Source organism: Scyliorhinus torazame, chromosome 4, assembly GCF_047496885.1.
Source record: "Scyliorhinus torazame isolate Kashiwa2021f chromosome 4, sScyTor2.1, whole genome shotgun sequence".
NCBI lineage: Eukaryota > Metazoa > Chordata > Chondrichthyes > Carcharhiniformes > Scyliorhinidae > Scyliorhinus > Scyliorhinus torazame.
In genome coordinates this window covers 135,035,681-135,107,769 of record NC_092710.1, presented here as the reverse complement: position 1 = coordinate 135,107,769, position 72,089 = coordinate 135,035,681, and the positions used below count along the sequence as shown (strand labels likewise).

Here is a 72,089-nt window from a genome sequence, read left to right as displayed (position 1 = left end):
ATCGTTTATGGTGTGCCTCGTGCATCTCCGTCTTCACCACCAGGCCCTGTATATCGTCCTCGTTCTCGGCAGCCTTTGCCTTCACGACCCGAAGCTCCCGCTCCTGGGTCTTTTGCTCATCCTTTAGCCCTTCGATCGCCTGTAATATCGGGGCCAACAGCTCTTTCTTCATTTCCTTTTTAAGTTCTTCCACGCAACATTTCAAAAACTCTTGTTGTTCAGGGCCCCATATTAAACTGCCACCTTCCGTCGCCATCTTGGTTCTTGCTTGCCTTCCTTGCCGCTGCTCCAAAGGATCCACTGCAATCTGGCCACTTCCCTCTCCTTTTTCCATCCGCTTCCAGGGGGGATTCCCTTCTGGTTTACCGCACAGTGCTTCTAGTCGTTAAAATTGCCGTTGGGGCTCTTATTAAGAGCCCAAAAGTCCGTTCTACCGGGAGCTGCCGAAACGTGCGACTTAGCTGGTCATCGCCGCACCCGGAAGTCGCCCATGTTTTTATTTAAGCAGTTACATAACTTTCTGGGCTCACAACTTGAATCAAGATATGCTTCCCAATTTAGAGAGAGCTTGGCCAGGTTCACTCGGAGGGGCGCGAGCTGGTGGAGCTTGAAAGTCAGATCTGCATGTACGCTGGTTGATCCTAGGTTATTGTTGGCCATATCTCAGCGGTAACATATTTTATATAGGTTTAGTTAAACAATTCTTCAAGCATTAGACGTAATTCGAGCTTATCCTTGAGAGAGAGAGAGACCCATCTCAATTTCCATAACAAAAGTATTGTTTTATTCGTGAAATGCCCAGCTGCAAGTCGCCATTCTGTCTGTTCCTACAAAATCCATTTTACAGAGTGCTGCAATTTTCTTGTTCGCTGCTTTAAAGTTAGTCATTGTCCTTCTTTCCCATCATGTCTTACGGCTCAATGTTGGCCATCTTTCCCATTCAACAGTTGTTGGTCCAAACTCTTATACTCAGTTTGGATATAACGACTGTAGTTTTTACAATGCATGTGTTGATTTGAGCATCAAGTGACAGTTTGCTGGTGATTGTGAAGTTAGAAGCTGAGGACACCGACCAGTGGCCCTGACATCTGTTGTCATGAAATGCTTCGAGCAGCTCATCATGAGAAGGACCTTCTCGACGATCTCGATCCATTGCAGTTTGCCTATCGCCGCAACTAGTCTACAGCAGATGCTATCTCCCTGGCCCTGCAATCAACAGTCGAACACCTCGACAACAAGGACACCAACGTCAGACTACTGTCCATAGGGTACAACTCCGCCTTCAACACCATTATCCCGACAAGACTTATAACCAAACTCTGCAATCTTGGACAATCCCTGTGCTGCTGGATCCTTGACTTCCTCACTAACAGACCGTAATCTGTCAGGATAGGTAACAACACCTCCTCCACAATAGTCCTCAACACCGGGGTCCTGCAAGGATGTGTGCTCAGTCCTCTACTGTACTCCCTATACACACATGAGTGTGTGGCAAGATTTAACTCCAATTCGATCTGTAAGTTTGCAGATGATACGACTGTGGTGGGTCGTGTCTCAAACAACGAGTCAGACTATAGAGGGAGAAAGATCACTTGGTTGCATGGTGTACCCAAAACAAACTCTCTAAATGTCAGCAAAACCAAGGAACTGATCATCGACTTCAGGAAGCATAGTAAGACACATGCCCCCATCTACAGAAATGGCTCCGAAGTGGAGATGGTCGATATCTTTATGTTCCTGGGGGTCACCATCACCAACAGTCTGGCCTGGCCACTCATGTTGATGCAACAGTCAAGAAAGCCCAACGATGTCTCTACTTATTACGGAAGATGAAGAAATTCAGCGTCGACTCTCAAAAACTTGTGCCATAGAGAGCATCCTATCCAGCAGCATCACAGCTTGGTATGGCAACTGCTCGGCCCAAGATCGCAAGAAACTGCAGAGTATGTGAACTCAGCCCAACGCATCACACAAGCTTGATTCTGATTGATTGTTGGTGATTGTGAAGCTTAGAAGCTGAGGACACCGACCAGTGGCCCTGACATCTGTTGTCATGAAATGCTTCGAGCAGCTCATCATGAGAAGGACCTTCTCGACGATCTCGATCCATTGCAGTTTGCCTATCGCCACAACTAGTCTACAGCAGATGCTATCTCCCACATTGATTCTGTATACACCTCTCACTGCCCCGGGAAGGCAGACAGCATTATCAGAGACCCCTCCCACCCAGGCTTTGCTCTCTTCCAGGTTCTTCCATCAGGCAGAATATACAGGTCTGAAGACCCTCACATCCAGACAGAGGAACAGCTTCTTCCCCACAGCTACTATACTCCTCAACAAGTCTCCCTCAGATTGATCTGTTCCCTGTAAGACACTATTCCCGATGCCCTATGCTGCTCTTGCTCATGTATTTGCGTTGTTTGGCTCTTGTTCCGTACTGTAACCAATTAGTTATTTGTCGATGTTCTTTGTCGATTATTCGTTTTGTCTACTGTGTACGTCCGCTTGGCCGCAGAAAAATAGTTTTCACTGTACTTCGGTACATGTGACAATAAATCAATCAATCAATTAATGAAGCTATCAACAACCTCCAGTGTTACATTGTCAATGCTAATTGGTGATATGGCAACATCCTTGACCATGACATTTTTTTTCTGATACTGATGTACAAACCAAACTCTTTACAGAAATGAGAGAGTCTGTATGTGTCGGAGCCGAGTGCGTCGATAGGAGGAATATTGGAGCTACTGCGGGTATTTGGGTCTTTCTCGGGGTACAAGTTGAACCTGGACAAGAGTGAGTACTTTGTGGTGTCTCAGCCGGGGGTGGGGGCAGGGGTGGGGGGGCTGCAGTTCCGTAGAGCAGGGACTCATTTTAGGTATCTGGGGGTGCAGGTTGCCCGGGAGTGGGGGAGGCTTCTCAGGTACAACATCACTAGTTTGGTGGGGAGAGTGAAAGCCGATCTGGCAAGGTGGGATGGTCTTCCTCTGTCACTGGCAGGTCGGGTACAGGCGGTTAAAATGAATGTGTTGCCGCGATTCCTGTTTATTTTTCAATGCCTACCGATTTTCCTGCCAAAGTCTTTTTTCAGGGAGATTGAGGGAAGGATTACCTCATTCATATGGGGAGGGAAGGTGGCCAGAGTGAGAAAGGTGCTGCTACAGAGGGGAAGGCAGGCAGGGGGTTTGGGTCTCCCAAACTTGTTGTACTACTACTGGGCGGCGAATGTGGAGAAAGTGCGGAGCTGGGTCAGAGGAGTGGGTTCTCAGTGGGTCAGAATAGAGGAGAGTTTGTGCAGGGGGTCGGGGCTGAAGGCACTTGCAACAGCGCCGCTCCCGATAGCTCCGGGGAAATATTCAGGGAGTCCGGTAATAATAGCTTCATTGAAAATCTGGAGGGAGTTTCGCCAACACTTCGGGTTGGGTTTAGGGTCAAGGGAAATGCCGATTCGGGGGAACCATAGATTTGAGCCAGGGAGTTGGGATGGAAGTTTTCGGAAATGGGAAGAGAAGGGGATTAAGACGCTAAAAGATTTGTTTCTTCGGGGTCAGTTTGCAGATTGAGGGAGCTGGAAGCGAAGTATGGGCTAGAGCAGGGAGAAGTGTTTAGGTACATGCAGGTTCGGGATTTTGCCAGGAAGGAGATACAGAGCTTCCCAGAGGAACCGGCCTCCACATTGCTGGAGGAGGTGTTGACGACAAGGGGACTGGAGAAGGGGGCAGTGTCAGCGGTGTACGGAGCTATTCTGGAAGAGGATAAGGCACCACTGGAAGGGATCAAAGCAAAGTGGGAGGAAGGGCTGGGTGAGGTTATAGAGGAGGGGGTCTGGTGTGAGGTGCTCCGGAGAGTGAATGCCTCCTCCTCATGTGCGAGGTTGGGGCTGATACAGCTGAAGGTGGTATATTAGAGCGCACCTCACGAGGGCGAAGATGAGCCGATTTTTTGAAGGAGTAGAGGATGTGTGTGAGCGTTGTGGGGGGAGGCCCGCGAATCACGTTCATATGTTTTGGTCCTGTCCAAAGCTAGGGGAGTACTGGAAGGAGGTGTTTAGGGTAATTTCCAAGGTGGTGCGTGTGAAACTGGACCCGGGTCCCCAGGAGGCCATATTCAGGGTGTCGGACCAGCCAGGGTTGGAAACGGGAGCGGAGGCAGATATCATAGCCTTCGCCTCGTTGATCGCCCGAAGGCGGATCCTGCTGGGATGGAGAGCAGCCTCTCCACCCAGTGCCCTGGCGTGGCGGGGGGAGCTGTTGGAATTCTTGACCCTTGAGAAGGTTAAGTTCGAACTGAGGGGAAGCTCGGAGGGGTTCTACAAGTCATGGGCACTATTTATTATGCACTCTCAAGAACTGGATAACATCGAACAGTAGTTGGGGGGCTGGGTGGGGGTGGGGGGTGGGGGGGGAGGGGGGCTGTGTAGATTAAGGGTGGCTATGGGTAATCCCTGATTCCTTTGTGTAATTTGTTTATGTAAACATGTGGGCTGAGGTTTGGGGGTTGGTGGGTGTAGCACCGTCAATATGACGCGAGGCAGGTTGAGGTAATGTCAACTGAAGGCTTTATTAAGCAGAACTTTATCCCCAGCAGCGTGGTTACAGAATGCAGCTGCTGAGGGAAATGGAGGGAAAAACTGGGTTCTTGTACCGGCATTTCTGGGTGGAGTCCAGTAGGTGGCAGATCCTATCAGGACCTGGCATCCCTCCACCATTAGCCTGTCGACACGTGGTGTACCGTATTACCCCTAATACATACCACCACCTTCACCCTTTGTTCAAAATAAACCCGGCGGGATGGTGGTTCGCATGGTGGTAGGGGTTTACAGAGTCGGTACTGTGCCGTAACTTTGAACAAAACACAAAAGTATCGCTTCAACTGGGCCAACGGGCCAAACAGGGTCGGCATGATGCCATAACTATAACAAGACACAATAACTGAAAACTGGGCCAACGGGCCAAACAGGGTCGGCATGACGCCATAACTATAACAAGACACAATAACTGAAAACGTTGAGAGTTAAAGTGATTCGATGAGCCGGATGGGCGCCCTGGTCGTCCTTTCCGATCGTCTCGGGCTTGGTGGTGATGGCGCTGGCTCGAGTCCTGTCGACTCTGGGAGCGTAGCGCTGTCCCCTCTGTCCTTACTCCTGGGCGGGTCTGGGAGGAGAACCGAACCCCCCGGGAAGGGGGTGGCTGCGGGATGAACCGGTGGGAGTGAGGAGGTGGTGATTGGCGTTGGGGGGTGTGGGTAGCTCCGGCGGGTGCCAGATCCCGCAAGGAGACCGTGTCCTGTCGGCCATCGGGGTACTCCACATAGGCATATTGCGGGTTGGCGTGAGGGAGATGCACCCGTTCCACCAACGGATCTGACTTGTGCGCCCGCACATGTTTCCGGAGCAGAATGGGTCCCGGAGCTGCTAGCCAGGTCGGAAGTGGCGTTCCAGAGGAGGACGTCCTAGAAAAGAGGAGGAGGCGCTCGTGAGGCGTTTGATTCGTGGTGGTGAAATTGGGAGGCTCCTAGACCGGAGGGCCAGCAGGACGGCCTTCCAGACCGTTCCATTCTCCCTTTCTACCTGCCCATTACCCCGGGGGTTGTAACTGGTCGTCCTGCTCGAGGCTATGCCCCTGCTGAGCAGGAATTGACGCAGTTCGTCACTCATAAAGGAGGACCCCCTGTCGCTATGGATATAGTCGGGGAAACCGAACAGTGTAAAAATGGTACTGAGGGCTTTAATGACCGTGGACGCTGTCATATCGGGGCAGGGGATGGCGAAAGGGAAACGGGAGTATTCGTCAACGACGTTCAGGGAGTACGCGTTGCGATCGGTGGAGGGGAGGGGGCCTTTGAAATCCAAACTGAGGCGTTCAAAGGGTCGAGAGGCCTTAACCAGGTGCGCTCTATCTGGCCTGAAAAAGTGCGGTTTGCACTCAGCGCAGATCTGGCAGTTTCTGGTGACTGTTCGGACGTCCTCGACGGAGTAAAGGAGGTTGCGGGCCTTAAGGAAGTGGTAGAAACGAGTGACCCCTGGGTGACAGAGGTCCTCGTGGAGGGCTTGTAGACGGTCCACTTGTACATTGGCACATGTGCTGCGAGATAGGGCATCAGATGGCTCGTTCAGCTTTCCGGGACGATACAATATCTCATAATTGAAGGTGGAGAGTTCGATCCTCCACCGCAAGATCTTGTCGTTCTTGATCTTGCCCCGCTGTGCATTATCGAACATGAAGGCAACCGACCGTTGGTCAGTGAGGAGAGTGAATCTCCTACCGGCGAGGTAATGCCTCCAGTGTCGCACAGCTTCCACTATTGCTTGTGCCTCCTTTTCCACTGAGGAGTGGCGGATTTCTGAAGCTTGGAGGGTTCGGGAGAAGAAGGCCACGGGTCTGCCTGCTTGGTTGAGGGTGGCCGCCAGAGCTACATCTGATGCGTCGCTCTCGACCTGGAAGGGGAGGGACTCGTCGATGGCGCGCATCGTGGCCTTTGCGATGTCCGTTTTGATGCGGCTAAAGGCCTGGCATGCCTCTGTCGTCAGGGGAAAAGTAGTGGACTGGATTAGTGCACGGGCCTTGTCTGTGTACTGGGGGACCCACTGGGCGTAATAAGAAAAGAAGCTCAGGCAACGTTTCAGGGCTTTGGCACAATGGGGGAGAGGGAACTCCATGAAGGGGCGCATGCGTTCAGGGTCGGGCCTATCACTCCATTACGCACTACGTAGCCCAGGATGGCTAGACGATCGGTGCGGAACACGCATTTTTCTTTGTTGTAAGTGAGGTTCAGGGCGTGAGCGGTCTGGAGGAATTTTTGGAGATTGGCGTCGTGGTCCTGCTGGTCGTGGCCGCAGATGGTGACGTTGTCGAGATACGGGAACGTGGCCCGTAAACCGTGCTGGTCAACCATTCGGTCCATCTCTCGTTGGAAGACCGAGACTCCGTTCGTGACGCCGAATGGAACCCTTAAAAAGTGGTATAACTGCCCGTCTGCTTCGAAGGCAGTATAGTTGCGGTCACTGGGACGGATGGGGAGCTGGTGGTAGGCGGACTTGAGGTCCACGGTGGAAAAGACCTTGTACTGTGCAATCCGATTGACCATGTCGGATATGCGGGGGAGAGGGTACGCATCTAGCTAAGTGTACCTGTTGATGGTCTGACTATAGTCGATGACCATCTCTGTTTCTCCCCGGTCTTAACAACTACCACCTGGGCTCTCCAGGGACTGTTGCTAGCCTGGATGATGCCTTCCTTCAGCAGCCTCTGGACTTCGGACCGGATAAATGCTCGGTCCTGGGCGCTGTACCGTCTGCTCCTTGTGGCGACGGGTTTGCAATCTGGGGTGAGGTTCGCAAACAAGAAAGGCGGTTCAACCTTGAGGGTCGCGAGGCCGCAGACAGTCAGTGGGGGTATAGGGCCGCCAAATTTAAATGTTAAACTCTGGAGGTTGCATTGGAAGTCCAACCCTAGGAGTGTGGGCGCACAGAGATGGGGGAGGACATACAGCCGGTAATTTTGGAACTTCCTCCCCTGCACCGTTAGGTTAGCGATGCAGAACCCTGTGATCTGAACGGAGTGGGATCCCGCCGCCAGGAAGGTTTTCTGGGTGCTTGGCCGAATTACGAGGGAACAGCGCCTTACCGTGTCCGGATGAATGAAGCTCTCCGTGCTCCCAGAGTCGATAAGACACGGCGTCTCGTAGCCATTCACTAGGACTGTAGTGGTTGCAGTCTGGAGCGTCCGGGGTCGCGACTGGTCGAGGGTCGTCAAAGCCAGACGTGGTTGTTGAAGTTGAGCATCGTAATCAGGCAGTATGTGGCCGTCTGTGTAGGGGTCCTTCAGCCAAGATGGCGGCGACAACGGATCGAACGCGGTCGGGGGTGGACAAAATGGCAGTTCCCATTCCTCCCTCGTGGCGTCCGGGGTCCAAAATGGCGGCGTCTGTTGGTCACACGTGGATCGCTGGGGGGCTGGGTCTGTGGTCCCGTTTCTTCTCCGGAGATAGCGGCCACCCCGCGGGACTTGCACACCGTCGCGTAGTGGCCCTTCTTCCCGCAGCTTTTGCAGGTAGCCACGCGGGCCGGGCATTGCTGCCGAGGGTGTTTCGGCTGGCTGCAAAAATAGCAGCGGGGGCCCCCCCCGGTTGGTCTGCTGTTTTGGCCGCGCAGGTTTGAGGGGGTGGGGGGGATGTCGGAGAGTCGACCGCAGCGGGGGTCCACGGAGCCCAAGGGGCTGTAGTGTGGTCGGGGGCGTAGGCGCGGGCGTTACGCGAGGCCACATCGAGGGATGCCGCCAGGGCCCGAGCTTCTGTAAGTCCCACAGATTCTTTCTCCAGAAGCCTCTGGCGGATCTGGGAAGAGGCCAAACCTGCCACATACGCATCGCGGACCAGGAGCTCTGTGTGTTCCCTCGCTGTTACCGCCGGGCAGTTGCAGTTTCGACCCAGGATCTGCAGGGCGTTATAAAACTCGTCCAACGATACCCCCGGAAATTGCCATCGTGTGGCGAGCTCGTAGCGAGCAAAAACCTGGTTGGCGGGCCGGATGTAGATATCCTTCAGCGCGGCGATGGCACCGGTGAAACCGTCCTCGTCCTCGATAAGGGAGTAGATGTCAGGACTCACCCTGGAATAGAGGACGTGCATTTTTTGTTCATCAGTCGGTGTGCCGGGGGCCGTTTGGAGGTAGCCCTCAAAGCATGCCATCCAGTGTTTGAAGATAGAGGCCGAGTTAGCTGCTTGGGGTGTGATGCGCTGGCACTACGGGGTGATTCGGAGCTCCATGTTCCCACGTCGTTTTCTTCAATTTAAATTCTGCTTAATAAATTGTAGCACCGTCAATATGACGCGAGGCAGGTTGAGGTAATGTCAATTGAAGGCTTTATTAAGCAGAACTTCATCCCCAGCAGCGTGGTTACAAAATGCAGCTGCTGAGGGAAATGGAGGGAAAAACTGGTTTCTTATACCGGCATTTCTGGGTGGAGTCCAGTAGGTGGCAGATCCTATCAGGACCTGGCATCCCTCCACCAATAGCCTGTCGACACGTGGTGTACCGTATTACCCCTAATACATACCACCACAGTGGGCGGATGGGATCGTTGTTATTATGGGGATTGACATATCTTGTTGATTATTGTTTATTGTTGATGGGTGTAAATGTGGGAGAAAATGTGAAAAAGGAGGAGAATAAAATTAAAAAAAAAAAAAAAAGAAATGAGAGAGTCTATCCATTTGCTATTGAAGTTGTCCTTGGTAGGAATATTAATGCAGCATCATCAGCACAGAGAAACTCTCTGATGAGAACTCGGAGCACTTTTGTCTTGGATTTCAGGGGACAACGCTGAACAGTGTTCTGTCAGTTCTGGTATGTAAACAGACAGCTTCTGAAAGCAGCAAGAAGAAGAATATGCCAAAAGTGTCAGTGCCAGATCTCAAAAAGGTCCAATGTTGCTCCATCATAGTTGACTATGTCAACTATCATATTGTCGTGGAAAGAGAGGATCACACTGAACAGTTTCAGTGGGCAGCTGATTTTCTTCAGCAGCTTGAATAGCCTGCTCTGCTCGCAAGGCCGAATGCTTTGGTGAGATTGATGAAGGCAATATATAGTGGTCTCCTTTGTTTATGACATTTCTCTTGTAGTTGCTGGACTGAGAAAATCATGCCATTTGTGGAATTTCCAGTTCTGAAAATACACTGGTATTTGGCATAGAAATATTCAGCCAAGGTTTGCAGTCTGCTGAGGGCAGCAGGGGTAAATGTGTTTCCCACAATGCTCAGTAGGAAGATGCCTCCATAGTTGTTGCAATCAATGCAGTTGCCCTTGTTCTGAGGCACTATCCTCCCTCTCCAGCAGAGACTGTGAAGTTCACACAGATGTTGCGGGAGTGCTGGTTTCCATGCTTGAGTTCAGATGGTATGGCATCATCACTTGGTGGTTTGCCAAATTAGAGGTAATTTGTCAACTAGTTCTAGGAACATGTATTTGTATGAGAGATGAGTGAGTGCAAAGACATCCAAATGATATTTTCATGTTGTGAAGACGTGAAGATGTCCATCTTCTCTTTGATGCTTTTGCACGATCACACAAAGAATAGTGGTATAGCAAGTGGTGTAGGCGGAAGCATGCAATTAAACACCGATATTGATAGACTAAGTGAATATTCAGAATTGTGGCAAGGAGCAGATGGATTTCAATGCAGGTAAGTGTAAAGTCATCTATTTTGGATCGAAAAGGGTGGAGTAAAAAAATTAAGAATAGTGGAGGTCCATAGAGATTTATGGGTTCCCATATACATCACTAAAATTAGACAGTCCGGTTTTAAAAATAATTTAAAAGGCTAATTTAATGTTAGCCTTCATAGCTAAAGAAAAGAGTATAAAGGGGAAGAGGTTTTGCGACAGCTATACAAAGCCCTCGTTAGCCTGCATTTGGAGTCCCTTCTGGGGCACTGCACAACAGAAGCGAAACACTGGCCTTGGGAGGAGTGGAATGCAGGTTCACCAGAATGATACCAATGCTCCCAGGGCTGGGTTATGAGGAAAGTTTGTATAAACATAGGGTTGCATTCTTTGGAAGATAGAAGATATCAGAGGTGAGTTTTTTTGGACTTTAAAATCAATTGATAGGATAGGACACATTTTCCACTGCTGGGTGAGTCCAGGACAAGGGAACAGAACCTTAAAATTAAACATAGAAGTTAGAAAGTGCTTCTTCATGTATGGTGTGGAAATCCCTCCCACAAGAGGCAGAAGATGCTGGCTTAATTAATAATTTTAAATGTAAGATTGATAGATTTTTTGCAAGACAAGGTTATAAAAGAGTATGTAACCAGTGCAGGTAGATGGAGTTGAGATACAGATCAGCCATCATCTCATTGAATGGTGGAACAGGCTTAAGGCACTGAATGGCCTATTCCTGTTCCTAATATGGAACATGATTCCTATTTTAACTCAGTAACTCTGTACCGAAACTGAGGGTCAGCAATTTATTTTTAATTACATAGAGTCTCGCTACTTAGCAAGAACAGTGTCTTTAAAAACTGAAAGATTAGCTGTATCGTCGATGCAAAGGGAGGTCATGAAGCTCCAAAGACTTTTGTTATTCTTGAATATGAAAGTTATTTTATCATTAATGAGACTCAGCTGTGAAAATTAATATAAAACCCCTTCTGCTATGTTTTATCTTTCTGCATTTCCTCATAGGAATAGAAACGAGGAATGAAAATTATTATTATCAGGGAAAATCTAAATTGTTTTCTATATTTTCTCCTTGGAGAGGCTGTCAAATGATCATGTGAAGATGGTGCAGTGCAGACAACTATGTCCTATTTTTGCCTCGCGTAAATTCATTAATTGGATTATACTTTTTAGGTAGCAGTTCACAGCACATAATAGAGATTTCTGTATTCTAATCTCCCTAATCTTTACCATATTGACCCTTGGAATGTTTTGTCAGAATAATCACGATTGCACACTGTGTTCTCGCAGTGTTAAATGCTGCAGTGATTTAGTACCGATGACAGATAATATGTTGTTTTAAAAAATGACTTGTGTACCCGAGGTTAGGGGAGGGGGACAGGACTACATTAGAAGGAGCGATAGTGGAGCAGGAGATAAATGATGCGATTGGGAGGATGCAGTCGGGGAAGGTGGCAGGGCCGGATGGGTTACCAGTGGAATATTATAAAAAATTCAACGATGAGCTAACACCCCTGATGGTGGGGATGTTTGAAGAGGTGATAGGGAAGGGGGTGTTGCCACAAACCTTGGGGCAGGCATCGATTTCCCTGTGCCAAAAAAAGATAAGGATCCGACGGAGTGTGGATTGTATAGGCCCAGATCACTTCTGAATGTGGACGCAAAAGAATTGGCGAATGTACTGGCGGGTAGGCAGGAGGAGTGCCTCCCGAAGGTGATAGGTGAAGATCAGACAGGGTTCGTGAGAGGGAGGCAGCTCTTTTCAAACGTTAGAAGGGTATCGAACGTCGTTATGGCACTGGCAGAGGGGAAGGAAACAGAGGTGGTTGTGGCATTGGACGCTGAGAAGGTGTTTGATCGGGTAGAATGGGGGTACTTGATGGCAGTTCTGGAGCGGTTTGGGATTGGACCAAGATTTGTGAACTGGGTAAAGCTACTATTTAAGGAGCCGAGGGCGAGTGTCCGCACAAACAACATCAGCTCGAGATAATTTTCTCTCCACCGTGGGACTAGGCAGGGATGTCCGATGTCCCCCCTGCTGTTTGCACTCGCGATTGAGCCGTTGGCCATCGCATTAAGACGTTCGGGGGTATGGAAAGGAATAGTGCGCGGGGGGATAGAGCATAGGGTGTCCATATATGCCGATGACTTGCTGTTATACGTGTCGGAACCTAGTGTGTCGATAGGGGGAATATTGGAGCTGCTTCGAGTGTTTGGATTTTTCCCGGGGTACAAACTAAATCTAGATAAGAGTGAGTATTTTGTGGTGTCTCGGCCGGGGGTGGGGGGGCTGCCGTTCCATAGGGCAGGGGCTCACTTTAGGTACCTGGGGTGCAGGTTGCCCGGGAGTGGGGGGGGGGGGGGGTGGGGGGGGCTCCGCAGGTACAACATTTCTAGTTTGGTGAGGAGAGTGAAAGCTGATCTGGTAAGGTGGGAAGGTCTCCCTCTCTCACTGGCGGGTCGGGTACAGGCGTTTAAAATGAACGTGTTGCCGCGATTTCTGTTTATTTTTCAATGCTGCCGATTTTCCTGCCAAAGGCTTTTTTCAGAGATATTGAGGGAAGGATTACTTTGTTCATATGGGGAGGGAAGGTGGCCAGAGTTAGAAAGGTGCTGCTACAGAGGGGAAGGAGATTTGGGGCTTCCGAACCTGATGTATTACTGCTGGGCGGTGAATGTGGAGAAGGTGCGGAGCTGGGTCAGAGGGCTTGATTTCCAGTGGGTCAGAATGGAGGAGAGTTTGTGCAGGGGGTCGGGATTGAAAGCACTAGCAACAGCGCCGCTCCCGATAGCCCCGGGGAAATACTCAGGAAGTCCGGTAATAATAGCTTCATTGAGAATTTGGAGGCAGTTTCGCCAACACTTCGGGTTGGGGGCAGGGTCAAGGGAATTGCCGAATTGGTGGAACCACAGATTTGAGCCAGGGAGGTTGGATGGAAATTTTTGGAAATGGGAGGAGAAGGGGATTTGTTTCTAAGATTTCTTTCTTCGGGGTCAATTTGCAGGATTGAAGGAGCTGGAAGCGAAGTATGGGCTGGAGCAGGGGGAAATGTTTAGATACATGCAGGTTCAAGATTTTGCCAGAAAGGAGATACAGAGCTTCCCAGTGGAGCCGGCCTCCACATTGCTTGAGGAGGTGCTGACAACAGGAGGACTGGAGAAGGGGGTAGTATCAGCGGTTTACGGAGCTATTTTGGAAGAGGAGAAGGCACCACTGGAAGGGATCAAAGCAAAGTGGGAGGAAGAGTTGGGAGAGGATATGGAGGAGGGTTTCTGGTGTGAGGTGCTCCTGAGAGTGAATGCCTCCACCTCATGCGCGAGGTTGGGGATGATACAGCTGAAGGTGGTATCAGAGCACACCTCACGAGGGCGAGGATGAGCTGATTCTTTGAAGGAGTAGAAGATGTGTGTGAACGTTGCGGGGGGGGAGGGGGGTGGGGTGGGGGGGGGGGGCGCTAATTCCTTTTTGTCATTTGTTTGTATGAATATGCGGGCTAATGTTTGGGGTTTGGTGGGAGGATGGGATCGTTGTTATTGATATGGGGATTGACCTATTTGTTACTGATTATTGTTTATTGTTGGTGGGTGCAAATTTTGGAGAAAATGTGAAAAAGGAGGAGAATAAAAAATGTTTTTTTTAGATAACTTGCAAGAGTAGCCATGAGTTGTGTTAACTAAATAAAATGCTGGTTCGACCACAACTGGAGTACTGCGTGCAGTCTGGTATGAAGGATGTTGCCTGGGCTGTAGGGGCTGAGCTATAAGCAGAGATTGGATAGGCTGGGTCTGTTTTCCTTAGAGCAGCAAAGGTTGAAAGGGGATCTGGTATAGGTATGTAAGATTATTCGGGGCACAACTGGAGTACTGCGTGCAGTCTGGTATGAAGGATGCTGCCTGGGCTGTAGGGGCTGAGCTGTGAGGAGAGATTGGATAAGCTGCGTCTGTTTTCCTTGGAGCAGCAAAGGTTGAAAGGGGATCTGGTATGTAAGATTATTAGGGGCAATGATAGGGTGGATAGGAAGTCACTTTTCCATTAATAATTAGGGGACATAGATTTCAGAGGTAGAATGCTAAGGGGGAGGTAAGGAAAATAATTTTCACCCAGAGGCTGTTTGGTGTCTCAGTCTCTCTACCTAAAAGGCTGGTTGAGTCAGAAACTCTTGCAACATTTAAAAAGCAATTAGGTATTCACTTGCACTACCATAACCTTCAAGGATATAGGCCAAGCGCTGGAAAATGGGATTAGTATAGTCAGATCTTTGTTGACCTGCTGTAAACGTATTTGTGCCAGAATCAATTTTTGCCTGTTGAGGGAAAATGACAAAATACTAAAATATTATTTCATTTGATCCTATTGCCCTTCTGAAAAATTGTGTGTTTTGGGAGTTTGGGTCATTTTTCTGAAATTAAGGTGCTAAACTAAATTTGGTGAGGAATTGCTTCGGAAAACTTGATTTGAAATACATTTTTACGAGAAAAGAATGTGAAAAGCGAGTATGACATGTTTGGAACTTGCTGCCTTTCTGAGCCTAGAAACGTTTGCTTACGCCTCTTAGATTATCTGAATGAGTCTTTGTTCTCTGTGGTACTGAGAATTTATTTCCAGGCTTTAATATCTAGGTAGGTTTTGTTGGTGTGACCATATTAATGAACAGGAAATCATTTTGACACCTTCAGTTACTGGACCTATTAAGTGCCTTCACAGGAGTTTTCTCACATCATCCAGAATATCATAATACCAGAGTTGATTTTGGATGTTAACTATCAGACAAATTTATTGAACAATAGATATACCACGGCTATGGTAATTATTATATCATAGAATTTACAGTGGAGAAGGAGGCCATTCGGCCCATTGAGTCTGCACCGGCTCTTGGAAAGAGCACCCCACCCAAGGTCAACACCTCCACCCAACACTAAGGGCAATTTTGGACACTAAGGGCAATTTATCATGGCCAATCCACCTAACCTGCACATCTTTGGACTGTGGGAGGAAACCGGAGCACCCGGAGGAAACCCACGCACACACGGGGAGGATGTGCAGACTCGGCACAGACAGTGACCCAAGCCGGAATCGAACCAGGGACCCTGGAGCTGTGAAGCAATTGTGCTATCCACAATGCTACTGTGCTGCATATCATATGAATGTTAAAAAAAATCTTTCAATTATTAATGCTATACTCGGGGGACTTTTTCCTTCTGCTCCCAAAGTGAAAATTGTTAATAAACCATTTCTCCTACTCTTTTATAATTAAGTCAGTCTCTGTATTGCCCTGAGTATGAGTAAATTGTCTATTTTGTTGGGATATTGGCCCAGATTTTGATGACAGCAATGAAGAAACGACACCCAGCATCCACTCCACAGAGTTTTTGTGTGCTTTTCAGTAGAGATTTATTCTAATCTGATGTCTGATCCAACGTGGCTCCTTAAACCGGGGCATGTGTGGCGTTTTTGAGCAGTGCAATAAAACAATGTGGCTCTTAATCAATCAGATTTAAGAATCCTTTCTGAAACACATAAGGTTCTCCCATGGCCCCACCTGCGGGTTCAGTTGTGGGGTGGGTGGGTGGGGGGGATTTGGTGGGAGTCCAAAAATTGGTTTTGCCCCAATGCAAATTTCCTGTGGGATTTTCCACTGGTGCCTGCCATGGCGGGAAACCCGCTGGAGGCCAGCGTGAAACTTACTTGCATCCTGCTGATGGGATCTAGGTGAAGGCCCAACAGAATTCCCCCCCACCTCCCACACACACACATACCCAATTCTCTGCGATGAGAGTGGGAAAAAATTCCCATCCAGAATATGTCTGGAACAACGTGGCATGTAGAAGTCAGGACTCACCTGAGCAATGCCTGGGAGCTGCCTCCTGAGTTCGGGATTGCAATTGCCAGCGACCCTGGACTCAAAACATCACAGCAGTGGTAGATCCATCTCCAGGTGGTTTTACGAGATTTAGTGTCATCGTGGAGGTCTTCCAGCCTCAGAGTATCTGGAAATCCATTTGCTTTTTCAGGAGGTTCATCTTCTTTCTTCAATGGTGGGTTAGTGATGTTGGACACCTTTTTAATGCGGCACTCAGATAGAATGATGGGACTCGCACCATTATTCCCGCCCCACCACAGAATACGGTGCTAAATCCTCAGGGGCATAATTAATTAGATCGGGTCCAGATGATTTCCAACTGGCCTCCCCTGCGTGAACCACTCCCGCCGCCAAATAAAACTTAGTCTGAGATTAGAAAATGCCACCCATCGAGTATGAGTCAGGAAATATAAATTATATTTAAATCGTGAAATAAAGATTGGGAAAGGCAGATGTATTGCCCTGAGTATCAGTAAATTGTAAAAGAAACAGTCATAAGAAATAAATGTGTATACATATATTATTAAATATCTAGTATTAACTTCTGAAGGAATAAGACTCAATTTCTGTAAAAATAGCTTTTCAGGGTCATTAATAAATTTATTTATTTCTAATACACCAGTCCTAACTTTTGCTGGCATTTTTAGTGGGAAACCAGATGGCTAATGGCTCAAGCCGTTACAGTGATTTCAATGTTGGGTCTAATGGTGGGGACTGTTATATTTCAACCTATGGAGAAGTGTGATATAGCTGACAGCAACGGTTGGATTTCTACATGTGCAGGCTCCAGAAATTGCTGTCAGAATTCTTCCATTATAACAGTGAGTGCTGTTGGCCTCATTGTTATTCCTACAGTGAAGACTGACCCATTAGTTTTGGTCGTCTGGCCAATTATTTGTTGACTAAGAGCTGAATTTAATTTTCAGAAGGTGAAGGAAATTCTCCTCCCACTGTTCAAAAATATCTGGGGCGGGATTCTCCGACCTCCCGCCGAGTGGGAGAATCACCGGGGGTCGATGTGAATTCCGCCCCCGCCGTCCTTCCGATTCTTCCGCCCCCAAAAACCGGCGTGGCATGAGTCGCGCCGCCCGCCTCGGAGAATGGGCCCACCGATCCGCGGGGGGGTCTGTGCCGTGGGGGCATTCTATTCCTTCCGCACCGGAGGCCGTGGTCACCCGCCATTCCCGGTGCGGAAGTGACTCCATGTGCGCATGCGCGGGGATGATGTCAGCAGACGCTGACGCTCCCGCGCATGCGTGGCCCCGCGCCAGCCGGCGGAGTCCCTTCGGCCCTGGCTGGCGTGGCGCCAAGCCCCTTTCCCGCCGGTCGGCAGGGCGCAAACCATTCCGGGGCGGGCCTAGCCGCTGAAGGGGCGTCATTCTTCGACCCCCCGCCGGGTCGGAGAATGGCCGTTGGCCGCCGTGAATCTCGCCCCCGCCGAAGTCTCCGGTACCGGAGATTGGGCGGGGGCGGGAATCGGGCCGCGCCGGTTGGTGGGCCGAAGTCCCGCCCAGAAATTGCCTGTCCCGCTGGCATAAATCAAAGCTGGTTTTTAACCGACGGGACCAGGCGGCGTGGGCGGGCTCCGGGGTCCTGGGGAGGGGCGTGGGATGATCTGACCCCACGGTGGCCTGGCCCGCGATCGGGGCCCACCGATCCGTGGGCGGGCCTGTGCCGTGGGGGGCACTCTTTCCCTTCCGCCTCTGCCACGGCCTCCACCATGGCGGAGGCGGATGAGACTCTCCCCACTGCGCATGCACGGGAAACTGTCGGCGGCACCGCGCATGCACCGCATTTCCGCGCCAGCTGGCGGGGCAACAAACGCCATTTCCGCCAGCTGGCGGGGCAACAAACGCCATTTCCGCCAGCTGGCGGGGCGGAAATCCCTCCGGCGCCGGCCTAGCCCCTCAATGTTGGGGCTCGGCCCCCAAAGATGCGGAGCATTCCGCACCTTTGGGCCGGCGCGATGCCCGTCTGATTGGCGCCGTTTTTGGTGCCAGTCGGCGGACATCGCGCCGTTGGGGGAGAATTTTGCCCAAGGTGCGGAGGATTCCGCACCTTTGGGGCGGCCCGACACCGGAGTGGTTCACGTCACTCCGTCCCGCCGGGACCCCCCACCCCGCTGGGTAGGGGAGAATCCCGCCCCCGATTATCCTTAACAAGATAGTTGCCAGCTTTCAACCAAATATGTTCCCCAAGATCATAAATATGAAAATTCCATGACCATCTCGAAGAAAAGAAAGAAAAATCGGATTGTAGCAACTATTATGTCAATAGTGGAGAAAATTCTATCCTTAATTCTATTCAAATTGCATGTTTCTCCCCTCAGGATACTTCCTGAAATCTAGAATCGTTTCAGAGCTGATAAATAAGGGTACTAATGATATTTGCAACATGCTATTTACAAGAATAACGCTCAGAGCAACACTGCGATGCATGCATATATCGATCTGCCATGGCTTAATTCAATCAATGGGAAGTTCTTTGGAAGTTTCTCAATTGGTTTTCTCAATTGCCAGACCACTTCATACCAACATGAAAGGACGGATATGCTACAGTGGGTATCCATTCAAATCTTTTCCTGTCAAAACTGGAGTCAAATAAGTGTGTGCCAAGTAACTGGCCCCATTCCACGTTGAACAACTGCTAATAATTTATCCTGTGGACAAAAATCAAGCCCAAACTTGATGGCAACTTTTTCAATCTGAGGCCTTGACAGGCAAAAATGAAAGTTCTCACCACCATCAGCACCCAACTTCAGTGTGCTGAGGACTACAATTATTGCTAATTGTATGAACGATCATCAAAAGGTTCTGTGAAGATTTGTTTTTAAAGCCAATAACCTCTCAATGTTTCCAAAAATAATGTTGCATCAACCTACAATAGGGTATTCTGGCTTCTCACCTATCAATAAACATCAATGGGATGATTCTAGAAAATGTCCATCAAAGAATGTAAATATTGATATATCTCAATGAAGTTCGATGAGGTTCAATACCACATTAATTGTGCCTCGGCATTTTTAGGCCATGAGGTACTTGTGCCTTTGATAAATCTACGGAGGTTATGGTTTACAAATCAGTTGTTCTCTCAGTTTAAGAGTTCACATTTCTGAATCTGGGATCTCATGTAGGCCAGAACAGCGAAAGATGGCAAATTTTCTTCCCTAAAGGAAATTAGTCAACCAGATGGATTTTTATGACAATTGACATTGGTCCTTGTGGAAGGAAAGTTAATGAGTTACCAATTTAGAAGCATGCTGGGAATATTAACTATATTTTAACACTGCTTTTGAGTGAAAATAAGTAGGTCAAGTAATGTAAACTAAATACTACTTAGCATTTTGTACTCTGCATTATTATGATAATAAGTTGTTCTTCCGAAGGACAACAAAATGCGTACTCGAATTGTTTTTAAATCAAGGGCAAAACATTCATATTTCCTCTTGCGTATGTTCCCAAGCTTTATCTCTTCAAAGTTGTTTATTTCAACCTATAAATATAATGGTTTTTGACTGCATAACTCAGAGTGCAGTGCACTAGCTTTTGCAGCTGAAACACTCTCTCTCCACAAGTATATTTGTGTGAATAAATTTCCTTAAATCGAACCTCGAGGAATTTGTCTTTATTATGATTTCCACGACAGTCCTCATTAGACTTTTAATTCCAGATTTTTAAAAAACTCCAAATTTCACTATCTGCCATGGTGGGATTCAAGGACGGGTCCCCAGAACATTGCCCTGGGTCTCTTTGATTCCTTGTTCAGTGACAGCACCACTGGGCCACTAACTCCCCTCATCCTGGATTCTGTACAGAAGCCATCTCCAGACCCATGAGCACCTTCATCAATGTTCCTTCTTCAAATTCCTATACATTCGCTCGGATTACTATAAAACTAATAGTCTGGAAATTTCGGTTGCAATGACAGTGAAACTTATAGCACTAGTTATTATTACGATGCAAAACTGACTAACTTCTGGAATCCACGCATGCACAGTTTAATGTGGAAATCTGGATGTTTGTGTCAGTAATATCGCGTTGCTCCATAGATTGTGCTTGACAGTCTTGACAAATGCAGTCACTATAGAATCAACAATTTTCTGTGAACTTCAACACTTTATGCATTATTTTCACCTTAAACAATCTTGTCAGATCGGAAGAAACGGAGTTTGTAGCAGCATACTAAGCCATAATAACTGTTGAACAACATCTCTGGCGCTGAAAAAATAATTTTAAACGTGTGGAGCCTTATTCCCTCGGAATAACCTTTTACAATTGGATGAACTTTAAAAGTTTTCTACGCATTTATTTATGATAATTTAGTTTATTAATTCAGCCCTTGTTTATGTCCCACACCTTATTTTGTGTTGAGCACAATCATTAAATGTGTTAAGTTCAATCATTAAAATGTGAATAATATGTATTTTGGTTCCTGTATTGCGGGTTGTGCAAATTATTCAATCTGATTGGCCAACCAGCCTGTACTGTTCTGGATGCCACAAATCCCCTGAAGGTGCCAAGTTCAAAATCATGTTGGAATAGAGGAGGGTTATGCTCCAAAGTGCGCTCAGTCTTTGTGCACATCTGTTTTTTTTTAAAGACAACAGTGAATGCTATAGTTTTGCTGCTGGCTGTTATGTATGTCTTGTCAAAAAAATGGTTGCATCTGTACTTAAGCTGCAGATAGCAAAGCCCACCTTTGTTGATCTGAATGAATTATTCTAGATTCCCAAAACCTGGAACTGGACTTTGTACAAAGAAATGTTAGCAGGCAGAAGAAGAATATAATAATAGTTTGGATTTCAAACTATAGAAATATGGTATTAACAGTAATTCATTGCAGGAAATCATCGCAAACCACAATATATGACAATGTGTATACATACAGGAAGATAGCAAGGTTGCACAATCTAGGATGGCCAACTGAGAAATGAAATATAGTCAGAGGAAAGAATGATTGTCTTTTTCACCTGTTCCATCAACTCGGTCGGTGGTCTTATGTTAGTTTTGTGATAAAATATGTCTTAAAGATTGATTTACAAAACCATTGAAATGCAATATTTGGGGCCCGACTTCCCCACCACGTTGTGCCTGGCTCCATGCACGGAACGTGAATCATGAGAGAGCCCAAAATCGGACTCTGTGCATGCGTGAAACCTCATGTGTGTCACCCAACTGGTGGCGCCTGACGTGATCTGGATCACACCCTCATTGCGCGCATCCAGGTAATGATATTTAACTGAGCCATTTGGCTCATTTAAATATCCGGACGCTGTATTCACCTGGCGCCCAGGAGTCAGCGCCTGCGAAACCCCAACCTAGCGCAGTTTAGCACTTGTTTCCACAACCGTCAACCTAATGGTACCTTAGGGTCTTGCAGGCCATTAGGTCAGGGACCGGGCAGAGTTGTACCTTCGCACTGCTAGCCACGCACCCTGGCAGTGCCGTCTGGGCAACGGCACCTTGGCAGTGCCAGACTGGCACCATGGCAGTGCCAGACTGGCACCATAGATGTCTCCTGGGCACCCTTTCAGTGCCAACTCGACACTTCCAGGTGCCAGCAACCAGGTTGGTACTGTCAAGGGTTGATGCCTGGGCAGCCAAGCCCAGGAATGGGGAAGTGTGGGGACAATTTGAGGGGCCGAAGAAAGGTAGTGGGGGTGAAGGAGTGTAGTCACCTTGGGCAGCCTTTCAAAATGGTGCCCAGATCTGGGATGAGTTGGTCCTGCTGGTTAGCACAGCTGTCCAGTGTAGAAAAACCTCCTAAGTGTGGCCTCAATGGGGAGAAATTCCCTGAAGCCCAATAAAATGGCCAAATGTCATTGAACAGTGGTGTCAATCTTTGCACAGCAGCCGTCAAGAAACACCCCACCAAATGTGCCCGAAACCAGACTTGGAAATTGTTCCAGTGAATTGCGGCCATGGTTAATTCTAAAACTGAAATCTCGAGGGATTGCATTACTAATACTAGACTATATTTTATACTTAAGTTTTGTGATATGTCATCATTTACCCCTTTAATAGATCCAGGCCATCGGTTTAGCTTGAAGTTCACTCCACTAAATAACTCCAAAACTGCTGGAATGTTGTGGATTTAAAAGCTGTCAAATAAATTCAGAAGATGTCATTGGTTACACAATTAACTGTAAATTGCGGAGTTTTTTGTGGTCAATTTCTAAGGGACCATAAGACATGGGAGCAGAAGTCGGCTATTGAGCCCATTTTCTCCGCCATTTAATGTGATCATGGCTGATCTGACGTAGGTCCCCATTACCCTTGATTCTCTTACTGATTAAATATCTGTTTATCTCGGCCTTTAACCTACTGAACAAACCAACCTCCACAGCTCTCTCTGGTACAGAATTCCAGAGATTCACTACCCTGAGAGAAGAAATTCCTCCTCATCTTGTTCTTAAATGGGCGACCCCTTACTCTGAGGTAATGCCCTCTGCTCTTAGACGCTCCCACAAGAGGAAACATTTTCTCAGCATCTGCCTGTCAAGCCTCCTGAGAATCCTATGAATCAATAAGGTCGTCCCTCATTCTTCTAAACACCTTTGAGTACAGGCCCAACCTACTTAACCTCTCCTCATAAGAAAATCCCTCCATATCTGGTCACAACCCTAGTCAACCTTCTCTGGACTGCCTCCAATGCCAGTTTATCTTACTTTAGATAAGGGGGCCAAAACTGTTCACAGTATCCCTGGTGTGATCTAACTAGTGCCTTGCTATTTTTACACCCCATTCCCTTTGAAATAAAGGGCAACATTCCATTTGCCTTCCCAATTACCTGCTAAATTTGCATGCTAGCTTTTGTGATTTATGCATGACACCCACATCCCTCTGTTCTGCAGTTTTCTGCAGACTTTCTCCATTTAAATAATATTCAGCTCTTTTATTCTTCCGACCATTATATTCAATCTGCTAAGTTTTTGCCTTCTCACCTAACCTGTCTATATCCCACTGTCGACTCTTTGCGTCATTCTCACCACTTGCCTTCCCGCCTATTTTGACCTATATGACCTATTTTTGTATCATCCACAATAGTGTATTCACTTCCCTTGTCCGAATTATTAATATATATTGTAAATAATTGTGGCCCCAGCACAGATCACTGCAGCACTCCACTAGTTACAGATTGCCATCCTGATAATGCTCCTTTGATTCCAACTCTTTGTCTTCTATTAGGTAGCCAATCCTCTATCCATGCTAATGTACTACCCCAACACCAAGGTCTCCTATCTTATTAAGTAGCCTTTTGTGTGGTATCTTATCGAACACTTTTTTGAAATCCAAGTATATTACATCTACTAGTTTCCCTTCACCTGTTCTCCTCATTGCCACCTCACAGAATTCTAATAAATTTGTCAGGCCCGAGTTTCCCTTCATGAAACCATGCTGACTCTGCTTGATTTTATTATGCATTTCTAAATGCTTTGCTGTTACATCCTTTATAATGGACTCTCACATTTTCCCAATGTCAGAAGTTAAGCTAACTAGCCGATAGTTACTTATTTTTGTCACCCTCCTGTTTTGAATTAACATGTCACATTAACAGTTTTTCAAATTTCTGGGACTTTTCTGGAATTGAAGGATTCTTGGAAGATTACAACCAGTGCATCCACTATTTCTGTAGATCCTTCTTCATTTAATATCCTGGGATGCAAACCATTAGGTCCCTATTGGCCTTTAGCCCTATTAGTTTCCCTAGTTTTCCTTCTGATTGTTGTACTTATTTACATCTGTGTCCAGTGAGTCATGGGGCTTGCATCCTAGGATATCCGTCACTGTAGGTTTCATGGACTCTCATTGGTCTCTTGGGTGACCTGCAGGAGGATCTGAGTCCAGATGGGGAGAAAGTTCACCCTGTTAGAAAGGGGTAAGTGACAGAGGCATTGCATGATTCAGTTGTGATATATTTTAATGGTGAACATACCATGTGACAATCATACATTCCCTAACTATGATTACTAACCTCACTTTTCTCCTGCTGTGCTCCTATTACTTTTTAATCTTTTGTGGCCTTGTAATACGTCTAGGTATCTCCCTAGATGCACAGCAGAGGTTGAGGCAGCCTGCTGCCTTCTATGCCCTGTGGCCTTTGATACATAGATACATTGAAGATAGGAGCAGGAGGAGGCCTTTTGGCCCTTCGAGCCTGCTCCGTCATTCATCACGATTATGGCTGATCATCCAACTCAATAGCCTAATCCTGCTTTCTCCCCATAGCCTTTGATCCCATTCTCCCCAAGTGCTTTATCCAGCCGCCTCTTGAATATATTCAAAGTTTTAGCATCAACTACTTCCTGTGGTAATGAATTCCACAGGCTCACCACTCTTTGTGTGAAGTAGTGTCTCCTTATCTCTGTCCAAAATGGTTTACCCTCAATCCTCAGGCTGTGACCCCTGGTTCTGGACACACCTATCATTGGTAACATCTTCCCTGCATCTACCCTGTCTAGTCCTGTTAGAATTTTATAGGTCTCTATGAGATCCCCCCTCATTCTTCTGAACTCCAGCGAGAACAATCCCAACCTAGTCAATCTCTCCTCATATGACAGTCCCGTCATCCCTGGAATCAGTCTGGTAAACCTTCGCTGCACTCCCTCGAGAGCAAGAACATCCTTCCTCAGAGAGGCGACCAAAACTGCACATGATACTCCAAGTGTGGCCTCACCAAGGCACTGTACAAATGCAGCAACACATCCCTGCTTCTATACTTGAAACCTGTTGCAATGAAGGCCAACATACCATTAGCCTTCTTTACCGCCTGCTGCACCTGCATGCTTACCTTCAGCCAATGGTGACATCCAGGTCCCGCTGCATACTCCCCTATCCCAATTTACAACCATTCAGGTAGTAATCTGCCTTCCTGTTTTTGCTTCCAAAATGAATAACCTCACACTTATCCAAATTATACTGCATCTGCCATTGGTTTGCCCACTCACCCAACCGGTCCAGATCTTGTTGTACGATCCTTGCATCCTCGTCACAATTCACCCTCCCACCTAATTTGGTATCATCTGCAAACTTTGAGATGTTACATTTTGTTCCCTCATCCAAATAATTAATAGAAATTGTGAATAGCTGGGGTCCCAGCACCGATATCTGCAGTACCCCACTGGTTACAGCCTACCAATTTGAAAAGGACCCATTAATCCCTACTCTTTGTTTCCTCTTTGCCAACCAGTTTTCTATCCATCTCAATACATTTCCCCCAATTCCATTCGCTTTCATTTTCCACAATAATCTCTTATGCAGGACTTTGTCAAACGCCTTCTGAAAGTCCAAATATACCACATCGACTGGCTCCCCCTTGTCAACTATACTGGTTACATCTTCAAAGAATTCCAACAGATTTGTTAAGCATGATTTTCCCTTCATAAATCCATGCTGACTCTGACTGATCCTGCCACTGCTTTCTAAATGTTCTGCTATAAAGTCCTTGATGATGGATTCAAGCATTTTCCCCACGATTTTAGGCTTACTGGTTTATAATTCCCTGCTTTCTCTCTACCTCCCTTTTTGAATATCGGAGTGACGTGAGCTACCCTCCAATCTGCAGGGACAGTTCCAGAGTCTATAGAATCCCGGAAGATGACCACCAATGCATCCACTATTTCCAGAGCCACCTCCTTAACGACTCTGGGATGCAGATTCTCAGGCCCTGGGGATTTATCCGCCTTCAATCCCATCAGTTTTCCCAGCACCATTTCTCTACTAATGTTGATCTCCCTCAGTTCTTCCCTCTCACTAAACCTTTCATTCTCCAACATTTCTGGAATCTGATTTGTGACCTCATTTGTGAAGACAGAACCAGAGTATGTATTTAATTGCTCAGCTGTTTCTTTGTTCCTTGTTATGCATTTCCTTGTTTCTGTCTGCAGTGGACCTACATTTCTCTTTACCAATCTCTTTCTCTTCACATATCTAGAGAAACTCTTAGTGTCAGTCTTTATGTTCCCTGCAAGCTTCCTTTCGTACTGTACTTTCCCCTTCTTAATCAATCCCTTCATCCTTCTTTGCTGAATTGTAAACTGTTCCCAATCCTCAGACCTATTATTTTTCTTGGCCAATCTGTATGCTTCTTCCTTGGATCGGATACTATTTCTAATTTCCTTTGTAAGCCATGGAGTGGCCCTCTTACCCCCTTTGCTTTTGTGCCAGACAGGAATGAACAGTTGCTGTAGTTCCTCCATGCGTTCCTTGAATGTTTGCCATAGTCTATCCACTGTCATCCCTTTAAGTAACTTTCCCCAATCTATCAAGACCAACTCGCGCCTTATATCCTCATAGTTCCCTTTATTAAGATTCGGCACCCTAGTCCCCGAATCAACTACTTCACTCTCCATCTTGATAAAAAATTCTATCATGTTATGGTCGCTCATCCCCAAGGGCTCTCGTACAGCCAGATTGGCAATAATTCCCTTCTCATTACACAGTACCCAGTCTAAGATGGACTGCTCTCTAGTTGGTTCCTCCACATATTGGTCAAGAAAACCATCCCGTATACACTCCAGGAATTCCTCCTCTACGGCATTATGGCTAATTAGATTTGCCCAATCTATGTGAAGATTAAAATCACCCAGCATCATTTATTTCTTGTTTAATGCCATTCCCAACCACACCAGTGCAGTTTGCTGGTCTATATATGACACCCCCTAATATTTTTTGTCCCTTGGTATTTCTCAACTCTACCCATACAGATTCCACATTGTCAGAGCTAATATCCTTTCTCACTATTGTGTTAATTTCCTCTTTAACCAGCAGTGCTACACCACCAGCTTTTCTTTTATGCCTGTCCTTCCTAAATACTGAGAACCCTGGGACATTCAGTTCCCCTCCCTGTTCACCCTGTCTCCGTAATCCCATGTCTCCGTAATCCCAATTATATCTATCGGTGCGATTAGCTCATCCACTTTATTGCAAATACTCCGTGCATTAAGGCACAGAGCCTTTAAGTTTGTCTTTTTCGCAATGCTTGTCTTGCTCCCAATATTTTTCTCTACTGCCCTGTTTGAATTTTGTCCTTGGTTTCTCCACCTATCGCTTTTCTACCTTTTGCTTTTGTCCTTACTCCCTCTTTCACTGGCTCCTTGTGTAGGCTCCCACCCCCCTGGCATTTTAGTTTAAACCCTCCCCAACCGCTCCAGCAACTAGCCCCCCTAGGACATCAGTTCCAGTCCTGCCCAGGTGTAACCTGTCCAGTTTGTACAGGTCCCACCTCCCCCAGAACCAGTCCCAATGCCCCAGGAATCTGAAACCCTCCCCTGACACCATCTCTTCAGCCACGTATTCATCCTATATATCCTGTCATTTCTACTCTGACTAGCACGTGGCACCGGTAGTAATCCTGAGATCTCTACCTTTGAGGTCCGATTGATGCCCTTGACAGTTGTCCGCTGGAGGGCCTGGAGCCAGAGGGCCCTGGCCATCTTAATGGTGTCTCAGGCATCGCTGTGCCACTCTGTTCTGGCCGCTGCTCCAGAGTTAGCACGTTGTCAGGAGAGGGGGGGAATCAGAAGAGCTGGAAACTGTCTGAGTCTCCTTGGTGGAAGACCACTGGATGAGATCCAGTACTTCCTCCTCCCTTGGGATGCTCATGGGCCCCTGCGTTACTCCATGGGACGGAAGGGTAGCTAGAGTGAGCTCCAAAATCCTCTGGGTTAACTGACGCTGCCAGTCCCAGAGGCTCCCCAATGTCCGCACCATGATGTCGAAGCCCTCAGCAATGTTCTTCTTGTGACTGGCCCAAGCTCTGGATTGCCTCAGCAATGTCCACCTGTGCCAGGAACATGTCCTTCAACAAATGGACATGATGTTGAGGCCCTCAGCCATGGTTGGCAGAGACTGAACCATGCCTTGGATTCCACCATTCATGGCACGGACGTCATGCTCCAGGTTTTACACTGCAGTCGCCACCCTTGCAGTTGGCCTTAGTGCCACACAAAGCTGGCACCATCTCCTGGGCCTGAAGCCTTTGGGACTCCAATGTGCCTTGGAGTTGCAAGAATGTCATTGATGTCCCCTTTCAGATCTCACTGCGCTAGCTTAGCATCTCTAGCAGCTCAGGTAAAACCTTGTCCAGAGTCTCAGCATCTGGCTTGGGGCCAGCTGAGTCCAGAGATCCAGCAGATCTCTGACTGCCAGTTCCCTTCGAAGTTCCTGGACCCAACTGATGTGCATCAGTAGCTGTGTGGTGCTCACCAGATTAATGGCCCGGAAACATGTCTGCCAAACCCGCACACTGAAGTGTGTGTCTCTGTCATGGTGGATGGTGCGGGTGATAGCTGTGATGCATTGACGCATTGTTGGTGTTCTTGGAGCTCTCCTCCGAGGTGGTCTCTTGGGTGGCAGGTGAGGAGTGACTCTGGATGGCCCAGCCTCATCACATGGTGATCTTGCAAGACAAGGGACATGGGTTCAGTGAAGGGGGAGGGATAGGGTCTTGAAAACCAACAACTCACTTGGGCAGATCATCTGAATGAAGGTGAGTGGATCCTCACTTCTCTGGTGCAGGCCAACTTCCCTGTCGGTCACTGCTCACTTCTCGGACACCCCTCCTGATTTCCAGGGCACTTTCCTCATAGGGAGTAAAGATTTGAAACTCGGGGACCTCCCACCCATTTAACCCTCTCCCTCTTATTATGGGCTATCTTCTCCTGTGAGGCCAAAATTATTACAATTTACATAGATGATCTGGAGTTGGGGACCAATTGTAATGTGTCAAAGTTCGCAGATGACACTAAGATGAGAGGTAGAGTAACGTGTGCAGAGGACACAAATTAAGCAGGCGGATATAGATAGTTTAAGTGAGTGGGCAAGGTTCTGGCAGATTGAGTACAATGTTGGTAAATGTGAGGTCATCCATTTTGAGTAGAATAACAGTAAAATGGACTATTATTTAAATGGTAAAATATTGCAGCATGCTGCTTTGCAGAGGGACCTGAGTGTCCTTGTGCACGAATTGCAAAAAGCTAGTTTGAGAGTGGATTAGGGGTAGAATACAGGGGTGGCAGGTGGGACTGATGTCAGGAGGAGAGAGGTGGTAGGTGCAGCTCTTAGGAGGCCAGTCATCTTCTTCTGACATTAGGTGCTGGTCCTCCTTGTCATGATGCTGCACTAGCTGCAGCTGCTGCTGCTTCCCAGGCAGGATTAGTCACATTGCTCTGGGGTTTCCTACCCCCTCAGGGATACAGAGTGCCCCACCTCTCCTCCACGGCCGCTAGAAGCCTGACCAGATCTGTATCCATGAAGCGAGGAATCGGTCTCCGAGCTGCCATCCTCCTGATTTGACTCAGAATGAGTGCTGAGGGACCTTTTAAATATAGCTCCCCCTTGTTAGCAGTGATTAATCAGGTGTCTGGGGAGTCTGATTAGCGTGATTCATGTGGGGAATCATTTCTTTTGTGGGTGAATTGCGATCTGCATCACTCTAACCTACATCGTGAAAATCACCCGTGCTTCCCGCCCAAATTGACATTTTGTCATTTTTTGGGAGAATCGCACAATGGGAAGGATTCTCTATTTGTGAGATTAAGTGCTGATGATGGGACTGAATCGTGAGTGTTCTATGTTTACGATAGCAGTGCCGGTCCCGGAGCGATTCAGGGCATCCTAATGGGCAAGCACTGGCACCACATGGAACTAGTGCAAATCCAATGCATGTCGGTGTGTGCTATGACAGAGCCAGGATGGACACTGGAGAGCCTGACAAGCAGGAACTGAATTTAGGCACTCCACTCCCCACACACCCTCATCCCAGCCAAGCAGATAGTACTGATTGCGCTGGAGCACACCCATCCTGTTGATGGGCCTGCTGGGGTCAGATGGTACCTATGAAGGTGGCCTGGGGAGGCACCCATAGGACCCATGGCACTATGTTCACAGTCAGCAGTTAGTGGCATGCACAGCTGCATGGCTGCCTTGCAGGCTTTGCCATGCCCATGAAAGAAGGGTGGAAGTAGGTTATGAAGTGTGTGGTGGTGCCCAGCGGGTATGGGGGGTGATGGGTCCTGGAATGGGGTGGGCCGAAAAGGACGGCGGAAGGCCTGCAAAGAGGTGCTACAGAGGGCTGTCATTATTTGGGGATGGGGGGTGGGGTGGTGGGGGGGGGGGTGGCATATGGTTATGTGTGTGTGTGGGGGGCAGGGGAAGGTGACATTACCTGTGGGTCAAGCCTATTTAGAGATCGGGGCACCCTTTCAAAATAACGAGGAGCCGGTCTGGCTAGCAAGTTCAGCTCCCCAGTGATGGAAATAAGTGTGGGCTAGCTCGAAGAGAAACTCCCCAAGGCCCCAAAAAGTGACAAGGTGTGGTTAGAAAGTGGTGGGGGACTCGCCGACAGAGCCAGGAGAAACTCCCAGCAAAACACACCTGGAATGAAACCTTTCCGTCAGATCGCACCAAAGGTATATGAAAACCTGAGGGTTTTTTTGCCAAATGTTGACAGTTACTGGAGTATTGATGGTAAATTCAAGTTGTCATTATTGAAAGATCCTAATTGGATGTTATAGAATCTAAAACTTACTGCAAGGTGAAAGCTATGAAAGGCAATGAGCATGTTTTCGTTCATGGAATTAATTGGTTTGTTACTCTGTAAATGCTGATCTGAGGGCACGGCACCATTGCCAAAGTACAGGTACACTGCAAGCGGGATCGAGAAGGTTGTGCAGGTCTTGGCATTGAAGGTGCCCTGCAAATGCATGTGATGGATTACAGTGTTATTTCTTTGAAATTTAAAAAATTCTTAGCAGTTAAGTCTAAATTATTCCCTGGACACTTCTAAGCAAAGGGCTGGGATTTTGCTAGACTTGTGTGCAAAGTCCAAAAGGTTGGAAATTATTCAGTGAAGATAATCTTGCACCTTCTGAGGACTGAAAATTGGCTTTACTGTTGCTTTTCTGTTGGAACACATCGGAACTATCTTAATGTGAGTGATACTCATGGAGTGTGCTGCTGTAAATTAAAGACTTAATACCGGACAATTCTTATTTTTAAATATAATCTTTTCTCTGAACATGCATGTGAAAATGAATCCATTAAACCTGGCCATTATTAGTAAAAGAGATCAATCAATGGGATCACCTGTGTGGAGTTTGTACTTTCTCCATGTCTGCATGGGTTTCCTTCGGGTGCTCTGTTTTCTTCCCACAGTCCAAAGATGTATAGGTCAGCTGGTTTGGCCATGCTAAATTGCCCCTTTGAATTCAAAGGTTAGGTGGGGTTACAAGTATACAGTGGGGGGCTGAGCCTAGGTTAGGGTGCTCTTTTGGACGACTCTGGGCTGAATGGCCTCCTTTTGCACTGTAGGGATTCTAAGATAAAACAGCAGGAAAAATATTCTCACTTTTAGCATTGATGTTTTGCCTATATGTGTATTTCATAAGACTAACAGATTTTGATGTATTGTACATTTCTGTAGGAACATTTTTAATGATGGTATTTTGCATGTCAATTTGATCTCTGTACGTGTGCATCTGTGATTGTTCGATATGACATTTATAAGTAAAATTAAGCATAGGTGCCTTTGCTTGAGTTTTAGCACAAATGTATTAAACTATAGATCAGTTTCCATATGAAATGAATCGATGATGTTGAGATTGATTAAAACCAGTCAATCTGAGATAAGTTAATGCTTGATGGATCCATGTACGTTTTATGCAGCAATATCATACTTTATAGCTCTTAACTAAATATAATGTAGCATTTGATTACAATGATTTTCCAGGTCATTTCAAAAATCTGCTATTTCAATATTACAATTAAAATCAAAAGAGATTGTACCATTTGCTTATCTTTAACTGTCATGCCTAGTAAAGGCACGTCATACACATAGCTTTTTAAAAAATGGGGTGGGATTCTCCATCCTGGCGCATTAGATTTCTGGTGCAGTGCACCCCGGGATTCTCCGTCTCGCCAGTCGGTCTGGTTTCCCATTGGGCAGCCCGGGCTGCCGGCGCAACAGAGAATCCCGACAGCGGGGAATCCAGCCCACAAACTTTATTAAATGTGGGATCTATTGAATAGGCTTATTTTTTTAAATGGGCAATGTGCTGCAAAAAATGGATAGTAAAGGCCAGAAGACCTAGTCTTTGTAGCCAAGGAATCCCTGTTTAACCAGGACAAAAAGGTACATTCCAGATTATAATATATTAATGACACACTTCCAAAAGACCACCAAAAACATGCCTGAATTGAATGGATCTTTTGTAAAGAAAGAAAATAATTGCCATAACTCTGTAATTTTGGATAAATCAAATCAATGAAACAGTAATCCAGAAACAATGAAGCAGGATGTGTTGCATCAATCTAAGACCACCGCCATATTTAGTAAAGGAACCACAATTGTACAGTCAAGCGGTGGGGCAGTTATCTTTGTCCCTTTTAATCTTTAAATGTGGTCTGCAGTAAGAGAGATAAATGAAAAATGCAATATCAGCTGTGCCTGAGAAACATCTATTAGTGATAACATCATAAACTCTCCAAGCCTTTTACAATTTTGGGTCCACCAAAACTGCAAACTAACCTCCGAGTAACAAAACTATCAGAAGCTGACTCTATGACCTACTGAAAATCCTGCAAATAACTTCAGCATATTTCTTTGGATGTTGAATTCACCTGAAGCACATTTCAAGAGTGAAGAAGACTTTCTATTCAGACCGGCAACATAACTTCTCCAAAACAAGACAATCACATGAAATACAAACTATTTTTATTAATAGTATGTAAAAGTGCACCTTTCCCTTCAACTGTACTTTTTTTTGAGTGTGTTTGTGTGTTTCATTATGTAACTGCGTGCGTAGCATTAGATTTTGGAGTGAGTGTTGAAATAACCCATCATCTCTCTTTGTTTAAACCCATGGAAAAATTACTGCTGGTTATTCAAATCATCCACGCTTTCATGTTAAAAAAACCCGCACACGTTCAAAAACTTACTGATTATGGACAATTGGAAAGGGGACAGAGATTTCAGCAGTTCTCTCTCAACCTGACCATTACCACTATTTTGAATAAAAGATTTTTAAAAATCTGAATCTGATCCTTGTGTTGTGATGTTTTATGAGTATTTTTCTGGTTTCTCTCCAACAGCTGAAGAGTTATCATCTAATATCTATTCTAGGACTTCATTTGTGTCAAATACACATTAATTTATTAGTCTGAAAATTCTCCAACCTTTTGAATGTGATAATCTGATATCAATTTGCATATTTTTCCATAGGTGAAAACAAAGCTACTATTCTTTATTATGACATTACAAAATAAAATTAATTTATAATTAGTTGAGAGCAACAGAATGTCATTTTTAATGTTTACAATAGGTACTTGGGGAGTTATAGAAGGTGTTTCAAAACACAATTACCATCCAGTTTATAATCTGTTAATTATATTTAATTGATATAAATTGAATAGTTATGGTATACTGTTAATGTCATTTGTGTTAGCAGGTGCTTTAAGATGCCACTGTAAGTATGTCACATCAAAAGCACACGAGAGCTGTCATACAATACTGTAGTGTGGTGCAATGGCATATTTCAACACAATAGAATAGCATTGATTGAATTTTGAGTGAAAACGATTTCAAAAATATCTGGCTAATTTTCTTTCAAACAATAATGCACTATCTTTTAAAATATGAATGTAGTCTAAATGCCTCTCGCATTTTATGTCTGTAATAAAAATTAAATGATTTTCCAAAGCACTGACAGTTTGAAAGAAATGTTATAGAGAACAATTTTATTATTGCATTTTATAAATATTATTAATTTGTATTCCTTTAACAGATACTGCCTGGTATTCTGCAGAAGCATTGCTGTATTTTACCAGAAAGAAACACAGGTAAAGTATTTATTTTGGTACTATTTCCCTATTTTGTTGAGATGAAGAAAAGTTTCCAATTTTGAAATTGTGACGTTATTGCCAGACCATATCAATTGGTGGATCATGTCAAAAAGCACATCTCTTTGGCTGTTCGGAACAGGCAGGGTACTGACTATACCCGACCAGCCTGTGTTTGCAAAACTCAAAACATAGTGTCCAACATGTGATATCGCGATTGGACAGCGCTTGCTAAGCAATCCTGATTGTGCTCAGAATTACACTGACAACCAGTTTCTATTGTCAGTCGGATTCGCAGTGTGGCTCACTTACACATGGTGAATGCTACATACATTCAGACACAGGGTCCAGTCCTTTGCAGACAGAAATGACATGCACCTTTTTCAACTAAAAAAAAATGCTTGGGGTCAGCCATTCCCTGGTTCATTCCCCATGGAAATGCCTGGGTCAGTCAGAGTCAACCTGTCTTGTTTGATCTTAAAAGCTTTACAGTTAACTGTTCCGTGATGCTTTCTCCATGGCAAAGCCTCTACCAATTAGAGTTCTCTTGTCAACCAATCAACACTCACTTCTCATGCATTATAAATTGTTTTCCCCTTTACAATCGGTATTCTTGCATATCTGTCCTGATCAATGCAAGATGAAAAGCTTCAACAGCAGGTCTATTTTTTCAGCAAAACATTATTTTTGCTTTCATAATTGTAGTTCTTAGCAGTTAAGAACTGGTGTGTGATCTCTGCATAACTGGCAGTGACAGTTACATTTCTTGTGAGGAACTCCAAGCAAATAAAAATAATAATAATAACCTTTTATTGTCACAAGTATGAAGTTACTGTGAAAAGCCCCTACTCGCCACATTCCGGTGACATACAAACCAAGATTTTCTAAATAATGAACTTTAAGGAAAGAAGGAAAATGTGTAGAATTGATGTGTGTGTGCATGATGTGGGTGTCTGGCCTCTCTGCCTGTGCATTATAGGCATATTTTGAAACTATCTCATCTCTAATGGATTTGCTGCACAAATAAATGGAAAGACGCTGATAACAAAGATTGATTAATTGTCAACCAGAGAATTCAAATTGTTTAAAAAACTCTTCACTGAGAACAGCAGTGGGGAAAGAGGTCCTTCATACATCATTTGGATCACAATTATAGGTATGTTTATAAAGAATACATTTGTGATTTTAATACTTGAAGCACACACAAGAGTCAAAATTTCCTGTTGCGAGTTCCCTGGTGGAAAGTCCTTTGACACCTTTGGGACTGGAATATTCCACTGCCAGCCAATAGTTTAGGCTGCCTCCCTGCTGCAAAATACATTGTGTCGGTGGGTTGGGTGGGAGGAATGGGGTGGGGTGGGGGGCTCAAAATCCCATCCAAAATATTTTCTTAAAGCATTGAGTCAATACTGGGGATTAGCAATTATGCTTGTAATGGAAGAGTTTGAAACTCGATTGGTTCCTCCTGAAAATCAAACATTTCCTTCAGCTAACTGCGATACCCGTTTTCCAGGTTTCTTTTGCAAGTGTAGAGAGGTGTTACTTTTGTTCACAGATTCTTTCACATTACAGATGGAAATACTGCGTAAAGTATTCTGGTAATTTTACACATGGGCGGTATTTGTAGAATGTATAAGAAATATCTTCTTAAAGGGCATTAAGACCAACTGTAAAGATGCGTATGTGAATTTGTAACATGATAGATATAATAGCACAATAAAAGTACAATAGATTCATTAATGTATTAGTGTCTCTTTGTGAGCAATCTAGATGTGTAGCTGTTTTCTGCTTTTGTATTTGCATAATTTGATGTGGTGGTCCTTGCTATCTGCAATCACCAACTCTCTATTTGGTGTTAGAGCTAGTCATTGTGGACCCTTCAGTCCCACTGTCACAACATCTATCAACCATTGGCCCTCATTGTTTACAAGTACAACTTTGTTTGCAGCATAATCAGGTACCAATATATGATTACCCCTGTCCACTCAGACACCCATTGGGTGTTGAAGTACTCTATTACTTCCATACTTTGGACCTGCACTCCACAGAAGGTTCCCAGCCCTATCAAATAATTGCACACTACAACTGGCTGTGACAACAATGTTATCCTCTTTAGTACAAGTCAAAAACCTTGGATTCATGAGACCCTTCACTGCTTGCAAATGTAAAGTTTCACCAGTGGTCCAATCAATGGTCATAATATAAAGACATCCAAGTACACCACTGTCTTTCACTAAAATCTGTCCCCTTGAATTCACAACAACACCAAATGGAGATTGCCAGTTCAATTTTAAATTTTAAAAAATCTGTCCGTCCCTGGCATACACAAAAATTTGTTGTTTATTGTATACAACAAAAAGGACTAAATAGCCCCAGCTAGTGATTGAAATATCTTTGGACTGTGAGGCCTTTTAGAATCTGGCTGTTGTTTGTCTTTAAAAGAGGTGTAAAAATTGCCTGAACAATCAAATGTTTGCATTGTGTGGGTTTTCTTGTGTGTCATAAATGTTATGCCATTGTGAGCTACTGCAACTCCGGTTGGACAGCTGAAAAGCTCCTGACCTTTGTCATGACTGCTAAACGGTAACACAGTGGTTAGCTTCACAACTCCAGCGTTCCAGGTTCGATTCCCGGCTTGGGTCACTGTCTGTGCAGAGTCTGCACGTTCTCCCCGTGTCTGGGTGGGTTTCCTCAGAGGTGCTCCGGTTTCCTCCCACAGTCCAACGATGTGCAGGTGAGGTGGATTGGGTTAGGGTTAAATTTCCCTTAGTGTCCAAAAAGATTAGGTGGGGTTACAGGAATAGGGTGGAGGTGTGGGGATGGGGTGGAGGTATGGGCTTAGGTAGGGTACTCTTTCCAAGGGCCAGTGCAGACTCGATGGACCGAATAGCCTCCATCTGTACTGTAAATTCTGTGATTTGATGAACTGTTGGACTATTTTGTTGGAGAAAAGAGCAGTGTATTCTGCAGCTTCAGTGGTGTAATATTGTGCAATAATAGGTTCCTCTTTACCAATATATGAAATGTACCAGAATGTAGGAGGCACCAAGTTCTCCATTTTATTAGTCTTGTGTGTGCTAACCTCAGGTACACATTCAAGAATTGGAGCAGATGCATGCGAAAATAGTATGCATTCATTAAATTCTTGTAGTTTCTGTATCTGCGACAATAGTTCAACATCAGATGCATTGTTCATGAGATGCTCCAAAATTTGTGAAAGATCTTTGGTCTGTTCCATCTGTTTGGATGCTTCCTGAACAGTTTTCTCAAGCTGTTTCTGTTTTTCCTTGTAGAAATCCAAATTTATGCGGATCAGCTCTCTGAAGTTTAATGTTGCCGACTCCACATTAGTTACTTGGTGCGGCTTTTGTGATGTGTGGTTCAGAGCACAGCTAGGACATAATAGCCTCTCAGGAAAAGAAATAACTTTTTAAGAATCAGGGCCAGGATTTCCCCCTACCCGGCGGGGCCGGGGGTCCCGGTGGAAGGGAGTGGCGTGAACCACTCCGGCGTCGGGCCACCCCTCCGCACCTTTAGGGGCCACGGCCTCACCTTGAGGGGCTAGGCCTGCGCCGGAGTGGTTGCCGTGCCGCCGGCTGGCGGGAAAAGCCTTTGCCGCCACTCTAGTCGGGGCCGAAGGGATCCTGCCGGTCGGCGGAAGTCCGCGCATGCGTGGGAGCGTCAGCGGCTGCTGACGTCATCCCCGCGCATGCGCGGGGGGTTCACTTCCGCGTCGGCCATCGTGGGGGCTATGGCCGAGGCGGAAGGAAAAGAGTGTCCCCATGGCACAGGCCCGCCCGCAGATCGGTGGGCCCTGATCGTGGGCCAGGCCACCGTGGGGGCACCCCCTGGGGCCAGATCGCCCCGCGCCCCCCCAGGACCCCAGAGCCCACCTGCACGCTAGTCTCACCAGTAAGGTCGGTGGTTTGATTCACGTCGGCGGGACTGGCATGACAGCAGCGGAACTTCGGCCCATCGTGGGCCGGAGAATCGCTGGGGGGGGGGCCCGCCGACCGGCGCGGTGCGATTCCCGCCCCCGCTGAATTTTCGGTGCCGGAGAATTCGGTGGCCGGTGGGGCGGGATTCACGCCGCACCCGGCGATTCTCCGACCCGGTGGGGGGTCGGAGAATCCCGCCCCCTGTATCTGCAAAACCTAATAAATGTTCAACAGACATGTATAACACTCATTATTGTAATTCCCGTGTACAGTATTGCCGAACTCTTTCATGCCCAAACATACTGATATGAAGTAAGAGTGACGAATAAACCAGACTGCATTCATGAATCAGCTCTAGCATCTGCAACTATATTAACAGAAATGTGGAAAATCTCTCGTCCTCCACTACAGATGCTGTTTTATTCAGCATACCATAGTTAACCTACAATGCAAAGTGAGAAAAGCCTGTGAAATGCCTGTCGATTTGTAACTAGAACGATGCAGTAGACGATGCAGTATTTCCCTACAGTTCCTCTAATTACTTTCCTATTAAGTTATTGTTACTTTCTCTTGCTGTTGACACCACTCTAAGCTTCATGGCTATTACCTGCTCTTAAATATTGTGTACATCCTTGATGCTCTTTACATAGAACAGGCATACATGTAGGATGTCTTTGTATCCATAACAGAGTCTGCAGCATTTGACAACAGAGAAAGCTAGAAAACATTCAGAGGCAGCACTTAAATATATATACAATGGCTGAAATAATCCCTCAACAAAATACAAGTGTTCAAAGAACTTCAAATGAGCACAATTATCTTGATGACAAAGTAAAAGTTTAAAAAAACTGAGGTGCAGGGTTGGCCAATATTCATCGCAGTTGCTTTTTGAAATTACCTCTGAAACTTAAGAAGTTGGTTATTCCAAACAGGTTTGTCCATTGGCCAAAGTTCATTGTCAAGAGATGGGATGACAATTTTATTTGCCTGTTCCGCAATGTATATTTCCTTGATCCTTCTCCAAGCCTATTTCTCTGTTCTCACCACTGAATGAATCGAGCATCTAATTAATTCTCTTTTGAATTTCTCAGCTGAACATATTGTGCAAGATAACAATCTCTGCCATAAGCCAGTGACATTATTCACAGACTAGTAATTTATTAAATAAATCTAGATTTATGTGGAGTTGACTTTCACCAACTATGTTACGACCAGGTGAAAACGGATGGATTGGCTCCCCAGTTTGACCTGAAGAGGCTTTTTTTTTTAAAGAGTATACTTGCCAACTTGGTTAACTGTTTAATAGCTATATGGCTTGTATTTGGCAAATGTAAATCCCTGAAGCCAAGGTAATTGATCCGCCACTTAGCCTAATAAAAGACACTCGTCAGTAATGTGCAGCATTGTTGTGCCTTTCCACAGTGTATAAGGGGTTTGTACTGAGGCCCCATGGGTGGAGGGTGGCTGCCTAGGGGCCCTGATCAATCCTTACCTATTTAGCAAGGACCACTCTTGCCGTGGTAGCTCAAAGCCTGCAATTCAACAGAAAGGGTTTGTCACAAAGAACTTGTTTGTGACTTTCCTTGATCCAAAGCTTGTTTTCTGGTACATCTTGCTCAGGAAGGTTGCTAAAATGGGGTGCCGAGATGGAAGTGGGTAGTAGTTGGATTAAACAGGTCATCATGGAGTGGTAAATGAGATTGAGGTGCAGCATCGATGCTTTCAGCCAACTTGTGAATTTTTGTCAGTCAGCAGATGTATGTCATTGAGTCATAGAGTCATGCAGTGCAGAAAAGGCCCTTCGGCCCATGAGTCTGCACCGACAGTAACTACCCCTAATCTCGTGCTAATCCCAATTACCAGCACCTGTCCCAAAACCTTGAATGTGATGGTGTTTCAAGTGCTCATCCAAGTGCTTTTCAAAGCTTGTGAGGTTTCCCGCCTTCACTGCCTTCACTGCCTTCCCAGGTCGCGCATTCCAGACTCACACCACCCTCTGAGCGAAAAATCTTTTTCTGAAATCCCCACAGAATGCCTTGCCCCTCACCCTAAAACTATGCCCCCTTGTGCTTGACCCCTCAACCAAGGGGAACAGCTGCTTCCTATTTATCCTGTCCAAACCCCTCAATCTTATAAACCTCAATCATATCACCCCTCAACTTTCTCTGCTCTGGTGAAAACAATCCAAGCCTATCCAATATCTCCTTATAGCTCAGATGCTCGATCCCAGGCAACATCCTGGTGAATCCCTTCTGTATCCCCTCCAGTGCAATCACATCCTTCCTATAGTGAGATGACCAGAAATACACACAGTACTCCAGCTGCGGCCTAACCAACATTCTGTACAGCTCCATTGTAACCTCCTTGCTCTTATATTCTGTCGTGACTGCTGATAAAGGCAAGTGTCCCATATGTCTTCTTAACTATCCAATTCACCTGCTCTGCTGCCTTCAGGGAATGAGCAGGGGCTTTTCACAGTAACTTCATTGAAGCCTACTTGTGACAATAAACAATTATTATTATTATGTTTGCGAAGGCAGGAAGTGAGGGGAGAGGTGTTGAGTGGAGGATTCCAGTTATGCAGTGCACTGTTGCATTCATTAAAATGTGCACAAGATATATGTCTGTGATAGCCGTAGGTAAGGACTTCATACAACACCAGGTAGGCAGGATAACAACCAGGTTTATTTATTCTGCTCACAATACTGCAATTACACTACTCCTCATGCAGGGTCACCCTCCCCGACCTGCTCTCAGGTTGGAGTTTATATCCTGTGTGGTTCCTCCCAATTAGGGGGGCAGCTCCGTCCCCCCAATCACCTGGGGAGTTTGTACTCTCTGGTGTAGGAGGGGAACTATATGCAAGATAGGGTTTGGCCCTTAAGGGGGTCGCAAAAGACCCCCCCCTCAAGTCTGGAGAAACGTCCATTGCTTCAAGTAGTGGTTCCCTCGATCACTTGTGAGGTGGACGGTGGTCCAATGGCAGTAAGTTCAGTCCAGGAGGCGTGTAGCACACTGCCGACCACCATTTTCATGAGGCGTGCCAAGGTGGGAGTGGTGCGGTTGGCAAAGAGATGCTCAGTACTCTTTTGTGGAGCATAATAGGGCAAGTTCTGAGTTCGAGAGCGCTGTGCCTGTAAAAGATGCATACAAACAGAAGTCTTTGTATGTTTTCAAAAAGAGGAGAATAGTGTTAATTGTGCTAAATAAAAATAATAAAAACGCTCCAACTCTCTCACGCATGCATTCAAGAGTACACATACGCACACACAAACATAAGTTAGAAAGTAGGAGAATGGATTAAGCGTAGATTTACTGATAGATTTTAAAGCCTAAAAATATAATTTCTGTATGGGTTCAGTCGATTGGCCTTGGGTAGTTTCAGATTGACCCAGGGTCCTTCCGAATCCTGTGATGATTTAAAGATGTTGATGGATCATTTCTTATTAATCCCTTGGAGCTAGCAGCAGCTGGGCTGGTTTTTGGACACTACCTGCAGTGTACAGCTGGTCAATCAATAGGCAGGCTCAAACTTGCAGGCTTTTAATGATTTAAAAAAATAATCTTTATTGTCACAAGTAGGCATACATTAACACTGCAATGAAATTACTGTGAAAAGCCCCGAGTCGCCACATTCCTGCGCCTGTTCGGGTTCACAGAGGGAGAATTCAGAATGTCCAATTCAGCTAACAGCATGTCTTTCGGGACTTGTGGGAGGAAACCGGAACACCCGGAGGAAACCCACACAGACATGGGGAGAACATGCAGACTCCACACAGATAGTGACCCAAGCCGGGAATCGAACCTGGGACCCTGGAGCTGTGAAGCAACAGTGCTACCCACTGTGTTCGAAGGTGATTATATCAGATGCATTCCTCCATACAGTTTGCTCTGTTACAATGGCTTTGCAATTTACCGGGCACAGTTGTTTTAATGTTTGGCAATCTTAGAAACTGATGTTTCAAGTCACTGAAATGCTGTTCAGTCTTTTAAAACTCAACATTGTGGTCCCAGTCCAATAAATACATAGTGTAACTTTCAACATAAAGCATGGCTTTTGTTGATAATATATTAGGCTCCCTGGTTTTGCACGGAATATACTTCTGAATACATTCAACTACGAGTTGCAGTTGCAAGAATTTCAAAACCAAAATTCCTTGAAGAATGCCTTGGCTTTTATGACCAGTTCATGGAGAGTGACTGTGAGAGGCTACTTCTCTGCAGCACAGAAAATAACAAAGAGAAGCTGTTATGGGAATTACAACTCTAATTACAGGTTATTTCAAGTAACATTACTGGACTCCTCGTGGTGGAGGCTGGGGCCTAATCCTGTCCAGAATGCAGATTTAAAATATTGACATCTATTCCAAAAAATGCTCAGAGACTCAATCAAGTAACTGTAGGGGCTTTTAGTCACAATTCTACATTTAGAAATGCAACGGGATTACATTCATCGTTAAAACTTATGAAGCACCCTTTGGCTTCTCAAATGAAGTGTTTTTCTTTGACTTGTTCATTGCACACCTCCAGCCTTAATTTAGTTCAGCAATAAAATGGAAGACAAATTATACTGAATCATCATCGGAGGAGGAGGGTGAAATAGGAAGAATTGGACAACGCCAGCTGGATGCCGAAGAAATCTTATTGAAATCCAAACGCCAGAGTGACGACTATAATCAAGATAACACTCACTGCAAGATCTTTTTCATTTGTTCTCAGGATGTGGGCTGAACTTGCGGCAGCATAAGGAACAAATTGTGCAGCAGGTCTGTCTCCGGACTCAGCTGCCCTCCAGTGAGTGACGTTTCAGTCTCAATAGGTTCAGGATGACGTGGAAGAGCAGGCAAATGTTAGAAGCAATAGTAAACATTATGCTCGCTGTGAAGTTGATGCACCTTGAAACATGCGGGGGGGAGGATTTTAATGTTGGGTCAGAGGATAACATTTTTAAAATCTCAAACCAATCTCAACCCAATTCCAACCTTTCTACTTCAGTTTAACTGAGGTAGGATGAGGGACAAGCAACCGCCCTGATCCCAGAAGGTGGACTAGTAATTGAAATATTTTAATGAGACTGACAGTCTTGGGGATTCACTTCCTTTACAAGTTGAATAGTGGCAAACCTGGCAGCGAAAAGGAGGAAAGGACAGCTTTGGGAGAAGAAATGCACCTTTCCATCATTGCTCGTGGGCTAAAAGGAGCTATATTGCTCCTTCTTCACACCCAAGTTTCTCCTCATAGAAGATGCATCCCCCCAGCCCACCCTGAGGTTCGGGATTGGACCAACCTGCTGAGGAGTCCTTTTCGGAATCAAAATCCGTTAATCAGGATGACTTCCAGGGAACCTGTCAAGTGCAAAATCTCTGCAGATTTCTGGGTTTCATGTCTGAAACTCTGCTTTTTCCCTTCCTCTAACCACCCTGTTAAAAGACAGGCTATTGATTTTGGCCGGTATTGCAACTGCTTTTGATGAGGGCTTCATTCTAGGAGCAATTTGCATACTGTATAGTGTCAGTAAAAGAACCCATCTATGTGATGATCATAGAATCTCTACAGTACAGAAAGAGGCCTTTCCGCCCATCGTGTTTGAACCAGCCTTTGAAAGGGCACCGTACCTATGCCCATTCCCCCACCCTATCCCCATAACCCCACCTTAGGGGCAATTTTATCATGGCCAATCCATCTAACCTGGACATCTTTGGACTGTGGGAGAAAACATGAGCACCCGGATTAAACCCACGCAGACACTGGGAGAACGTGCAAACTTCTCACAGAGGGTCACCCAAGGTCTGAATTGAACCCGGGTCTCTGGTGCTGTGAGGCACCAATGTTAACCACTGTGCCACTATGCTGCGGTGAGGAAGATATTTCTCAGGCCATTCCTGTAATGGGTACACCAAGTATCCAGGAAAGGTCTACTGAAGAGATTTACATAAATTTATTTAATGGCGAGAAAACATATATTTCCAGTAACTAATTCACACTACTGCAGCTCTGGGATACCTTTCTCTTACTACTATGGCACATGCATGAGCCATTCTCTTTACAAGACAAGGTTGTGCAACATGGAGCTGATCACAACAGTCTTGAGCAACCCAGTTGGACTACTTAGTACGAGCCTGGCCAATGAAGGTGGGCATCAGTGGTACACCACTTATGGCTTTGACAGAGTTATTGCTTATTTGTCTCTGGGCTTCTATTCGAGGAATTATCTGAAGAATCTCCCCTGATAAATGTTCTTGGATAGTACTGATCCCAGTGCTCAAAATTGTAAATGTCGTAAGATCTGGAATGCAGCTCTGTTTAGTTTTGCTTATTTTTCTGCACTGAGGAAAGGCAATGATATATGAGAAGTAAGCCTAAGCCAGGATCCATAGAGCAAGTGAAAAAGATCTATTAAAACTACTGATCTTATTTCTAGATATAGTACAACTAAAGATGTCCTTTGGTACCTGGTCTACAGGTATGAATTAATGCGAAGGCCAAATATGGGGCATTACCAAATATGTTTAAGTACAGTATATTGTTTAATGCAATATACTGCAATGGTATATTGAGCTAAAAAGATGCTTTATTATCAATGCAATGTGTAAACATTCTATGTGCCTATTTCTTCATGCATTTTACTGCATGTTTATGTTTGAATGAATCGTGGAGTGCAGTGGGTTTGAGGGGTTCCTGGAATTTATTTGTTGACTTCTGCTCAGCACTAGCCTCGAGTGATGTGTTTGAAAATGACAGCCTGTTGTTCGAAGAGTAATGGGAACAGACCTAGTTCCAATTAATCTTTGGTGTAGAATTATACATTGTATAAGTTATGGCCCTTGACCAAAGTTACTGAAAGCTGTCGCTATATGATACTTAGAAACATAGTCATATGTTGTATAATCATTTCTATGTTGGAAGCAATATTGGGTCATCTGATTAACCAAAATTAATGTTGGGGTTTAATCTAGTGCCTGATTCATTGGGGTATATCAGGCTGAATATGTCAGTAAGGGTTATAACATTCAACAATCCAGTCTTTGCACAAACAACTTAATGGGCAACTGAGATAAATTAATTAATGTCCCTCAACATTTCTGTTAAATAATCATTCTGTTGAATGTGTATTTGTCAATTGAATTCAGGACAAAAGACAGATGGTTGTCGTAGGGGTGGAAACATAGTTTGCACCAATGATCTGGAGGTATTGCCACACAGACAATTGATGGATTTACATGTCAGGGCAATGTAGCATTATCTCATCGAGAAATATGTTTTCCTTTGAAGAAGAGCAATTATGTGGACCGCTGCAGTCCATCCAGCCTGCAACTCCTACACTACCAGTACAATAATCGTTCCACACCTCTCACAGCAGAGACCATTTAATGTTCATCTTGCTCAGTGGCTTTTCACAAAACAATCTTCGATAAAATACAAAGGAATTCCACGAAAATCTCGATTGCCATCCCCCTTGGCTTAGTCAGTGATTTATTGTACAGAGTGTGCCACGCAGCCCTGAAAGGATGTAGATTCAATTCTCCATGAATATTGAATTAGAAATCCTCAGCTGAGGCAACAATGAGACTGCAAATATTGAACTTAATGTTAATGAGCTCAAAGGGTGGTGGGGATGGGTGTGGGTGTTGATGGAGAAACAGAATTGTTATTTGCTATCCAGCAAAATCACTTGTGTATGAAAGCACCTTTGATCATCTGCACTTTCATGAGATATAGATTGGATGAACAATCAGAATATTGCTTGAGGTTCCTTGTACCGTCATAGACATTTCCCCCTCCACCACCTGCCTGTAAACTGAAAGGTGTTTTTGATTTTTGGATTTCCTCCTTTATAAATATTTTCCTCAACCTCTCGTTTTGGAATGATAAAACCTTCAATATTAAAGGTCCAACCCTCATGTTACGATCCCAGTTGATGTTATAACTGGACGGGAAGATTCCAGAATGGTATCCTGGCTCACGTTGTTTACTCTTCCGTGAATTTATTTTTATAAAACATGGAGGAACAGTGTCACAATAATAATCTTTATTGTCACAAGTAGGCTTACATTAACACTGCAATGAAGTTACTGTGAAAAGCCCCTAGTCACCACATTCCTGCACCTGTTTGGGTACACAGAGGGAGAATTCAGGATGTCCAAGTTACCTAACAAGACCGCTAAGTAATTTTTGCAACAAGAAAGAAACATTTATTAAACCTGAAAAGTTGGATTATGATGCCATATTACTTTACTTCCCCCTGAGTTTAACAATTACATTCAGGTTTTCAGACGAATATGGATTACAAAGTACATCTTAATCTACAATAGTCTCATTAACACACTGGGTGGGATTTTCTGATCCTGAGGCTAAGTGTTGACGCCGTTGTAAACGGCATCGCGTTTCTCGACGGCGTAAACATGCCCTCAGGAGCAGCGTTTTCGACGCCTACAGGGGGCCAGCACAGCACTGGAGCGACCCACGCTGCTCCAGCTGCCGATCCCGGAGTCAGATGGGCGCCACGGGTCTGCGCATGCGCAGTGGCTCCCTTCTCCGCGACGGCCCCAACGCAACATGGCGTAGGACTACAGGGGCCGGCGCAGAACAAAAGAGGCCCCCAGCCGGAGAAGCCGTCCCACCAATCAGTGGGCCCAATTGTGGGCCAGGCCACAGCGGAGGCCACCCCCCCACCCGGGGTCGGACGCCCCCCACCAGGCCGCCCACGGATGCATGCACACCGAGGTCCCGCCGGGTAAGACAACACGTGGATAACGCCGGCGGGATTCGGATTTTTTGCACGGCCACTCGCCCCATCCCGGACGGAGAATCGCCATAGAGCGGCCCCCGACCGGTGCCGCGCCGGCACCAATGGCATCGATTCCCCACTCTCTCTGGCGGGGCGGCGTCGCGCGATTCGCGTCCGTCCCGGTGATTCTCCGGCCCGGCCTGGGCTGAGAGAATCCCACCCACTATTCCTTTTAAACACACCAGATGACTGTGGGTAAATACTATCTACACTGTGAACCCCAAGTGAATGTTTGCGGATGTCTCCCCAGAATCCCCTCCCAGATGATTGTCACATGTGAGTTTCCAAACTCCACTGCCAAAAAGATTCTATCTTAATTTTGCTTTCTCTTGGGGGTTTGAATTCCGAAATACGTCCAGGGTTTCCAAATGACATTTCAAAGCAAAGCTTCCTCTCCACTTCTAACAGCGAATCCAGTCAGGATTTTACACCAACCCCTTTTAGGATTTACTTGTCTTAATGACTGTACAAACTGTTGCTTTAACTATCAATTCCCAGACTGTCTTAAAATGACATAAAACGTTCCATTTACCTCTGAAGTCTGCCGTCCCACTTTGAATCTAGTTACTGCAATTGTCTCTTTAACTCAGAACATGTTGTTTACTCTTTCTTGAATTATTCTGAACAACAATACCTTACTCTCTGTTCTCTTAACTTCAGGTGTTTTAAACATGCTTTCTATCCCAATTCCCTGGATTGTATCTTGTTATTGCGGAAGCTTGCATCTTTGCAACTCCCTTGTCATGTCCAGCTTCTCCAGGCAGAGTTAAGAGTTGTTCACTTCCCAGTATCCTGTCTCTGACTGCTTACAATTGCAACTAAAACTAAAACTTCTAAGTGGTCAGCACTGCTGCCTCATGGCACCGAGGTCCCAGGTTCGATCCCGGCTCTGGGTCACTGTCCGTGTTGAGTTTGCACATTCTTCCCGTGTTTGCGTTGACTGGATACCATCCATGTCAAGCCGAGCATTATTCCATCGGCCTGCTAGCTTATCGACTACAATGGCAATGTCATTGCTGCCAGTGGCTCATGCCAGCTTGTGGTTTCTCATTGTTCCTCAAGAGCCATCCTGCGTTTTGAAATAGTAGCGTCGAACAAAGCTTCCTTGCTCGGTGCTCAGGCATGCAAAATCCTGAATCTTGTGCAGCGGGTTCACTCCATGTCGCCCACTGATGCATCAGCCTCGCCAGATGCCAACCTTCAAACCCAATTAGATGACATCATAGCACAATACCACAGCGTCTTCGAAGGTATGGGTACACTACCTTACCGGTACAAGATACTGCTGAAGCCGAATGCCACACCTGTGGTTCATGCACCGCGTCGGGTGCCGGACCGCCTCAAGCAGCAGCTGCAAGACCTCCAGGACCAGGGCGTCATTTCTAAGGTCACTGAGCCCACGGACTGGGTTAGCTCCATGGCCTGTGTCAAAAAACCGTCAGGGGAACTTCGCATTTGTATCGACCCCAAAGATTTGAATCGTAACATCATGAGGGAACACTACCCCATCCTTAAGCGAGAAGAGCTCACTAGTGAAATGGCTCACGCCAAGTTATTTACGAAGCTGGTTTCCTCCAAGGGGTTTTGGCAGATACAGCGAGATGCATCCGGTCGAAAGCTCTGCACTTTTAACACCCCATTTGGTCGTTACTGTTACAACCGGATCATCTCAGCCTCGGAGGTGTTCCACCGAATAATGGAGCAAATGATGTTGGGCATCGAGGGGGTGTGAGTGTACGTCGATGACATCATTGTCTGGTCCACAACTCCTCAGGAACACATCGATCACCTCATGCGAGTGTTCCATAGGATCCACGAGCATGACCTCCGACTCAACAGAGCCAAGTGCTCGTTCGGTCAAGCAGAAATAAAGTTCCTCGCCGACCATATTTCACAGTTCGGTGTGCAGCCAGACGCAGATAAGGTGTCGGCGATCAATGCATTGAAGATGACAGAGGACAAGAAGGCGGTCCTCCGCTTCCTGGGGATGGTCAACTTCCTTGGGAAGTTTATCCCCAACCTCGCATTTCACACCACAGCTCTCCGCAATCTTGTAAAAAAAAACACCGACTTCCAGTGGCTCCCCGCTCATGAGCGAGAGTGGCGTGAGCTCAGGGCGAAACTCACCAAGGCCCCGGTACTGGCATTTTTCGACCCTGCCAAGGAGACAAAGATCTCCACCGATGCGAGCCAGGCTGGCATTGGGGCAGTACTCCTCCAGCGCAACAAATCCTCATCCTGGGCCCCAGTCGCATATGCATCTCGAGCCATGACTCCTACTGAGCAGCGATATGCTCAAATCGAGAAAAAGTGCCTGGGCCTCCTCACGGGGATTAACAAATTCCATGATTACGTGTATGGACTCCCCAGGTTTATGGTCGAAATGGACCACAGGCCACTGGTTCACATCATACAGAAGGACCTCAATGATATGATGCCACGCCTACAGCGTATCCTCCTCAAACTCCAACGCTATGATTTTGACCTCGTCTACATCCCGGGCAAGGAGCTCGTTGTGGCCGATGCACTGTCTCGCTCCATCACCACGCCGTGCGAGCAGTCGGACTTCGTTTGCCAGATCGACGCCCACGTTGAGTTCTGCGCATCCAACTTTCCGGCCACTGACGAAAGGGTCGTGCAGATTCGTCAAGAGACGGCCAGGGATCCTTTACTCCAATGGGGTCATGCGCCATCTCACAGATGGTTGGCAGAAGGGCCAGTGCCCACAATTCTAGAATATGAAAGACAACCTGGCAGTGGTCGATGGCATACTAATGAAACTGGACAGGATAGTAATACCACAGAGTATGCGAGAGCTCGTCCTCGGCCAACTTCACGAGGGTTACCTGGGGGTGGAAAAGTGTCGCCGGCGAGTCCGAGAGGCAGTATATTGGCCTGGCATCAATGATGACATTGCCAACACTATCCTAAATTGCCCAACTTGTCAATGGTTCCAGCCGGCTCAGCCGAAAGAGTCTTTGCAGCCGCATGAACTGGTGTCGTCCCCATGGACCAAGGTTGGCATTGATCTCTTCCACGCAAAAGGCTGGGACTAGGACTATTTTTCAAATTACCCCGAGGTGGTCAGACTGAATGACCTCACATCAGCAACAGTCATCAGGGCGTGCAAAGAGACCTTTGCCCATATGGCATTCCACTTACGGTCATGACAGATAATGGCCCGTGCTTCTTCAGTCAGGAGTGAACGGATTTTGCCCGACGGTACAATTTCACGCACGTCTCTTCAAGCCCCCACTACCCCCAGTCAAATGGGAAAGCAGAAAAGGGGGTACACATTGTAAAACGACTGTTGTGTAATGCTGCTGATTCGGGTTCAGATTTTCACCTGGCACTGCTAGCCCACAGGGCGACTCCTTTGTCTGTTGGCCTGTCCCCAGCACAGCTGCTAATGAACCGCACACCACGGACGACGGTGCCGGCTATCCACATCCCGGACCTTGACAATTTTCTGGTCCTGCAAAGAATGCAACTGTCTCGGGCCCAATGCAAGTCGGCGTATGATGCCCATGCCACAGATCTCCCTGCTCTGGTCCCTGCTGATCGAGTTTGTGTTCAGCTACCTGACGGTGGCTGGTCTGCCACAGCTGTGGTGGTCAAGCAAGTGGCCCCCAGATCATTTCTCGTTCGCATGCATGATGGCTCTTTTCTTCGGCGTAATCGACGGGCACTGTGGCTGCTTCCATGCTCGCCACCTGAACGTGATGTCCCGCCTCGCCTCGCCTGCTGATTCCTCAGGACACACCCTTCCAAGAGGTCACTGATTTGCATTTCTTTTGCCACCATCTACATTGGAGGCAGTTCCGCCCATTCCAGTGCAGGCGGCCCCTGACCCACCCTTGAGGCGGTCAACTAGAATTTGTTGCCCGCCACAGAGACTGAACTTATAGACTGAATGTTGTAATGCCTTGTGCTTCATTTACACATCTGTACATATTGTTTCTTCCTAATTTGTTGTATGCCCTCTATCTGCACTGGACACCTTCCCATGTGAATACGTTCACGTATTTTGTATATAGTTCAGCTCCTACTCATGTAAATATGCTCACATACTTTGTACACAGTCAGGCTCATACACACACCCACTATTTATTGACACAAACACACATTTTTTGAAAGGGGGGAGATGTCATAATATACACACAAGTATATGATGGTGCACAGACAGACAGTGAGTGACACAAAGGGTGACCAATGAACATACAGAACACAGTAACCAATCACCAGACAGGACACGGCCACTATATAACCAGAAGGCACTAGTTTTCCTGCTCACTTGGGATGCTGCCTCTGAGACAGTCAGAGCCTGTGAGCAACAACTAGAACATACACCATGTGGTAGTAAGACAGTCTGGTCAGGTTAGCCTCAGGTCTCCAGTCAAGTCAGCATAGTGTCAACCCACAGTTCAAGCATGTTTAATAGTTAAGAGTTTAATAAAATAGAGTTGCATTTCTTCAAGTGTTGGAAGCCTGTCTCTCTCTCTGCAGTCCTCGCAGACCCAGCTTACCCAACACATCAGGACCTTGTGCATTTGCTTGGAATTTGATTTCTGCAGTCACAGGGACATTAGTGCATCTTTAGAGATAATGAGGTTGCTGTGGTTTTCTGAAGGCTAGAAATTAATTTTGTGTGAATCACAGTTAGTCATGGCTTCAGTCAGTGTAAAGCCTTTGTCCGTTATAAATATATATTTTTAATTTTGTAAAATAGCTAGGATAATATAGATATATATAGTTTATTTGTCTTCTTGGCATGACGGTACCTATTTTAAAAAGAAAGGACAGTATTTTATTCTCAAATAGAACTGGTTGGGGAGAATTAATTTTTTATATAATTAAAAACAAAAGAACGTGATTAAAAATTATCTCCAAAGGATCATAAAGCTACCATATGAACATTCCCCATTATAACATATTGCAATCAGCCCCCTACTCTTCAACATACACACAAATGCCCCTCTTCTCAACCCATCCTCCATGCTACTCTATCAGGAGGCTCAGAATTACACCCCCCCCACTCCCACCAAGTACAGCTAAGACTCAGGTCCGTCACCATCCCCACCGCCCCCCAGGCAAACAATCTCAGGCAGCTAAGACCCAAGCCCAGCAACCCCTGGTGGAGATTTGGGTCTGAACCCCTCGACCCTTGGCTCACTCAACACTTCTGCAAGGCTAAGTGACAGTACCCCCGGACCGCTCAGGCATCGTTTTTCATTTTCAGATTCTCCTACTCAGCCACCTGGAAAGTGTCAAATGATTGCTGACAGCGCAGCCAAAAGTGTCCTTCGTGGTGTCTGTAAGAACGGCCAGAGCAACTCCTCCATTTCCTTCAGTCACAAGTTTTCTCTCTCCCGTGAATGCTGTTGGCTTGAGATTTGTTGATGACACCTGGCTCAACCTCACAATCACTTCTTTTGACTTTTCCACTGTCATTAAATTATCACTCTTTGTGTGACATCCAGAACTGCAAAGATATCCCGCCATTAAATATTGGGAAGACTGAAGCCATGATTAATGGTCCTTGCTGCAAACTCTGGTCCCTAGCTACTGATTCCGTCCTTCTCCATGTCCGTTGTCTAAGGCTGAGCCAGACTATTTGCAACCTTGGTATCGCATTTGAACTTCCTTGTATATCTACGCATTCACTAAGATGACCTATTTATACCTTGAAAGCAACGCTGCCACTGCCACGGTTCGTCTGCTGCTGAAACCCTCATCTGTTCCTTTGTTATCTCTAGACTTGACTATTCAAATTCATTCCTTCCTGACCTCCCACATTCTATCCTCCATAAACTTAAGGTCATGCAAAACTCTATTGTCTATGTCCTTACAAGCACCAAGTCCTGTTCACCAATCACCCTTGGCTCACTGAATTATCGTGTTGTTGTTTAGGGGTAATGGTGTTCTCATGTACCTGTAGACCTTGTCCTTCTATTTGATAGATTTTACAAATAGCATAGTGCAAACAGGATTAAATTTTAAAAGCTTGAGATCAAATTTTGCAGCTGTAAAATTTTACAGGTTCAGCACTGCTGCCCCTATCTCTGCAGCTGGTGGCAGACAGAGGAATGAATGACATGCATGAAAAGATTTTAGTTTGGATGTTTTTAATATAAACAAGAATTCGTAAAACTTGACTGATAAATAGTACAATGTGAAACATGAGTAAACACGGCCACAAGAGGTTGACTGTGATAAAGAGCTTACAAATTTCACTGATCTATAACTCTAGATTTTTTACTTTATTTTTCACTGGGCTGGCATATAATCCAGTTCTAAATTTGAATAGACAAATGATTTCAACTGGGAAAAACAACTTTTGGCATATTGTACAGAATAACTTGATCCTTTCATCACTGTGCTTTGTACAGTAAAGATATCTTTTTACCACTTTGCAGCTAAGGTATCCAATTATAGCAAAATTGTCAGTAAGATTGCAAGTATTGAAACTCTGGATTATTATTAATAATAATAATCTTTATTGTCACAAGTAGGCTTACATTAACACTGCAATGAAGTTGCTGTGAAAAGCCCCTAGTCGCCACATTCCGGCTTCTGTCCGGATACACAGAGAGAGAATTCAGAATGCCCAAATTACCTAACAGCATGTCTTTCAGGACTTGTAGGAGGAAACCGGGACACCTGGTGGAAACGCACGCAGATGGGGAGAACATGCAGTCTGTGCACAGACAGTGAACCAAGCCTGCAATCGAACCTAGGACCCTGGCACCGTGAAGCAACAGTGCTACCGTGCCTACAAATGTAATTTGTCGACAGGTTGGACATGCGACACTCTGTCCACTGGTAACTGAACAATCATTTCTGTGAGTTGCCTTGAAAAGTTCTTCCAGACACCCAAGGTAGAAGATGTGTCCACATTGGAGAAGTTTTCGATGTCGATTTCCTTCATTGTCCTGTTCAATACAAACTGTGCAGTTCAGAAGAGCATTAATGTCCAGAAGGGAAAGACTCCTGGGGCGAAATTCTCCCCCAACGGCGCGATGTCCGCCGACTGGCGCCAAAGACGGCGCCAATCAGATGGGCATCACGCCGGCCCAAAGGTGCGGAATGCTCCGCATCTTTGGCGGCATAGCCCCAACATTGAGGGGCTAGGCCGACGCCGGAGGGATTTCCGCCCCGCCAGCTGGCGGAAATGGCGTTTGTTGCACCGCCAGCTGGCGCGGAAATGCGGCGCATGCGCGGGAGCGTCAGCGGCCGCTGAAAGTTTCCCGCGCATGCGCAGTGGGGAGAGTCTCTTCCGCCTCCGCTATGGTGGAGGCCGTGGCGGAGGCGGAAGGGAAAGAGTGTCCCCACGGCACAGGCCCGCCCGCGGATCGGTGGGCCCCGATCGCGGGCCAGGCCACCGTGGGGTCACCCCCCGGGGTCAGATCGCCCCGCGCCCCCCCCAGGACCCTGGAGCCCGCCCACGCCGCCTGGTCCCGCCGGTAAATACCAGGTTTGATTTACGTCGGCGGGACAGGCAATTTCTGGGCGGGACTTCGGCCCATCCGGGACCGAGAATTGAATGGGGGGTCCCGCCAACCGGCGTGGCCCGATTCCCGCCCCCGCCCAATCTCCGGTTCCGGAGACTTCGGCGGGGGCGGGGGCGGGATTCACGGCGGCCAACGGCCATTCTCCGACCCGGCGGGGGGTCGGAGAATGACGCCCCCCAGTTCTAAATACAGTCGAATTAACCTCAATGTGAGGTACAAAATGTGAAGCTCCAACACCTTGACATGATTTGCTTTGCTTCTATTGTGTAAGGCGAGGTAAGAAGGATGGGTGAAGGTAGAAAACAGTTATTACCTTGGTGACTGTATCGAGGAAACAAGGGGCGCGATTCTCCGCTTCCGCGCCGGTTGGGAGAATCGCCTGGCACACTATTTTTCCCCGCGACGCCGGTCCAACGCCCTCCGGCGATTTACCCAAGCAGCGAGAACGGCCCCGTCGAGCTCTGCGCGGGGCAGGCCGGAGAATCGCCCGGGACACCCAAAATGGCGATTCTCCACTACACCCGCTATTCTCCGGCCCGAATGGGCCAAGCGGCCCGCCCAAAACGACGGCTTCCTGCCTGCGCCATCCACACATGTTCGCTGCTGGCGGGAACAGCATGGGAACGCTGGGGGGGTGGCCTGTGGGGGGATGGGGGTGGGGGGCGAGGGGGGTTCTTTCACCGGGGTAGGACTCAAAAGGGGTCTGGCCTGCGATCGGTGCCCACCGATCGGCGGGCCGGCCTCTCTGAAGGAGGACCTCCTTTCCTCCGCGCCCCGCAAGATCCATCCAACATCTTCTTGCGGGGCGGCCTCGGGGAGACAGCAACCACGCATGCGCGGCTGACGCCAGTTACATGGCGGATGACGTGGCGCCGCATTTATGCGTCGCCAATGCCCGGCGCACGCCGGCGACGCTGCTTTCACGACACGCCCCCCCGTGTTTCTCGCGGCCCCAATCCTAGCCCATTTTCAGGCCCTGAATCGGTCGAGATCGGGGCCATTTCGCGCCGTCGTGAACCTCAACGGCGTTCACGACGGCGTGGGCACTTAGTCGCGGAAGCCGTGAGTCGTGCCCAATGTCCCTGTAACCTATTTATTTATTCTTTGTATGAAGTGAAGTGAGTGATGTTTCTTGGATGGTTGTTTATTTTAAGAGGGCTGTTGATTGTAGCAAATATTTACTCCATGAACTACAATCTGAATTTACAGGGCATAGCTTCAGGAAGCTGAGAATTAGCATTTCTACCAGTTCAGCAGGTTAGCATTGCTTCGGAAGTGACAGATATTTTATCGACAAAGTGGAAGAATCTTTCGGTGATATGTGAAACTGTCAAAGAAGTATTTTCTCACAATACCATTTTCATGTAAACCCAGTGGGGAAATCTGTTTCATGGGGCTTTTCGGAAAAAAGCATTTGTGTCTGCTGAATCTCGCCCAGCAGCTAAATCAGGCAGCACGGCCAAAGTTCACTGGGCATTGAGATAACAGTTGGCATAAACAGTAGTACACCCAAAAGCAAATGACATTTATAGAACTAATTATAAGCCTCACTCTGTAATGCTTGCACTCTACCACTTTATATCATGCTCAGGTATTTTGTGCACGTTAAAAGCAATGCATTGTAACTGAAGAATAATTGCACTAAAAATACCCTATTCTGAGAGCAGTATGTTTTTATCAAGTGGACAAAAGAACATTGCTGTCAGCAGCATAAATGACTGACACCTTCCAGCACTTTGTGGAATTCTTATTTAAACCCTGCTGAGATATGGGACGACAAGTTGCTGGAATAAGCTGGTCTTCAGTTAGTGCATTTTAACCTTGCTTTTAAAAGGGTAATATCTTCAAAAAATGTGAGTTGGCAAAACTTTTTATATTTGGGGAGTGAGTAAAAGTAGAAGATTTCAGATTCTTGTTGCATTGATATCCATGTGTATTAAAATGGGAAGGTGTGTCTTAAATCATTTTTTCAATAATGCAATCTTTTTTATGCAAACAGGGAAGGGATTTGTAATACAATTTTTTCACAAAGATATTGACTGTTTAAGAGCTGTCATTTTATTTAATTGTGTGTGTCTGTATATACGCTACGTAATGAGGATAATTACTCCTGTTGATTGAGAATACAATATGTGTGTATCATAAATCCACCAATTAGTTTCTAGGGTCAAAAAGCATTGATAAACCACTTGAGCTTCATTTTATTGGTTGATGAAATATAAAACTGGTGATAGTTCAATGAGGACCTGTATAGATCAGGGAAGCCTTAGTTTGATCCCCACCTTGCACTGATTTGAGCTGAGTAAGCAGTAAGAACATTGTAATATCAATAGGTTGAGGAGGGAGAAATAGATCGGGGTTCTCATTTTTATATAGTGAGCATAGCTAGAAATTGTACATGTGGGCGTGTCCGAGTGGGAAAAATATCTTTGTTGATTATGAAGCTTACTGCAGTAAAATAGCCTGCCCATGTAGAATTATTTATTTAGTGAATGCAAATCCCTGAAGCCAAGCAATAGCCTTCTCTCTTGCTGTGTTTAAGGCGATTGGTCCGCCGCTAACTCTGTAGCGGGGATACTCCTTGGTAGTGTGTAGCTTTGTTTTTGTCTCTCCACAAATGCATAGGTTTGTACTGAGGACCCAGCAGTGGAGGTTGGCTGCACAGGGGCCCCAGCCTGTCCTGAGCCTGTTTAACTAGGAGCACTTACCATGGTAGTTCAAAGCCTGCTACTCAACAAATGGGTTTTGTCACAAGGAGCTTTTTATTGACTTCCCTTGTTTCCCATTCCTCGATCTAGAGGATGGTTGCTGGTGGATTTTGCTCAGTAAGGTTGCTGTATATAAGGTAATCGAAGATGTGCAGTAGCTGGGTTGAACAGGTCATCATGGAGTGGTAAGTGATGCAGTGCACAGGTTGTTTCAATCAGCTTGTGGTTTCTTGTATGTTGGCGGATATGTGGGAGAGTGATGATTGTGAGGACAGAAAGTCAGAGGAGGGGCATTGATGGAGGGTTCCAGTTGTGATGTGCATTGTTGCATTCAATTGAGTGTCCACAAGCTGTGTATGTGGGACCTTTACAGTACTCTGCTGTGGAGCATGGTAAGTAAGGTGTGAAGTTGGGGGTGTTTTGGCAGCAGCACCCCACATAGATCCAACAAGTTTGATTAGTAAGTTGTTTCTGGTTTTAATCTTTGTTGTTGTTCTTTCAGATGCCCCTTGAAGGATAAGGTCCTATCTATAATTACTCCCAAGTATGTCGGTCTGGCCATCCATGTAAATATGGAATTCATTTCTGGAACTGGCATTGTGGAGTAGGAACACACTGGATACAGTTTTGGGGATAATTGGTGTGAGAGGCCATGTACTATAGTAGGCCATAAACTTTGTAATGTCTCTGTTAAGGCTCTGGCCCAGAGTGAAGAAGGATGGAGGTTGGGTGACACAATGGATGTCATCAGCATTGAAGATCATGTGGGACGTGATGATCGATACGTCATTTGTGTATGTGCTGAACAGGGTTGGAGCTGAGCCCTGTGGGCATTTGTTGAATAATGCGCCTGCACTCACTATCCAAAACAAGAGAAGTGGATGTTTGACTTGGGTAAATCTGTACCTGTACAACTGAAACACAAACAATTAGTAGTAGTTTTGGGAAAAACAATTATCAAAGGTTACTGATGTAATAATTCTATTTTTAAGTAGGCAGATGTATTGAAGCTATTCTGAAAGCTGAAATCACACAAACGTATAAAATCTTAATGTATTAACCTAACATTCTTCTCTCTGCAATTGTGGGAGAGATATTGACCTGCATGCTTTAAAACACTGAATTGCCAATCTTCAGCTGAGAAACACCTTATGGTGGAAATTATTTATTACAAGTGTACTTACATTAAAAAACCATTTAGTGACCTACTCACTAATTCCTAGTGACCCAAGATGGGCACAACCTCCACACACAAATCTATTAACTTTTCCTTTTCAGCAGATAGACCCACGTGTTCCAATTGACCTACTCATTGTCATAGGTTTCAATGCAATTTGAAAATGTTAGCTTTGTGGTTTCCTCAGTTACCAAAGTGTCATCAGGTCGTAGAGGTAAATAAAATGTATTATAGAAATTAGACAGTGCTTCAGAAAGTCTCAGATCCTTGGCATTCTGGCTTCATCCAGCACGCGTCAGTATACTGGAGCAACAGATAGAAGCTTGGCTGTGGTGCTTGATGTTGTGTGAATAACTAGCAGGGGTACACAGTACTGTTGTGCCCTTTTAACCAAACTACTTCAAGTGGTCCCTGCCTTAGGCACCTTGTGCTGTACAAATAACCCATTTTACATTTTATGTTACATTTTTAAGTGACAGTTCATGTCGGTTTCTGATAGTTGAACGTTTTCCAATTCCCTGCGATTGCAGACAAGAGGAGTAATTAACTCTTCTGTTAACCGGACAAGATGCCAATGTGCAACTTAACTTGTACTTTGCTAGAAAACCCCATTTCTTTTGATGAACCTCAAATTCTCAGCCACCTTTTACTGCGCTGCCAATAAATTAGGAATGCTTTTGGAAACAGTTTGGTAAAGTGAGTGGATGATGCTGGAGAGAGAAATTGGTCAAATTTAGAAGTCCTAATCAAGCTTGACCAGGTATAATTAAATCAGTTCTGGACACAATGGACATGTCAGTAAGATATGCGCGCTATTTAAAAGTCTGCCATAATAATAAAATCTAATTTGTCTGATTTCTGTTGCTACTTTGTTTTCTTTTTTAAATGTTTGAACTTTGTACAGAACTGGCATAAAATGTGGTCATAAACAAGTTGCCAACTCTTCCCCGTTCAATAAATTCAATGGATATTTTGCAGGTGATGTGATCTCCACTTTCCTGTCTCGAGATCATGCTGAAACACATGTATGGATTATGTTTTCAAACTGCTGGGTACAGAAAGTTTTCGAGTAGATATTTTAAGTTGAACTCCATTGTCGGTGACTTCAAAAAATGGATAGTTCATTTGTGAGGAGCAAGAACCATAAGAAAATGTATTGTGGCCCTCTGGTGGCAAGTTGTGAAAAATTATCATTGTTGCAGACTTCTTTAGCAGTATGTGCTCTTAAAATAAAATAACTTGGGACTTTTCATTACTTAGTCAAATAAAGTAACAAATAAAGTAATGTGAACATTGAAATAAATGCACCACTTATTCCATTCATTTGAAATAAATGCACCACTTATTCCATTCATTTCGTAAAATTAATCTTTTTTGCACAGTGGTACTGTGCCTCACAGCACCAGGGAAAGGGATTCGATTTTGGCCTTGGGTGGCCGTGTGGAGTTTGCACATTCTCCCTGCGTCTGCATGGATTTCCTCCGGATGCTCCTCCCAAAGTCCAACGATGTGCAGGTTCGGCGGATTGGCCATGCTAAATTGCCCCTGAGTGTCCAAAAGGTTAGATGGGGTTATGGGGATAAGATGACCGTGGGTAGGGTGCTCTCACGTAGAGTCATGCTGACTTGATGGGTCGAATGGCCTCCTTCATTGTCGGGATTATTCCATACAAATCTTTTTTCAATCCTCTATGGATGTTAAAAAGTCTGTGGGGGGGAGGGTGGTCGGCAGCATGGCCTGCCCTTGTTGGGTGCCTCACAACAATTTAATGCTGGGGACCAACGTATATTCTCTTAAGGCGTGACTTACGCCCCTTACTTCTGGAGGAGGTCCTGCCTTACAAAGATAACGGTCAATCGGATTGGCTGGCAGCTCTGTAGCCTCAGCAGCAGCATCACAGGGAGGCACTCCTGGGACTACAAGCTGTCCCCAAAGTAAATCTACTTGACATCGATTAAAATGTTTATTCTCAGTAGTGCCATACCAACAAGACTGCAAAATTAAGTTGTTCGCATTCTAACTGTCTATCACTTCTAAACCGAATCTGCATGCAGTCCTTCACACTTATCTTTTGCACCAATAATAAATGGTTAGTTACGTAGGCTGGAGTAATACAAGCTAAATTTAAATGACCTTGCTGGAAAGGCTGACATTAACTTTGAAAGGATCACTGTGTATTCAGATAATGGTATGAGTAACTATAACTTTAATGAAATATTCCCAGTAATTTTACATTGTCCCTGGAAGCACCATTTTACTGATATGAAAAATGGCCTCCAGATGAATGAGTGTGAAGAAAACCTCCATTCAGTCAAGCTGTGACACACACTGAGCATAATCAATCTAGCTCCACATGGAATATTTTGCATAATTGTTCAACTGTGTTGTGGAACAGGATGTGACAGGATTTAATGAGCTGCAAGCATTCACAGAACATAACTTGTTATGAAGAGAATACCTGATGAGTAAGTGGCACTGCCATAATTAACTAAGAGAGCTAAATCATTTATACAGATGAGAAATCAGACATTCCTCCTTGGTCAAATGATCACTTTAATAAATTGACAGACTCAACAAAAATGTAACAAAATATTCACGTCAAAGCCATGTCACAAGCTGTAATTTTTCTGCAAAAGTTTTCTGGATTTGGGGTAATACGTTATAATTATTCAAAACACATCATAGTAACACTCAGATATGTGCATTTTACAATTCATGTTTATGAATACTGTTTAACAGTGTTATTGTTATACATAATGTCTCATAGCGTATTCAAATGGTAGCCCTCTTGGAATTGTCCTTTAAACTCCTTACACTTGCTTCGGATAAATAAATTGAGTATCCATGGTTACAGCAATTGTTGGTTACTTCAATATAATTTTTTAAACAATTGCCAAATTTAATATTAGAAGGATGCACAGTTGTGCTTTGAAGTTCATTTTGTTTCAAACCCGATTCTGAATTGAGTGAGGTGACAGATGAGCTCTCTGGCACAAATTTCCATTTTATTGTTGATGATATGGCTCTCAAACATTCCTCTTCCGTTTCTTCGAAGCTCCCAATATGTCATTCAGATATGCCAAGCTCCTCTTCAGGCCCATCCTGTAACATGGCGCAATTCTTGCCACACTTCAATCATCATACTTTGTTAAAAGGTCCAAAGTAGAGTTAAAAAGTGTCAAACAGAACTGAAGAGATGAGGACATATACAAATCAAGGGTGAGGTATATAGCTCAAAACAAATCAGCAATTTTGACACGTTATCTGCGATATAACATTACGCCGCATAGCTTCATCTCGCTGTGAGAAATGTCTTAGGAGATATATGAATATCAACTATTACACAAGCTCAGTGTTAACAATAACACATCTGAACTCAGTTAAATTTAATTATTTAATTTAAATTATTTCATAGAATCAGGGAATCATAGAATGATGCAACACAGAATGAGGCCACTTGACTGACGCATTGTGTGTGTGCTAGCTCTTTGAAGAGGCTATCCAATTTGTCCCATTCCCTCACACTTTCTAATATCCCTGCAATCTTATCCTCTTTAAATATTTTGAAAGTTACCACTACACCTGCTTCCAACCTCCCTTCAGACAGTGCATTAAAATTGCAATACCTTACTGTGTTTGAAGAAAAAAATCTTTTGGTTCTGGTCTTTTGTCAATTACCTTTAAAAAAAATCTGTCTCTGATTTTATTTTCACTCATGGGATGTGGACTTCGCTGGCTGGGCCAGCTTTTATTGCCCATCCCTATTTGCCCTTTAGAAGGTGGTGGTCAGCTGCAGCCCATGTGGTAGACGTTTTAGTTGCTGTGAAATAAAGAGTCTAAAGTTCTTGTTCCTTTTCACCAAACACCATTTATTTCCCTTCCACAGCCTCTGCACAAAACTCTTAACAACACACCACCCGACAGAGGCCACCTGAAGCCCCTTTACATATCAGTGTCAATTAATGGATACTTAACATAAATGAGACAACTAATTGCAATGTCTCTTAACCCATTACTTAACAAGAGGTACCTCCAAGGTGACAACAAGCAACTGGTAGCAGAGAGAGGGACAAACACAGCTCCTCTTCCTTCAAGGGTCTACGTTTGCTGTAGATTCAGGATCGTATCAAGTTTACAGCAAGGCACTCACTGATTTTAGAACAATAAAGCAGTACTTTCAGCAAGAGACAGAGAGAGCATGCCTCTTCTTCCAAGATCGAAACACTTTTCCCCAGTTCGCTCCAAAAGCATCATGCAAGAACCAATCACTGACTGTTGTCAGGCAGAATACTGTCCCTGACCAACCCACTCAACCAACTTCCTCCAAAGTTCGCTCCTAAGATCCAGTCAGCACCAAAGGGTTTGGTTTCTCCTCTCCAAAATATAAAAGCTGGAACACAATGTTCTGACTAGCAGGCTACTTCAGCTTGGGTCCTCAGCTTAAGTGCACATGCCGATTAAGGATCTGTTGACCAAAAATAATAGAAGAAAATAAAACGGGAACAAAGGAAATAAGCAGGTAGGACTCTTACAGTATTTACAAAAATCAGATAATTATTACACCATCTGCTTTCAGATTCTTTAAAAACAAATTCAAATTCTAAATGTATCACCATGGGATTTGAACTCCCATGCTGTGGTTTATTAAAACACCAGACCACATTTGACCTTCTTCCAACCACAGCATTTGCAGTTTACACAGTATTAGATGGTATCTTTTCTTTGCAGTTTAAAGGATTGAATATTCCTAACTATCAGCCAGTAGGTCGATAATCCCAGTTGCCCTATTCTGTCACATTCAATGGATTTAGGTAAACTAACCAGATCTGGGACCTTTCAACAATAGTGCTGACTAACTGTAGTTAGTCCAAAGCTGCAGCCAGTCGGCAGGCCAGCCAGTCAATCATAACATCCTCATTACAGCAGCACATTTAAATGTGAATAATTTCCAGAGATCTAACTAATTATGTTGGGTCAATATAGAATTAAAAAAACAAAAAGACAGTGCAATTTTGCATGACATTTTTGAACCAAATTGAGCCTCCTGCTCGTGCTGGTTGCCACTGACATCAGTGCCAATTGAAGTGGGGATGTTTTAAATTATAGCCCAAGAAGCTCACCATAACAGTTAGTTTGGCAATCGCTTCTGGGAGCATTCAGCCAGCAATGTGAGTGCTGAAAGAGAAGGCACCTGTTATAACCTGCCTGCTTACCATTGGCTGGGGAATAATGACAATCCCACAATCCTGTGGGAGTATGAGCTTCCCCAATGAGGGGGGCGGAGAAACCATTGGTAAACTCCAAGAATAAATAAAGCTGGCTAGTTTAGGAACCAGCAGGAAGGAGTGTGCAGCAAGGGAAGTTGCTGCTGCTGTTATATAGATGTTATTGTAAATAAATGTTATTACTTTGTATCCTTAAAACTTGGACTGGATTCTTCGTGGCCCTCACAAAACTGGCGACGAGGGTTAAAGTGAATAGCTGTCTACACTGCTGAAGCCACCTCCTTGGATTTTTGTTGGATATAGGTTGGAAGTTGTTTTCTATTATACCATGCCTCTGTACGGACGTTTGGATGTTTTTGATGCTGCGCTGGAAAGCTGGAACCAGTACGCACAACGGATGCGTTACTATTTCTGGGCAAACAATATCACCGAAAATGAGCACCAGGTGGTCATATTGCTCACCGCCTGCGGCCCGCATACGTTTGGGGTGATTATGAGCCTTACGTACCCAGCTGCGCTGGACACCAAAACGTTTGACGAATTTGTGCATATAGTGGGGCAACATTTTAACCCAACCCCATCCACGATAGTCCAGCGTTACCGGTTTAATACCGCTGAGAGGACCTCTGGAGAATCCCTTGCTGATTTTCTATCCAGGCTACGCAGGATTGCGGAGTACTGTGACTATGGTGAGACCTTGTCAGAAATGTTACGCAACCGTTTGGATTGCGGTATTAACAATGCGGCCACCCAGAGAAAGTTGTTAGCTGAGCCAACATTGACTTTTCAACAGGCAATTCAAATAGTATTGTCCCGAGAGAGCGCAGAACGAGGAGTGCAGGAGCTACAGGGAATGGAAGTGCATGCCTTGGGGCGCAACCCCTTCCGTCCGAAAATGTCCCCCCGCACTCCGGACCGACGCCAGTGGCCGTCGGACATTCCTCCCCAAAGGGAGCCTTCTCCAGAACCAATGGATGAGGAGCCATGTCCGTGTCAAACTTGTAGGCGCCGACCCCGTCGCGGACGCCGGTCCTGGGGGTGCCAGAGGCGCCGTCGTTCCGATCGAAACTGGGACCAGCCCAGGGACCGTAACTGGGACCAGCCCAGGGGCCGTACCTTCCATGTGGATGAACCTGCGGCGACTACTCCTCAGGACGTGGAGACGGAGGACGACTGCCTGCAGCTGCATTGTGTGGCAGCTCCCCGTGTGGCCCCCATTAAGGTGACAGTACGGGTCAATGGTGACCCGCTTGAGATGGAGTTGGACACTGGCGCAGCGGTCTCCGTGATCGCCCAGAGGACATTCGACCGCATCAAGCAGGGTATACAGACCCTTATATTAATCGACTCACAGGCCAGGTTGGCCACCTACACGGGGGAACCACTGGACATTGCAGGAACTACAATGACCCCTGTTGTTTATGGTCATCAGGAGGGGCGTTTCCCACTTATCGTGGTGTGCGGCCATGGGCCCAGCCTGTTGGGTCGGGACTGGTTGCGCCATTTGCGGTTGCAATGGCAGCACATCCTCCAAACAGTTTCTGAAGGGTTGACTGAGGTGCTAGGACGATACTCAGATGTATTCCAGCCTGGTTTGGGGAAAATAAAAGGGGCCGTAGCCCGTATCCAACTCGAACCAGGAGCCACACCGCGCTATTTCCAGGCGCGCCCGGTGCCTTACGCCTTGCTCGAGAAGGTAGAAGGGGACCTCACTCGTTTGGAGAGTTTGGGTATTATCAGGCCCATCCGATTTGCTGACTGGGCAGCACCAATTGTACCTGTAATGAAGCCAGATGCCACAGTTCGCTTGTGTGGCGACTATAAACTTACAGTGAATACGGCTTCCCGACTCGACCGATATCCAATGCCTCGCATAGAGGATCTCTATGCGAAGCTTGCAGGCGGACTCTCCTTCACAAAATTAGATATGAGTCACGCCTACCTATAGTTGGAGCTGGACCTTGCCTCCCGACCATATGTAACGATTAATACACACCGGGGCCTGTATGAATATACACGGTTGCCCTTTGGAGTATCCTCTGTCTGCGCTAGTTTTCAACGTGTTATGGAGGGCATTTTGAGAGGTTTACCACGTGTTGCTGTTTACTTTGATGACGTTTTGTTTACAGGGACGTCGGAGCAGGAACATTTGGAAAATCTGGAGGCTCTCCTTAGACGCTTTTCGGAGGCTGGAGTCCGTTTACGTCGCACAAAGTGCGTATTTCAGGCAAAGGAAGTAGTCTACCTAGGTTATCGGATGGACTGCGTCACAGAGAAGGTGCGTGCGAATCAACAGGCCCCTGCCCCGACTGACACTTCGCATCTTGGTTCTTTTCTCGGTCTCGTAAACTATTACGGGAAGTTCCTCCCCAATCTGGCAACTACACTGGTCCCGTTGCACCTTCTGCTAAAGAAAAATCACACCTGGGTTTGGGGTCAGCCGCAAGAAACTGATTTCCGGCGGGTAAAGCAACAATGTTCGTCATCTGGGTTACTAACCCACTATGATCCTGGAAAGCCTTTGCTCGTCACATGCGATGCATCCCCGTATGGTATTGGGGCCGTCCTATCCCACAAGATGGAGAACGGGGCCGGGCGACCGATAGCTTTTGCCTCCCGCACATTGACTGCAGCGGAGAAAAAGTACGTGCAGATCGAGAAGGAGGGCCTGGCAGTGGTTTTGCGGTGAAATGCTTCCACCAGTACGTGTATGGCCGCCATTTCACTATCGTGACTGATCATAAGCCTCTGCTGGGACTTTTCAGAGAGGATGAGCCAAAACCGCCCATTGCTTCTGCACGGATCCAGTGCTGGGCTTTGTTGCTTGCTGCATACGAGTATTCTCTGGAGCACAAACCAGGAACGCAGATAGCAAATGCCGACGCACTGAGCCGATTGCCTTTATCGACAGGCCCCCACGACCGGTGAGGTGGTTGCAACCCTAAATTTCATGGACACCTTGCTTGTCACGGCATTACAGATCCGTGAGTGGACCCAGACGGAGCCAGTCTTGTCAAAGGTTCGGCACATAGTCCTGTATGGTGGCAGCATAGACAGCTCAGAGGCGAGTTCGGGCATTTTCCTCCAAGCTGACAGAATTCAGCGTGGAAGACGGCATCCTCTTGTGGGGGACGCGTGTGATTGTCCCGGAAAAAGGCCAGGACCTGATACTAACAGACTTGCACAATGGACATCCAGGTGTGACCAAACTGAAAATGTTGGCCTGGAGTTATGTCTGGTGGACAGGCCTCGACATCGACATTGAGAAGGTGGCCCAAAACTGCTCCATTTGCCAGGAGCATCAGAAGCTTCCTCCGGCCGCTCCCCTACATCACTGGGAATGGCCAGGGCGGCCTTGGGCACGCTTGCATGCAGATTTTGCAGGCCCTTTTCAAGGATCCATGTTCCTTCTATTAATCGACGCCCAGTCTAAATGGCTAGAGGTGCATAAGGTGCAGGGGACAACGTCCTGCGCAACAATTGAAAAGATGCGTTTGTCCTTTAGCACGCATGGCCTCCCCGAGATGCTGGTCACGGATAATGGCACTCCATTCACGAGTGAGGAGTTTACGAGGTTCATGAAGATGAACGGCATACGCCATATCCGCACTGCCCCTTACCACCCGGCTTCAAATGGGTTGGCAGAGCGTGCAGTGCAGACATTCAAAAGAGGCCTAAAGAAGCAGTCTTCCGGATCAATGGACACGAGACTGGCTCGCTTTTTGTTTACGTATAGGACCACCCCCCCATGCGGTGACTGGGGTAGCTCCCGCAGAACTCCTAATGGGCCGGAGACTTCGCACTCGCCTTAGTATAGTTTTCCCGGACATTTGCACGAAAGTACGCCGCACACAAGAACGGCAGGGACAGGGATTGTCTCGGCATCGGCCGATTCGGCAGTTTGCGCCCGGTGACCCAGTGTTAGTTCGGAATTTTGCTGGTGGTGCCCAGTGGGTTCCTGGCATAATCTTTCACCAAACAGGCCCTATATCTTACCAGGTGCAAGCCCAGGGTCGTCTCCAGCGCAAACATGTAGACCACATTCGGTCCAGAAGACTATTCCCTCCAAATATTCCCCGGCCCCGGAGCTCATTTCTACAGCCGCAAAGACCAGAGAAAAGGGAAGGTAGTCCTCACAATCTTCCACTGGTGCCTCAGTCAAAGCCTGCGCAGGTCGTTACAGAACCGAATGGAGATAGAGACGCTGACATGACGGAGGCAGCAGACTCTGACTCCGAGATGGAGACACAGGACGCATCAGAGGGGGAATCCTCGGGTACACGGGCCGTGGATGTACAACCGTTACGCCGTTCATCACGGAAGCGCCGGTCTCCATCTCGTTACACGCCGCCTGATCCAGCGCCACGTGCAAATGGTGTCCGGCCTGCGGCCAAACGAGTCCGACGCCCTCCTTCGCCAGGGTCTTCGGTGGATTCCTTGGACTTTGGGGGGGGGGGGGGAGGGATGTTATAACCTGCCTGCTTACCATTGGCTGGGGACTAATGACAATCCCACAATCCTGTGGGAGTATGAGCTTCCCCAATGAGGGGGGCGGAGAAACCATTAGTAAACTCCAAGTATAAATAAAGCTGGTCAGTTTAGGAACCAGCAGGAAGGAGTGTGCAGCAAGGGAAGTTGCTGCTGCTGTTATATATATATATGTTATTGTAAATAAATGTAATTACTTTGTATCCTTAAAACTTGTGCTGGATTCTTTGTGGCCCTCACAAAAGCACATATCTTTTCAGATGTTTCTGTTCCATCTAGGGCAATGAAATGCTTCAGGAGACCCTCTGCATCCGTTAAGGAAGTTGCAGCAGCCAGAATCAACATTTCAAGTTGAGACGTTAAAACAATTGCTCGTAAATCAGAATCATACAGGCATGGTCATTTTGTAGTCTGGAAACCACCCCTCAATTGAAATAGAGTAGTTGCCATAGCAACTGGGTTCTCAGGCTGAGGAGTTCTGCAATATAAAGACACCATGAGAGTATGATTGAGGAGCCATCTAGACACATCAACCTGTTAATTAGATCATTGACTTCTTCAGACTCTGTCATGTTGCCACAGTAATTGCCATAAATAAATATTTTCTTCAACATTTGGCATTCTTTACGTGGGCAGACTGTTGAATCACACCTCAAGTGAAGGCTCTTGTGCTCATCCTAGCCAAATTCAACAAAAAGTTAGAGGTCAGGTGAACTCCATAATATACTTTGGAGTTTCTAAACCCTGGCCCATAACAAAATTGGGGTCTGGTCTGGGATAAAAGTATATCTTTGTGATTGGGTTGGCTCAGTGAACTTAGAGATAGCGAGGTGTGAACTTATTTGTGTTTGCTTTTCAGGTGTTGTACTCAAGTTTAAATAGGGAGTGTGTTGCGGACAAAGGCTCTTTCAGAGGCTTAGATGTTTTTGAGGGCGGAAAAGGTCACGCACAGCACCTTACAAACGGAGACTGATAAAGGCTTTTAGATTGGGCAAAAACATTGCAGTTAACACTGCCTGACAAAATACGAAAAGAAGAGGTAATTGCGGCAGTAGCTGAGCATTCAAAATTGCCTGAGACACAGTCAGAATCATTGGAAATGGCAAAAATTCAATTACATATCAAGCATCTTGAACATGAAAAATAATTAATGTAGCTTGAATTTGTAATGAAGGAAAAAGAAAGAATAGCCCCAGCAGAACAAAAAGCGAGAGAAAGGGAGGTACAGATCAGTGAAAAAGAAAAAGAGAAAAGAGGAAAAAGAAAAGAAGAGAGTCTTTGAACTTCAAAAACTAGCCATGGTTCGTGAACGTCAGTTAACATTGGCGGAGGTAAAGAGAAACGTACAGTCTGAGGACAGTGATGAGGATAGTGAGAAAGAGCAAGAGCGTCAGAGTCGAAGGCTTGGTGGGGATTTATTTAAATGTGTCTAAGCATTGGCCAGGTTTTATGAGAATGATATAGAAGCCTTTTTCATTTAATTTGAGAAGGTAGCTAAACAAATGAAATGGCCACAGGACATGTAGGTATTACTGATTCAAACAAAGTTGGTAGGTAGAGCTAGTGAAGTGTTTGCATCGCTATCAGAGGAGGTATCTGGGCCATATGAGGAGGTGAAAAAATCCATCTTGGGTGCATATGAACTAGTACCTGAAGCCTACAGACAAAGGTTTAGAAATTTAAGGAAAGAACCTGGTCAAACAGAGTTTGAAAAAATCAAACAGAATAGTTTTGATAGATGGATAAGGGCTTTGAAAATAGACTAAACGTATCAAGCTCTTAGAGAAATGATAATTTTGAAGGAGTTTAAAAATTCAATTCCTGATGTAGTGAGAACTCATGTGGAAGAGCAGAAGATTAAACTTGCAAGATTAGCAGCAGAAATGGCAGATGATTATGAATTAGTTCATAAATCAAAGCTTGGTTTCTGACATCAGTTTCAGCCTGTGAGGGATAGAAACTGGGGAAAAGAGAAATACTTGTGGTAAAAGTAAGGGGGATCTGATGGGAAATAATAAGGAGAGTGTACCTCAGATTAAAAGGGAAATCCAAAACGAAGAGAAGTGAAAAGTTTCAGCTGTTTTTTCTGTAATAAATTAGGCCATGTAAAGTCACAGTGTTGGGGGTTGAAGAAAAGCACTGGGAAGGCTGATGTGGTAAAACAGGATAAGACAGTGGGGTTTGTTAAAGTGGTCAAGGAAAGCCCAATTGAAGCGAAGCAGGTGCAGGAGAATGTACAGCCTGATCAAGAGATGATTGATAAGAAGATGCCAGGTCTCTTTAAAGAATTTACTTGTGTGGGTAAAGTTTACTCATGTTTATTAGGAGGAGCAGGTAAAGAAGTCAGAATTGTAAGAGTTACGGGAGCTAGTCAATCTTTGATGGTAAGAGATAAGGAGTTATGTAGTTTGGGAGGAATATTGCCAGAAAAGGTGGTAATATGTGGAATTCAGGTTGAGAGGAGTTGTGTTCCATTATATAAGGTAAGGTTGGAGAGTCCAGTGAAGAGTGGTGAAGTGATAGTAGGGGTAATAGGGAAACTATCTTGTCCAGGAATGCAGTTTATCTTGGGTAATGATATAGCTAGATCGCAGGTGGGATCTACTGTGGTTGATAAGCCAGTGGAAAATCAAATAACTGAATTGTTGAAGGATGAATATACTGGGATTTTTCCTTATTGTGCAATAACAAGGTCGCAAAGTCTCCGGTTAAGACAAGAGGAGAAATCAAAGAGTGAAGATAAAGTTGAAGTTCAATTATCAAACACGATTTTGATGGGATGGTTGGAAAAGAACAAGAACAGGTGGAGCATGAGGTGGATATTTTTAGTTCAGGAAAGTTGGCAGAGATACAACAGAAAGATATAGAAATAAAACGGATGTATCAGATAGCATACACGAAAGAGGAATCTGAGTGTATATCAGAATGTGATTACCGTAAAAATGATGTCTCAAGAGAAAATGGAGACCATTACCTACGCAGGCGGATGAAAATTGGGAAGAGGTTCATCAAGTGGTATTGCTGGTAGGGTATAGAAAGGAGGTGTTGCAAGTAGCACATGAGGTACCAGTAGGAGGTCGTTTGGGAGTGAGGAAATCTCAAGCTAAAATACAAAAGCGTTTTAAGGAGCACTTGCTGCGAGTGCTGGATAGGAAGGAATGGTAAGGTGAAGGAGCCTTGGATGACAAGAGAAATGGCACTTCTAGTCAAGAAGGAAGTTGCGTAAGGTTGAGGAAGCAAGGATCTGGCACGGCTCTCGAGGGTTACAAGGTAGCCAGGAGGGAACTCAAAAATGGACTTGAGAGAGCTAGAAGGGGGCATGAAAAAGCCCTGGTGGGAAAGAAAACCCCAAGGCGTTCTACACTTATGGGAGAAATAAGAGGATGACCAGAGGGAGTGTAGGGCCGATCAGGGTAGTGGAGGGAACTTGTGCATCGAGTCTGAGGATGTAGGGGAGGCCCTAAATGAATATTTTGCTTCAGTATTCACTAGAGAGAGGGACCTTGTTGCTGTGAGAACAGTGTGAACCAGGTTAATAGACTCGAACAGGTTGATATTAAGAACTCGGATGTTTTGGAAATTTTGAAAAGCATCAGGATAGATAAGTATCCTGGGCCAGACAGGATATACCCAAGGTTACTACAGGAACCAAGTGAGGAGATTGCTGCACCATTGGCGATGATCTTTGCGTCCTCACTCTCCACTGGACTGGTACCGGGTGATTGGAGTTAGCGAATGTTGTTCCCCTGTTCAAGAAAGGGAATAGGTGAGCAAAATTCTGGAAAGGATTCTGTGAGATAGGATTTATGATTATTTTGAAAATCATAGTTTGATTAAAGATAGTCAGCATGGCTTTGTGAGGGGCAGGTCATGCCTCACAAGTCTCGTTGAATTCTTTGAGGATGTGACGAGACACATTGATGAAGGTCGGGCAGTGGATGTGGTGTATATGGATTTCAGTAAGGCATTTGATAAGGTTCCCCATGGTAGGCTCATTCAGAAAGTCAGGGGGCATGGGATACAGGGAAATTTTATCTGTCTGGATACAGAAGTGGCTGGCTGAAAGATGACAGAGAGTGGTAGTGGATGGAAAGTATTCCGCCTGGAGGTCGGTGACCTGTGGTGTCCCGCAGGAATCTGTTCTGGGACCTCTTCTCTTTGTGATTTTTATAAATGACTTGGATGAGGAAGTGGAAGGTGGGTTAGTAAGTTTGCCAAGACACGAAGGTTGGTGGAGTTGCAAATAGTGTTGAGGGCTGTTGCAGGTTACAACAGGACATTGACAGGATGGAGAGCTGGGCTGAGAAGTGGCAGATGTAGTTCAACCTTGATAAATGTGAAGTGATTCATTCTGGATATTCAAATTTGAATGCT

The 72,089-nt window shown here is 45.8% G+C and overlaps 1 long non-coding RNA gene across 1 annotated transcript; it reads left to right on the top strand.

The window, feature by feature from the left end:
- Positions 1-33,897: 33,897 nt before the first annotated feature.
- On the top strand, positions 33,898-58,857 carry LOC140410495 (uncharacterized). Its single transcript, XR_011940667.1, has 2 exons — positions 33,898-35,036; positions 57,328-58,857. It is a non-coding gene; the product is annotated as an uncharacterized lncRNA (long non-coding RNA).
- The last annotated feature ends 13,232 nt before the right edge of the window (positions 58,858-72,089 follow it).